General features: G+C 42.4%; 2 protein-coding genes across 8 annotated transcripts in view; one reads left to right on the forward strand and one right to left on the reverse strand.

The window, feature by feature from the left end:
• Nucleotides 1–2,554, forward strand: part of cnga3a (cyclic nucleotide gated channel subunit alpha 3a) — a 17,879-nt gene extending 15,325 nt beyond the window's left edge. For all 4 annotated transcript variants that reach the window (XM_042334595.1, XM_007891119.2, XM_007891117.2 and 1 more), the window contains 2 exons: nt 410–516; nt 1,063–2,554. In XM_042334595.1, coding sequence (XP_042190529.1) covers nt 410–516; nt 1,063–2,489 — 1,534 coding nt within the window. In that variant the 3' untranslated portion in view covers nt 2,490–2,554. The remainder of the gene's footprint in view (nt 1–409; nt 517–1,062) is intronic.
• A 12,237-nt stretch (nt 2,555–14,791) lies between these two features.
• Nucleotides 14,792–53,217, reverse strand: ube3a (ubiquitin protein ligase E3A). 4 transcript variants are annotated; one of them, XM_007891115.2, is made up of 11 exons: nt 53,114–53,217; nt 40,881–40,925; nt 37,098–37,411; nt 33,814–35,063; nt 27,769–27,913; nt 24,103–24,308; nt 23,025–23,189; nt 21,924–22,079; nt 21,754–21,827; nt 19,799–19,942; nt 14,792–18,046 (listed from the first exon to the last, which is right to left on the reverse strand). In XM_007891115.2, the coding sequence occupies exons 1-11, from the start codon at nt 53,164–53,166 to the stop codon at nt 17,926–17,928; spliced, it is 2,673 nt and encodes an 890-aa protein (XP_007889306.2). In that variant the 5' UTR covers nt 53,167–53,217; the 3' UTR covers nt 14,792–17,925. The 4 variants fall into 4 exon arrangements, with proteins under 4 accessions (XP_007889306.2, XP_042190061.1, XP_042190063.1 ...); XM_042334127.1 differs by lacking the exon at nt 40,881–40,925 and having other exon boundaries at nt 53,114–53,215; XM_042334129.1 differs by lacking the exon at nt 53,114–53,217 and having other exon boundaries at nt 37,098–37,215; nt 40,881–40,911.
• Between the last annotated feature and the right edge of the window lie 18,872 nt (nt 53,218–72,089).

Below are 72,089 nucleotides of genomic sequence, written 5' to 3' on the forward strand. Positions count from 1 at the left end.
CCGGAATTAAAAAAGCAGGATGCATTCCTCCAGGGAGAGAGTGTGCATTCCATTCCAAACACAGGGAAATTCCCATGTGCTTTGGGACGTCCTCCCGACGTGAAAAGCGCTATATCATGCAAGGATTATTATTATTATTATGTGTTGTTAGCATACATACATGGAACTCTCTCGCTGCCCTCCACCCCTGCTGACCCCAACTCGGGTCCAAAACACCTGATTGCCCAGCGCCCTGGGACGTCTTTCCGACGTGAAGGGCGCTATATACAAGTATAATTTGCTGCTGCTGTTGTTATTTGGATGCCCTTGACCATGCTGAAGAGTTTGTGCGTGTGTCAGACAGCCAACTAACCAATAAGAAAAAGATGAATTAAATGCTGTGTCTTGATTGCACGTTATTATCATTTAGGGCTTGTTTTGATGAACTTCAAGTGGATCACCTTACCTTGTGGCTGGTATTGGATTATACAGCAGACGTCATATACTTAATAGATGTGTTAGTAAGATTTCGGACAGGTGAGATTTTTTTACTATTTCTATTTTGTGAGATGTTTTGGTTTTCTTCTCCTCTGATTTACAGGCTACCACTCAGTAGTATATCCTGTAAAGCGCTTTGAGAATGTTTCGACAACATGATAAGATGCTATATATCAAATGCAAAGATTATTTTGGAGTCCTGTAGCTCAGTGGTTAGAGCACTTACCTCGCAAGTGAGAGACCTGGGTTTGATTCCTGGCAGAGTGAAATGTTGGGCAAGTTTCCTTACTCCACACTCTTCTGTTGACACACCAGTAAGTAGGAACCCAATTGTTAGTCGATTTGCAGATCACTTTTCTGGGAATAATAATTCCTTTTTAAAAAAAAATGAGTCCCACAACTGTTTATGGGACACTGCTGTGCACAATTGGCTGCCATGTTTCGCCCACAAAATATACAGTCAATTCACTTCACAGTAAATTCCATGACACGCTTTGAGATGTTTTGACAACATGGAAAGGCTCTATATGAAATACAAGGATTATTATTATTATTATATAACACCTTGCTCAATTCTTTGTCCAGGTTTTCTCGAACAAGGACTGCTGGTCAAGGACTCAAAGAAACTAAGAGCCAATTACACGAAAACCCCTCAGTTTAGGATGGACGCAATTTCTCTCCTCCCAACGGACTTGGGCTACCTCAAGGTGGGGATGAATTACCCGGAACTCAGGTTCAATCGTCTCTTTAGGTTCGCCCGCATGTTTGAATTCTTTGACCGGACGGAAACCAGGACCAACTATCCGAACATATTCCGTATCGGGATCCTGGTTCTGTACATCCTGATCATCATCCATTGGAATGGCTGTATTTTCTACGCCATATCCAAAATGATTGGGTTTGGGACAGATACCTGGGTTTACCCCAACATCTCACACCCGGAGTATGGCAGGCTCAGCAGGAAATACATCTACTGCCTTTACTGGTCAACGCTGACATTGACCACCATTGGGGAGACACCTCCTCCGGTCAGGGACTTTGAATACCTTTTCGTGGTGATTGACTTTCTGGTTGGAGTGCTCATCTTTGCTACCATCGTGGGTAACGTGGGCTCGATGATCTCCAACATGAACGCCTCGCGGGCTGAGTTCCAGACCAAGATCGACTCCATCAAACAGTACATGCAGTTCCGTAAGGTCAGCAAAGACCTGGAGGCCAGGATCATCAAGTGGTTCGACTACCTGTGGACCAACAAGAAGACGGTGGATGAGAAGGAAGTGCTCAAGAACCTCCCCGACAAGCTGAAGGCTGAGATTGCCATCAACGTCCACCTGGATACGCTGAAAAAGGTCAGGATCTTTGCCGATTGCGAAGCAGGGCTTCTCATTGAGCTGGTGCTGAAACTACAGCCTCAGGTGTTCAGCCCAGGTGACTATATCTGCAGGAAGGGGGACATTGGCAGGGAGATGTACATCATCAAAGAAGGCAAGCTGGCGGTCGTTGCTGAGGACGGCATCACCCAGTTTGTCGTGTTGAGCGACGGCAGTTACTTTGGCGAAATCAGCATCTTGAACATAAAGGGCAGCAAGGCAGGTAACAGGCGGACAGCTAACATCAGGAGCATCGGTTACTCCGATCTTTTCTGCTTGTCCAAAGACGACCTGATGGAGGCACTGACCGAGTACCCGGACGCCAAGAAGATCCTGGAAGAGAAGGGGCGACAGATCTTGATGAAGGACAACTTGATAGACGAGGAGGCAGCAAAGGCAGGGCCGGATTCCAAGGATATGGAGGAGAAAGTGGAAAGAATGGAATCCTCGCTGGACAACCTGCAGACTCGGTTCGCTCGGCTTATGGCTCAGTACAACTCCACCCAACTCAAGCTGAAGCAGAGACTCACGAAGCTGGAGAACAGGGTCAGAACCTTTGGAAGCGGATATCTATCCGATGAAACGGACAGTCTAACTGACATAGAAGCCGGGAAAAGTGACAACGGCAGTACAAACAAGTGAATCTCCTTGTTACTTTGATACTCAAACCACATCACAGTCAAGTAAATAAATTATTTTTGTATAAAAACTACACGGAAATAGTTTGCAAACTGAAACTTTTCTTAATTAACAACTCGTGTTAGACACTCGATGTAAATATGGAGCAGAACTTTTTTTTAACAAAAAGAGAAAAGCAGAACAAAACTACCATTCTAACAACCATTTTAGTAACCGGGTGATTTTAGATAGCCTTCAATTATTTTTTTTTATGTTTGTTACTTTCGTCCATGACAGTTGTGGTGTTTGCACTTTAACTGAAGAACACTACTGTTTTCATTTGTGGTAGTCAAATTGTTACGTGGGGAGAAAAATAATAATTATAATCTGGGTCACTCAATCCACGACTGTTTGTGGGACACTGCTGTGCGCAATTGGCTGTCACGTTTCGCCCACAAAATACACAGTCAATTCACTTTACAGTATATTCTGTGAAGTGGTTTGAGACGTCTCAATGACAAAATAAGGCACTGTATCAAATGCAAGGATTATTGTCATTATTAACTTCCACCTGAGTCTGGATTTACTCTATTAATGCAGCCCCTTCCACGTCAGGACTTGGAAATCATATAGTTTATGTCGACATTCCAGCGCAGTGCTGGGGTTGCTCTGCATAATCGTTGGTGCTGTCCTTCAGATGAGACGTTAACCGAGGTCCTGTTTGTCTGTTCAGGTGGATATTAAAACCCCATGTCACTATTGCAAAAGAGAAGGGAACCTCGGTCTCCCAGTGTCCTGGCCAACAATCCCTCAAAGAAAATTGCTCATTCATTTCATGGGTGTTATGGGACATTGCCGTGTGCAAATGCTGTGCGAGGTTTGCCCACAAAATACAATCACTACACTTTACAGTATATTCTGTGAAGCGCTTTGAGATGTTCTTCTGACATGAAAACAATCGTAAGGTTTATTATTGTTTAAATTTAGATTTCCCAGAAGATGGTAAATTCTTAAAAGCAGCCTTAATTTTTGAAGCCCGTTTCTATGAGTTCTTTTAGGAGCTGAAAGAGAACTAACTTCAACATTCAGACTGACGTTGTGAATAGAGTAAGTCGAGGCGTGGGTGGAACTTCTCCTTTGGAGACAAACAAATCTATGTAACATTAAAAATGCAAACAAACTATACCCAAAGTTTAAAGGGATGGGAGTAATAGAAAACAGCACAACTATCATTTGGAACTCTCGTCAATTTAAGAACTAGAGAGGAGATGAGGAGAATTATTTTTACATAGCAAGTTGTTATGATCTGGAATACATTGCCTGATAGGGTGATGGAAGCAGATTTAAAAGGGAATTGGATATATACATGAAACATTAAATTTATCATTCACTTCATGGATGTTAGCGGCAAGTTGCTGTGCAAAGATTATTTGTGATGTGGGGAAGGATTCCAATTAAGCTGAATACCACAACTTGCCGATAGTGTTTGCGTTACCGCAGTTGTAAACGTAACATAGCAATAAGATTGTTCCCAGTATTGACTACAGGAATTAAACAAAAATCTGGGAGTGTCACTGCAGTTTACATCAAACTTACGCTGTTCCAAGATATTTTCTTTTAAAATAAAGACTTAGCTTTTCTCCTTTTTGCCTTTGTAACACAAAAGGATTTTTTCTAGCAAAAGGAGAAACAAGCGACTGAGTTATAACTATTGTGAATGTTCCTTTGTGTCAATGATCTCAGAACTAGAAGGGTTTTTTTTTAAAAAAAAGAAAAATCTACATCTGTGGCTCATGCGATTCAATGGGAATTTTTAGCAAACCGGAAAAAAAACTTAATTTTCATAGGTTGAAAGAAAAAAGCAAGAACAGCCAACAATTAGTCCTGTTGCGTAGTGGTTAGAGCATTAGAGCACTCGCCTCGCAAGTGAAAGGACCCTGGTTCGATTCCCGGGCAACAACAACAACAGGGCGAAACCTTAGGCAAGTTTCCTTCCTCCACACGCCTCTGTTTACCTCGCGGTAAATAGAAACCCAGTTGTTAGTTGATTGTTGATCAACAATGTAATAAGGCGCTATGTCAAATGCAAAGGATAATTATTAAAAACACATGAGTTGCTGAGTTTCACTTCTGAGCAAAGTTTGGTGCAAAGTCCTAAATCAACGCTAGATGGCAATAAAGGGGCAAAAGTGTCAGCCCGGCTTGATCGGTCACACTCTTGTTTCTTGAGTCAGACGGTTGTGAGTCCAAGCCTCACGTGGGGACGTGGAACACGTGGTCTGGACTGACACTCCAATGCAGTGCTAGGGGTGCGTTGCATTGTTGGAGGTGTCGTCCTTCCGATCGAGAATGGCTGTCAGACCTCAAGTCCTGGATGAGAACTAACGTTCTTCAGTTGAATGTCAACGAGACCGAGGTCTTCCTGTCCGGGTGGATGTTAAAGCTCCCAGGTCACTACTCATAAAGAGAAAGGGAGTTTCACCTCCTGTCCTGGCGAACAACTCCAACAAATAAAATTGCTCATTCACTTCCAGTCTGTTAGTGGGGCATTGCTGTGTGCAAATCAGCTGCTGCGTTCACCCACAAAATACAGCCTTTACAGTAAATCTTTGACTGCCTCAACCACTCTTCCTGACACATTTAAACGCTCCGAGATGCCGTCCGGCGTAAAGGGCGCTACATAAATGCAAGTTGATCTTGTTGTTGCTGAAGTGTTTTGAGACGTTCTCCTGGCATGAAAAGCGCTGTGTCAAATGGAAAGATTATTATTATTACCCTTGCTCTATCAGTCAATCAGTGGGGAGGGAGAGTGCAGTCCATCAGGTAGTGTAGAGCTCAAGAGTTTGATGGTGGCTTATGCGGACCAAGTCCTGCCAAGGCTGCGCTGTCATCAAGAGTGCTGTAGAGTACTGTGGACCCGTCTGGCTCAGGAGTTGGACTGGAGAATGCCACAGAAGGTGGGCTTGATTCTAACATTCTTGAAACTCAATAAGAATTGCAGGGTTTCCAATAACAAATGTCTGTTTAACTCAATCAACCTAAAATGTTAATACAGTACAATACAATAATACAGTACAATAGTACCAGTATCTTTTGTGAAGTGCTTTGAGACGTCTCGAAGATGTGATAAAGCACTATATCAAATGCAAGGATTATTATTATTATTATTAAGAAAACAACAATAACAAAATCTACTATCGGAAACAATTAAAGAAAGGAGCTCGATAGTAAGATTGGAGATTAATGAAAACTACAAATCACATTAGAATATTACAACAACCTTAAAACCTGTCACTGTGCCATGCTCCGAGACTCTCTCCTGCGTGATAGGTACTATATAAATGCAAGTTGTAGTTGTAAAGTTTACCAGGAGGATCAGCAGTTCCTATACTCACCAAACACCAAACAGACAATAAATATGCTTTTCCAGAATATGTTTTTGCCTATTCGCATCCTTGACTTCGAATGTGTTTGTTTTGCTTTGAAAATGTCACCTTAAAGGAGATGGAGCAGAAGGCTTTTGAGGCTGTTTCATTGATTCATAGATAGTACAGCTCAGAAACAGGCCATTCAGCCCATCCTTTCGCCCACAAATATACAGTCAATTCACTTTACAGTCTATTCTTTGAAGCGCTTTGAGACGTCTAGAAGATGTGAAAAGTGCTGTGTCAAAAGCAAGGACTATTATTATTATTTATACCCTCTCCACTGACTCCCCATCCTCTAGAGTTCACAATCTCCTCGCCTTCAAAGCCCTCCACACCCTTGCTCCTCCAACCTCTGTGACCTGCTAACCCCTTACCAACCTGTCCACTCCCTCCGCTCAGCAGGTCTGTTCCACATCCCCGCCCGGCCCACCATTGGCGGTCGAGCATCTCTGCCCCCACCCTTTGGAACTTCATCGCACCGTCCCTTGCCTCGCTCCCTCCCTTGTCTCCTTCAAGACACATCTCAAGACCCTCCTCTTCAACCTCACCTTTGTTCACCCTCCTAACCCTACCCTCCGTGCCCTCCACCTCTCCTGATACCAATCCTGTGGCCGGGTCCAAATCCCTGACTGTCCAGTACCTTTGGGACATCTCCCGATTTGAAAGGCGCTATACAAATGTAATTTATTGTTGTTGCTATTTCTCACAACTCGTTCGCAAGATCACAAGTATAGTTTGGATGAAGAAGGCCCTTTGGCCCATCTGATCTCATCCCTTCAGAATATCAATCCTACTGTGCTCCCATCACAGCTGCTTTTTAAATTAATCCCAGTGTCCTGGGCTCAACCAAAGTTCCTAACAACATATTCCATTTGTTAGTTGCCCTCTGAGTAAAGAAAAACTTCCTGGTCCTGTAAATTGACCTTTGCAACACTAAACTATGTCCTCTTGTTCTATTGTCTTGGTGCATCTTAAAGTAAAATTAATGTGCTTTAAGTAAAATTAAATGTTCAGAAATTGGTTTGGATGAAAAAGGTCCTTTGGCCCATCCGATTCATTGTTCCAGGACATCCACCCTACAGTATATCTTATGATGTCTTGATGACATAAAGTGCAATATCAAATGCACGAATTATTATTATTTTATAATTACCGTGCCCCCCCATCACAACATCAAGCTGCTTTTTAAATGAATCGCAGTGTCCTGGCCTCTACCACCCTTCTTGGCAATCTGTCTCAGTTGTGGATTAGCCTCAGAGTAAACAAAGGGGAAACTAAAACATTGGTTGGGTTAATAAGATTGATGCAAAAAAGTGCAACTAATTCTGTAATTAACTCATGAAATCTTTGCGCCGTAACTGCGAACCTATCAGTTACATTTGCTTGTAAAATACACAGTGACTGCACTTTACCGTAAAATCCTATGAGATGTCTTTGAGATGACCTCCAGATGAGATGCAAGGATAGCTGTTTCACATAATTAATGTGGTATGTGTTTGAACATCCTCAGTCTATGGACCCAACCGTCATTTTAGACTCCGTTTGCAAAATAAGTCAAGGGTTGAAATTCCACCAAATCTAATCCTGTAAAGACATTTTGTCTTACTATAAGGGGATCAGACAGATTGTGAAACAATCTAAAACAAAATCAGACGTAATTTAGAATCATAGAATCTTACAGCCCAGAAGGGGGTCATTCAGCCCATCCTTGCCAGCTCTTTGAAAGAGTTAAGCAGTTAGTCCTACTCCCCGCTCCTACCCCATATCCCCGCAAGAGTCCTTTTCAAGTACATATCCAATTCCCTTTTGAAAGCTACTATCAAATCTGCTTCCACTATCCTTTCAGGCAGTGTTTTCCAGATCGTAACAATTCTCTGGGTAAAAAAATTTCTCTTTGTCTCCCCTCTCGTTCTTTTGACAATTATTTTACCTCTGGTCACCGACCCACCTGCCAGAGGAAACGGTTTCTTCTTATCTACGCTCATCAAAACCCCGCATAATTTTGAACACCTGCGTTAAATCTTCCCCCACCTTTCTCTGCTCTAAGGAGAACAAGCCAAGCCTCTCTCATCTCTCCACGTAACTGAAGTCCCTCATCCCTGGTCTAATTCTGGTAAATTTGGAAGCGGGTTCTTGGTAAGAAATATCTATGAAGTTTCTCTGGCCTTTTGTCGACCTGGATATCCGCCCACCACTGTTCAAATAACCAGGAATAATCAACAGGATCACGTTTCACCGAGTCACTTGGCGACAATGATTCTTGTTTACGCAACTGAAGGTTTTGGAGACAGAGAAGGTGTGAGGTTGCCTTTTAGAGAACGCTCTACTGAAACTATGATCGTGCTCCCGCAACAGATTTCTTGCAGCCTCACCTATCAACGCAGCACAGGTCTAGTTGATGGTAGGATTGGGGACAGTGGGAGAAGAGGGGATGTGGAAGGGGGATATTAATAGCCTTGGCAAACGCGCTTACCCCAACTTGGATCGTGCCATTGTTAACACGCTTAGAAAATAGATTACTTGCTCTTGCTGTATCTTTTAGCCCTGAATCAAAGACTGTCTTTACGTCACGCCTTTGAGAAGTCCCATAGAAGTTGCAAGTCATCTCATTTACTGAAGAAAGCCATTTGGGGGTGTTGGGGAAGGGACAGATCGTAGGTTTTCTATGTAACTCTATGTCGTCGAAACGCCTAATAATAATAATCCTTACATTTGATACAGCGCCTTATCACACTGTTGAGACGTCTCAAAGCGCTTCACAGAAGATACTGTAAAGTGAATTGACTGTATATGTTGTGGATGAAATTCGGCAGCCAATTGCACACAGCAGTGTCCCCAAAGAGTCGTGGATTGAAATGACCAAATTATTATTAATATATCTTTTGGAGGAATTATTCCCCCCAGAAAGTAATCCGACAATCGACTAACAAACAGGTTCCTACTTGCTCCTAGTAGCAATCCACACATACAGGCGCGTGGAGTAATGAACTTGCCTAAGGTTTCGCCTTGACCTGACCCGCCCGGGAATCAAACCCAGGTCCTCTGGCTTGCGAGGCGAGGGCTCCAACCACTGAGCTACAGGACAAAAATGACACAGAGGAAAACGGACAATGCAGAAAGCTCCCGGCGGATGTACAGCAAGAGGGAGGCCATTTTGCTGCAGGGAGAGCTTGCTGCCATGGACTTGATGAAAAGACGGCTGGTCCGTTCTACTGCCCTCGAGCAGAGAATCTTGTTCCAGAGAATCCGAACCAAGCTCAGGCAATCCGAGCTCACCTATGCTCGGCTGACGGGCAGATCAGACCGGATCAAACAGCTGAAGACAAGGACTCCTTACCGCCTGAACACCACAGTGACTGACGGCAGTGACGAGGCGGTGAGGGAGATATTGACGAGGTCTATGGGGAGATACTCAGGCACTGCTGGGTCTAATCGAACCATCACCCCTCTCAGTCTGTGGTCTGAAGAGTGGATGACAAGGGAGAAGGCGGTGGAACAATACACCCGTCCAGAGTCTAAGGGCGGCAGCAGGTTGGGAGTGGTGGGCTCCACTGAAGAACACGATAGGAAGGATGAGGTGGATCAAGTCTCGGTGTTGAGGCCACGCACCAGTTCAGTGGTGATCGCTGCTGAGAGAGGATTACAGCGGCTGTACACTATTGCGGAACAAGGTCCAATGTTCAGCCGGGTCTCTGTGGAAGATAAAGGTCACACCAGCAGAAGAACCAAAACAGCCAGGGTTAAATCTGTCGGCTTTAACGTAAATGACAGCGAGTGTGGGTGGTCTGACCGAGCGCTGAGCCTCAGCGGGTGTTGGAGCTCAGCGGAGAGGAAGGACGAGAGCAGAGGCTGTTCTGTGCTGGATATCTTCCTGAATATCGGCCAGGCAGAATCAAACGAGAAAAGCCTGGCGCAAACACAGGCTCGACTCGCCCGGCAAGCAGATCTGGAAGCCAGGGTCAAGAGTTTCATTGGCAGAATCAAGACAGCGCAACAAGAGAGCTCAGCACTCCACAGCCCACACAGCCCAGCAGGACGCCAGGAAAGGTCACACACGGACGCAGGGCGCTGGAGAGAGCTGGAGGGGGACAGAGCTGGGTGGAACCTTGTCGGCAAAGAAGCAAATCACAGGAGCATCACCTGCAAGAAGCTGGACTTGAATTTTGTTCAGCGGGACATTCCTCCAGAGATGTTGCTTTTGGAAAGTTACAATGAGGTGCTAACAAAGGAAAATCTACAGCTGAGAAACTGGATCAATAACAATCCCTACAAACAACAACAAATTACATTTTTACAGCGTCTTTCACGTAGGGAGGACGTCCCAGGGGGCTGCAGAGTTAAGGATTTGGACCCGAGCAGGGGGTTGGGATCAGGAGGGGTGGAGGGCAGGAAGGTTAGGGGTAGGAGGATGACCGAAGGCACGGTTGAAGAGGAGGGTCTTGAGACGGACCTTCAAGGAGGCAAGGAAAGGGGTGAGATGGAGGGATTTAGGGACGGAGTTCCAGACAGTGAGAGCAGAGAGACTGAAGGCCCAACTGGTGATGGTGGAACCGACCAGACAGGGGACATGGAGCAGGCCAGAGCCCACTGAGCGGAGGGAATGGACAGGTTGATTACGGGGTTAGTGGGCTACGGAGGTAGGGAGGAGCAAGGTATTCCTCCGGTTAATTTATACTCAGGTATTTTAATTCCATTTTAAGTCATTGCTTTATTATTTAAAATTTTTTTGGTGGTGGCGGTGGGGGTAAGGAAACGTCACAAATCTGAGTGACTTCTCTTGAGTTGTTCAAACCCACCCTCCACATTGTCAAGCCTTGTAGCTGAAACTTTTAATGTTTAAACTGGAGGATTATCAAGAACTGTAGCACGTCCATTGTATTGTTGGAGGTGCCATCCTTTGGATGAGACATTAAAATTGAGGCCCCGTCTACCTGTTCAGGTAGACATTAAAGATATTGTAGTATAATTCAAAAAGTGATGGGGTTTCTCACAGTGTTAACAATCCCCAAGAATAAAATTGGTCATTTACTTCAATAATAGTAATAATCCTTGCATTTGATATAGCGCTTTTCACGTCGGGAGGACGTCCCAAAGCTCTTCACAGAACACACTGTAAAGTGAATTGACTGTATATTTGTGGGCGAACGCGGCAGCCAATTGCGCACAGCAATGTCCCACAAACAGTCGTAGATTGAAAATGACCAATTTATTATTGTTTTTGGTTTTGGAGGGATTATTATTAGGCTCTGTGTGGAGTAAGGAAACTTGCCCAAGGTTTCGCCCTCTGCCTGGAATTTAACTCCGATCTCTCACTTCCAAAGCGAGTGCTCTAACCACTGAGCTACAGGACTCCACAAGGCTGTTTGTGGGACGTTACTGAGTGCAAATGGACTGCCTTGCCTACAACATACAATCAATCCACTTTATGATATATTCGGTGAAGCACTTTGAGACGTCTCAACGACATGACGTCAAATGCAAGGATTATTATTATACAATATTGCTCAATACTTGCGAGCACGATTTTCAAATTATCAAGAAACTTTTAATGCCTCTCAAAACCCCATTTTAATAATCATAAATAAACTAATCCTTGCATTCGATATTGCGCTTCGTTTGAGCCATCAGACAAAAGTAAAAATCTCTCTGAATTGAAACAAGTTGGAGCAGGACAATCTTTCTCCCTCTCTCGAGTCTAAAGATTCTCTAAATTCCGATCGAAGTTTGTGGCCCCTTTTTTCTATAATGGTTTCAAGAGTCAGTGTTTGAATAACACTGCGCTGTACGCAGTATGTGTACTATACTAAGAGCTCCTCCTAGAGGTAGAGATATATAGCAGATTACCAGGTGCCACTTCATCAAATCTAACTGGATTTGGCAATTGTCAGCTTGTTTCAGTTGGCAGCACTCTCAGCTCTGCGTGAGGTTGACTTCAGCCCCGTGCCAGGACGTCAAGTCAAGGCTGACAGCCCAGTGTAGTAATAAACAAGCATTTGATTATAGAATCTTATCATTTCATCTAAACGTCTCAAAGATACTGTGAATCATAGCAAACATGTATTCGTAAATTGGGACTTTGAGCTCATTGGCTGGCGCATTTGCCTACAACGTACAAAGTCACTACACTTTACAGTATATCCTGTGGAGTGTTTGGAGACATCCTGATGCTGCATCAAATGTAATAACTATTGAGTACTGAAAGTTTTATACAAACCTTGCTTAATATGTCATATGTATTTCCAGTTTAGTTTGAGATGCGAAAGCAAAGCTATTTATCTTTTATAAACACCTTAAAACAATACAGAAACTTAGCAAAACATTGTTTTCTCCCGCAGCATTCGTTGTGAATTGGCTGCCTTTCATTTGTGTTCCCTTTCTTCCGCACGAGGTATTGCTTGCACATTGCACGTATAAATAAGTTGACGCAGACTAACAATTTAAGCACCAAACCTGGCCCAGCTTCAGTTCTGAGCTACTCGGAGAAGAATAGCCCCATTTTGAGTGCAGAGCAATGCCCAGTGAGTAGTGTCAATTTCCAGATTTCCTATAAGATTTGTTCCTCCAACATGTCATTGGGAGCGGCTCAATGAGTTAAGAGACCTGAAATAGCAAGGCTTCCCAAGTGAAGTGGGGGTGAATGAAGTAAACACCGGTGGATAATCATCTAAAGGGTTTAATTTGTGCTGAGGAGACATGAAGCGCTCCAAAATAGCGATGAGTCAGTGCTAAGCGCTCCAAGACGCTACCCTGTGTGAAAGATGCTATTTAATTGCTGTTCTTGTTGGTCATTTAAGACATGTTGATGTTATGGAACGCTATGTCAAATGGAAGGATTATATTGGACCTCCCTGACAAGACATTACCCTCTGTGGTAGAATTCTAAAAGTAAAAAAAAAGTTAAAAAGTCAATCCCGTGACCAGTATTCAAAAGACAGAACTCTTCTCGGTTTGAAAAAAAAAGGCATTGTACTGAGTTCTGGCGTAGGGAAATCAAACCATTCTCCAGAAGTCAGATGGATGCTCAGCTTCAAACCTGCCATGAAGCACAAGAAGAGGCCAATTATATTCTTCTGGTTATCAAGAGCTTCACATCCTGCAAATTTCCCCATCACAATTCTATGTAGATACCGTACCCCCTTTCAGCTTCATTCTCAATTGATATCAACCTAACTCAGAGGGTAGTTCTCTCACCTCTGAGTTAGAAGGTGGTAGGTTCAAGCTCCAAGTCAGGACTTTGAACTCTCGGCTGACAATCCCACGATATGGCTGGGGGAGTCTGCGATGCCAACCTTCAGATGGGATTTTAAACTGAGATCCTGTTTCGCTTATTCAGGTGGGTGTTCCCATGACATTATTCTAAAGAGAAAGGATTTTTTTCCCCCTAGGTTTGCTGGTCAACAATCCGCCCCCCCAACTAAATCAGCCATTATTTCATGGCTGTTTTTCGGTCATTGCTTGGCTACAAATTACAGTCACCGTACTTTACTGTAAATCTGGTGAGCGCTTTTGACTTTCCAACGTCAAAGTTGTGAATACCCCATCTACTCTATCACATGCAAAGATTATTATTAATAATAAAGTGTACAATTACATAGCAAAAGACTCTTGGAGAAGCCTTGTTTGAACTGCTTTATTAGCTAGAGGGGTAGAAGAGCAGCATCTTAAGTAAGGCATTCACTGAAGCCAATTTTTGCTGGCAAGATTATGCCTGGGGAAATTGAATTACAAAAAGAGGAAGTGTTCTTTCAAGAAGTAAACCAGCATTGACTAGTGAACTCAGCAGTCCATGTCACTTTTTGCTGTGTCCTAGTCCATTCTGAAACCACACAAAGCAGCCATATGAATGAGTGGAAAGAAACCAGATCTGAAAGCAGGATGTAAAACTGATCTCGGGCTAAGAAACATGTATTACTGTATTGGGAGGACTGTAGGGTGATATTAATAATACTTGCAATTGATTTAGAGCCTTATCACATCTTCAAGCCGTTTCAATAGAACTTCACACAATATACTGTAAAGTGAGTGAAACAAATTCTAAAACTATGAGATCAAATGGATACCGAAAGGCCTTCTTCATCCAACTATTTAGTCCAGAACCAAGCAACCGAGGTAACCCATAAGGGGCAGCGACCATGGACCAAATTATTATTAAATGAACAAAGCTCAACAAAGTGTCTGTGAGAAGCAAACAAAAACTTCACGCAATCTGCAATAAGATTGTAGATGAAAGTAGAAAGAAAATGCATTAAACTTATTAATGGAAAGTGGAAAAACCCGAAGCTAGTAAATGGGTGGAAAATGCAATGTGACGTGATAAATAGCAGAAGTTGGGGCAGATATCACAGTGGGTAACTTATGTGGGGACCCCTCCCCCATTGAATTCAATCAAATTTTCCTGAAAATCATTCAAACAACAGTTGCAAAGACAAGAACAACAAAATTACATTTGTATAGCGCCTGTCACATCGGGAGGACGTCCTAAAGCGCTGGACAATCAATGTTTTGGTCCTGAGCTGGGGGTTGGTATCGGGGAGGGTGGGGTGGGGGGGAAGGAGGGTGACCGAAGGCCTGAGTTGGACAAAAGCATTTGAATAAACAAAAGCAGAAGTCGCTGGGAACACTCAGCTGGTCAGGCAGCATCTATGGAAAAAGGAAAGTGAGTCTACATTTCGGGTCCATGACCCTTCGTCAGAACCGGGACAAACATTTTGAATAATGTCTGGTGGAGTGTGGGCGATTCCCCTGCAGTTAGACATCTCCAGGTACGGAATGTCCCACGCTGTGATAACGACCTATTTTAATACTATTTACACTCAATCCCCCCCCCCATCTAAACTTCCACCACTCAACAAAAAAAATTCTATCAAAATCCCTGACAATTTGGAAAAGAACAAGACATTTTACCACTTCAAATTGTACAATTTTTAATAAGCTACAAAGTGCAAAATGAGCTACAATCTGACATTTGTAGATGGCTTCTGATAAGTTGCCCCCCCCACCCCCCACCCCTACCCCTCTCCCTGTTCTTAATCGATGGCCCAAATTTACACAAATTACAAAGGGGCAACACAAGAGTTCCTAAACTGGATGAAACCACATTCAAAACATCAGGAAAAGAAAAAAAAACAAATATATCATAGGATGTGATGGCAAAGTTAGGAAAATTTACAGCATTTAATAGATCACTGCATTAACAGCCATGTACAGGGGAGATCAATATTTTATGCAAACAAACTTTGGGCTAATGAGATGTACTGAACTGTCCCGTAAAGCAAACAAAAAGCTGAATACCATTGAAAATGCATGAAATTGAAAGTAAAATGCAAAAAAAAAAACCCACGTGAAATTAAGTCTTAAGAAAAGGTTAGCGAACAGACCTATTTATCAGCTACTCAAATTGTGGCTTGGTTTGTGAAAGCCCATTTTTTTTTAAATTTAAAAAAATTACAATTACCAAAACCACGCACTTGAAGTGAAAGCGTTAGCCCGGCCAATTTGACGTACAAAAGTTTCATTGTACCTTGTGTTTAAATGTCTAACAAGTACTAACTCGTGTTATAAAGGAACAAATACATTAAAGCAATCAAAATCAATAAGTGGAATTAAGCAATACTAAATTGCCCGTTTACTACTGATATAAGATCAAATGTTATATTGTTTTAAGGGGAGCAAGTCTCCATATTTAAAGCACCCATGCTGACCCCCCCGATTTGCATGCATTATCACCCTGATTCTAAACTAAACTATTTCCTTCGATGGAATTATTGAAAAAAAAGTAAATTCTTAAGAACTCTTAAAAGACCAAATTCTCAGTAGTCAAATTTATTATTTAGGTTATCACTAATTTCGACTTCTCATTGTTAATTTCTACCCACACTATTTCCTGTAGTATTAGGTATTACGAGAATATTACTTCCATACTCATATTATGTCACACACTTCCCATGCATTTTAAAGCTTAGTTTATATATTTAAAAAAGTGGCATAGCAGAGCGCTCCAATGCTACTTTGCAAAAAAAGAATCTGATATCAAATTTTGTTCTGCCCAAGGAGCACGTTTTAATATTTTCTGCCAAATTTCAGCACAAATCTATTTCTGCTGAATTACACAATGAATAGGTTTGGTTCAAACAATGCTTTTGATCGTGTATGCGTGTGACGGGAACATATCAAATATGACAGGATGAGGCTAACCTCCTTGAAAAGTTCAAAGCGGATGAAAGTATGAAATGTTAATGTTTAATATTTGATCAGTACCTGGAACTACTATACTAAGAAGCGGATTTAATATGAAATATCTTGGCTGGAAACAATCAGGAACCAACCAGTCTACGTGCTAAACCTCTCTTCGGTTTACTCTGTGACAAGCACCTGCATTTGACTCAATCCCTTTGAAGACTATGTTTGAGATGGGGGGGTGGGTGGGGGGGGAGAGTAAAGTTTGATCCACCTCAGTTCGACACAAAAAAGAACGTTCACAAACTAAGATTTTAATGCAGGATTATCATATGATTTGTTTTAACACGTTAAATGTCTGTGAAGCAGAAATAAAAATCCCAATAGTTGAAATGCCAAATGGGTTTCTGGATTAAAAAAACTATTCGCGTTAACACAAATTACTGTTTGTACCCATTCCCCTATCACCATTACTGCGCTTTATACATCGAAAGTGAGAAGCAGATCGTCTGTGATTCATCTAATGGCAAGGTGTTCGAATAAAATATTCTGAAATCCAGTTCAAGAACCTTGAGACGTCACTTCGAACAGGGCTAGTAAATGGTATCATTTGAATCAACATTGATTGTGCATTTTATCAATGAGTGAAAATGTGTTTAAATAGTTGTTACACTGATATTATCACTGTACTCTCTCAGGCAAGGCAAGTGTTTCCATTTGAGCTAAAATAACGCCTAGAGGATTAAACAACCGTATCAGTTACTGAAAAATATGTAATTATTTGTTAGGTACAGAAGGTAAAACGAACAAAAAAAAGTAAAAGCATGGAAGACTCTGGATTGTCAAGATATTCATTTAAAAGATGAAACTTACTAAGTTTAGCTTCATTTCTTGCAGGTGCACTTTCATATTTTTAATAGACTATTATTGCGGTGCTCATTTCATAAACGTTGCCAACATTTTGCTCTGTTTTTTTTTCCTTCTTCCCCTCCTGCACACCCATCCCCGCCCATTGCAACCCTCTCGAAACAACCCTTAGTAATGGACTCAAAAAGACACCCTCAGGAAAAAATAAAAGACCAATCTCTCACCTTCTGACAGAGAGGGGCGAGATTTGAAAGTTTAAACAGAAAATGCATTTCCACACTCGTGAGAACTACCAACAGTGAACTTTTGCTTTTATTTTTTTTTAAAACCTTCCAAGAATGACTGTGTTGTAACTAAAGCAAGAGATCTCAAGACCGCGGCTGTTAACATTCCAGTTTCTCCCTTCCGTCTTTATTAGACCTAAAGAGATGTTAAATCAGATCTGGGTCTAAAATAGCATGACTTGCATCAACCACCCCAATACTTAAGCTCCAAAGCGATGTAGGGTAGGGGGAGGGAAAAAGAGTGGACCTTGAATAGAGTATTTAGCACGAAACCCCCCCCAAAAAGTACATATATATATTTTAAAAAGAACACATTGATGATGATAATCCCAGCACGTTAATTTTTGGGGAGAATTTCATTTACTTTCATAAATTCAAAAAAAACAGGCTCAAATCATTCATGTAACAAACTGTATTATGATTCGTGTAATTTTTTTTTCCTGGAACTTTAAAATAAATATTCAGAAAAAAAAAGTTGACTGTACAGATGAGCAAAATGATATGAAAGTCACACTAAAAAAAATAATAATTTGTTTTGTTCGTACAAGTAGCTGAATTCTGCTGTCCAGACCAGTGTCCCCAGAAGGGGAGGCACAGACATTGGTGACTACAGTAGCTGACTATCTTGTGGCCTTTTATTAAAAAATACAGGGATATCGACACCCATCAATTTACTTTCTATCACACGTTTTACATTCGGATTGTTTACAGCATGCCAAAGCCTTTGGCATAGGTAATGGCCTTTAGTAATCTCTCGCTGAGCTTTTCCTTGCTGAGGTACTCAGGAAGCAGGAGGACATTAAAGCACGTGTGAGATGTTGGCAACCTGCAAGAGAAAACTCATTGTTAGTTCAGCCATGGGCAAAAGCAAGAGGTCAGAGATTCTTTTGCATTAAATCACAGCAAACAGTATCGTAATTGATGCTTATTTTAAACAACAACAAATTACATTTGTATAGCGCTTCTTGACATCGGGAAGATGTCCCAAGGTGCTGGACAGTCAGGGATTTGGAATCAGCAGCGGTTGTGGGCAGGGAGGGTGACCCAAGATATGATCGAAGGAGGGTCCTGAGACAGGCCTTGAAAGAGGCAAGGGAGGGAGCAAGGTGAAGGGAATGTGGGATGGAGTTCCAAAGGGTGGGGGCAGAGAGGCTGAAGGCCTGACCGCAGATGGTGGGATGAGCTGGGGGCGGGCGGGGGGGGCTGCCGCGAGATTTTAAGACTGGCCAATTATAGCATAATGGTCAGTCATGTACATCCACATATTCTCATGTAACTCCCCAATCTATGCAGTCTGAGTGCAGTTTACAATTCCCCCAGTTTTACATCAGCAATTTAGACAAGGCAAATCAGACATAACAAATCAACTTGGTTTTCTCCCCACTTTCAAACAACTTACGGACATGCAAATAGCACTATCCCTCACGGGACACTATTGCTTCCATGTCAATCTGGGATCCATTTCAGAAGCTTTTTCTGGTCCTTCCAACTATACAGTCTAGTAGTTCACCAGCTAGTACCATTAGTAATTCGGTTTTGAGTTTGCAGGGCTAAGGATATTAATTATGCATGTCTCCTACAAACCATTTAGCCCCAGGAAGACCACAGGACATGACCTCTCCCCCAATCACACTTTTTAAACTAGTTATTTATTGTGTCAACTTTGAAAGGGCAGAGCTCAATGCACCCACCAGGCTTCAAACTCAGTAACTTCTGGCCTCAACTGAGCCTACGTTAATAATAATACTTGCAGTTGATAGTGCCTTATCATGTCTTCAAGATGTCTCAAAGCACTTAATCGAATATACTGCAAGTGAATTGACTGTATTTTGTGAGCGTAACGCAGGAGCCAATTGTGCACAAACAGTCGTGGATTGAGTGACCAAGTTATTATTATTAATTTTTTATGAGGGGATTATTGCCCCCGGAAAATCGATCCGCCAATTGACTAACAACTAGGTTCCTACTTACTGTTAGGTAAACAGAGGCGTGCGGAGGAAGGAAATTTGCCCAACGTTTCGCCCTGCCCAGGAATCAAACCCAGGTCCTCTCGCTTGCGAGTGCTATAACCACTAAGCTACAACGATAAATAACAATAATAAATTGCATTTATATAGCATCTTTCACGTTGGAAGGATGTCCCAAGGCGCTTCTCAGTCAAGGGTTTATACCTGAGCCTAGGGTTTGAGATAAAGAGGGATGGAGGATAGGGGGGTGGCTGAAGACACAGTCAAAGAGGAAGGTCTTGAAATGGGCCTTGAAGGAGGCAAGGTAGAGGGATTCCAGGATGGAGTTAAATATATTAACTGGGCAGACAATCTTCAAACATGAGACTTTAAAAGATGACTGTAGGAGACGTGGCCTGTAATGTTAAAGGCCTGAAAAAAAAACCATTGTGTAAAACAAAGGTGGGTCCAGGTGACAGATTGGGACACCAAACTGCTGCTAATCCCCCAAGCCCTGAAGGTATAGCAGGGGAATCCACAAACACATTGGAGAGCAGCGAGCGCCCAAGCTGTTCTAGCACATTTAAAACCAGACGTCTCAGCATCGTCACAGCTTGCATCAGACCCTTTACCTGTCAGAATCTGGTCCGTTCTTGGCTATAATCATCTTAATTTTCCCAAGGCCACCGACAGGTGCTCTGTCTGTGCCGGTGGTAAACTGCAGGAAAAGCCGTTTCTGCTCTTTAGTAAATGCGTGAACAATTTCCCAAAATTCCCTGAAAATCACAAACAATATTAGGTTAGGAATAAAACTCATTGGGATTGTCGTATTGACAATTCATAAGTTCAAATAAGTGAAGGACCGCTTTCTTTTTACTGATGTTCTTGGAAATCCACAACTCCTCTCCTATTTGGGATGATAATAATATTACTACTACTACTGCTAATAATCATCATCATCCACCAATGACCTGAAAGGCCGCTGTAAGGATTACTTGCTTTGAGTTCTGCTCCTTTTGGGGGGTGATTTGCCCAGGATATTTTACACTGTGTTGGTTGATGATCCCAAATAGGAGAGAAGTTATGGATTTGAGGGACTCATTTCCGTCAATGGGCCCTTTGCTAATTCACGCAGCAGCAAACTGGCAATTAGCCTTTAACCGGCCATTCTGACGGCAATGAAATCTTTAAAAGGAAATTAGTTTCTTCCTTGTAAAGACCACAACCAACTAGATAGAGAACAGCAATAATAATAGCCAGTTTTTAAGCTGGGTCGAGGTAACGTTCATCCATCTATTTCAAACTTTCAGACCAGAGACCGTTTGGTTAATTTGGTTAAGGAGCTTGCAAAACAGATGGAAATCAGATGTCATTGCTTCAATAATAATAATAATCCTTGCATTTGATATAGCCCAATCAAAGCAGCCAGGAATGAATTAAACCATTAGTAAAGGCTTCCTCTCCTATTCCATATACCAATGAAACTTACAATCACAACTATGTCCCACAAACAATCCATGAAGTGAAAGAACAATTTCATTTAGGGGACCACTGTCAAGGACACAGGAAGAAACTCCCTTATGTTTTTGAATAATACCATGAGATCTTTAACATCCACCTGAACAAGTCGATGGACATCACCTCCGACCAAGCAGAGCTACCCCAACATTTCACTGAAATGCCAGCCCAGACTGCAAGGTCAAATTCTGAACGTAGGGCTTGATTCTAATATACACTGAACCGGTTTCCATGCAGATCCATCAAGCTGTTGGTTTAATTTGTAAAATGCTCTTGTNAAAAAAAAAACTGTCCCCAGTTTCCTTTCATCCTAGCACATCCAAATATCACATCCCTACAGCCACAAATAGAAACACAGCAATCAAGTCAGAAAGGCCTGGATCAGATGCACCAAGTCTTGATGCTATCCAACATGTCATTGATGAATACATCAAATAGGGTGGGTGACAATGGGCAGCCTTGGTTGTCCATGTATTCCAATGGCTTCCAGTTTCATCATAAGGGTCTCATGAGGGACCAAGTTGAAAGCCTTATGGATAATGATGAAAGTATCTTAGTAGGTTTCCCTTTAGCCTTCCAACATTCTGTGATCTCATACAGAGCCACAACCTGTCCCACACATTACTCACGAGAACGGAAGCCAGCCTGCTCCTTCCTGACTACACCATGAGATTACAATCATGAGACACATGTGCAGCAACTACCAAAGCACCACTTTAACAGCCAATTAAATCAGTGAGATGCCTCTGTAGCTCTCGGTCTCACTCAGGTCAGACTTTTGTGGATAGATACCACAACTGCACTGTGGAACACTGACAGGGTGTGTGCCTCAGAGTCCTGTTGCTCAACACTAGGAGGCGAGCTCTAAGGTGAGTTAGAGATTCCTAGCTTGGATCTGTAACATCCTCACCATTCTCCATCTACACAGAGCAGCTTTCCCAGGCAGCAGGTGCAAATGGTATCAACACTGACACAGTTCCACTCTGATAGAAATTAAATCCAATTTGCTGATTTACTTTTAAATCTAAATGTGCGTACGCAGAAAGCAGGAATGAACCTAAATTCATACCTAACAATCCTGGAGTCCTTGGTATAACCGCCATCATACTCTGTAGTATCTTCAAGTGCTTGAAAATCTAAGTACTAAGATTTGTGAGAAATGTATATTATTATCTTTAACAAAATAAAAGTTTAAAGTACGTAATCTAAAATGCTGAGTGAAAACTAATGCTTGATTACCGGACTTCCACAGACTAGCAGCTCAATCTCCTCAGGTCGGAATAAATACTTCAGTGGCGACTCATTGGTTACCATATGGAAGCCTCTTCTGAAGGCTTTAAACTGCTTTTCTACTGATTTGTTGAGAATATAATCTGTATAGAGTTTAACAAACTCCTGTTGGGACATAAATCATCAGATCAGAGCTACGAATAAGTTGAAAATTAAGAAACATTTTGCATATCAAGTTTATTCACAATCAAACCATCCAGACACCTGTTAAACTACAGGTCAGATTTACCAACGTTGAAACCATTGTTCATGGTCAATGGGCGTCCCCATTAGAACTAGTCTAATGTGGCCTTGTATTACCCTTCGGTCACACACACAACGCCCACCATGGCTCGGTGGTAGGCTTTGCCACTGTTAAGCGCTCCGAGACGCTACCCTGTGTAAAAGGCCATATATAAATGCAAGTTGTTTTTGTAGTTGCGCTAAGCTTGATTCAGCAACCATTTTCACGTTGCCCCTGAAGACCTTCCTCTTCAACAGTGCCTATGGTCACTTTCCCCCTCCCCCTGGCTCGGCATTCGGATCCACCATTGTTAAGCCCTCTGGGCCGCTGCCCAGCGTGGAGGGCGCTATATAAATTGTTGTTGTTGCTGTCAGCTGACTAAACAAGGCCAACATCCGGATCATTACTTGTGCCACTTCCTGTGTGCAGAGCACACACCTATACACAGGAAGTGCCACCAATGGCAATCCAACCAGGAAGTCAGCCATTGGTGTACACTTTATTGTAACACAGTGCCTGAGCCAACCACATTATAAGAAGGTTGCTCTGTATCAGCCAACTCGTAACTAAATCGTACAATGTAGATATAAAATCCGCAGGACTAAACCCGACTAAAAGCAAGGTTACATTTACTCTGAATACCGGCATCCCCCGAATATAAGCTTGAGCTTCCCAATTTCCCACTGCAATCCTTCAAGCGCTGCAGGTCTGGAGTAGAGACAGACGAACAAATAATGTATCAATTTGTCTGATTGCGCTGAGTCAATTCACATTTATATCTGAGCTTGGTTCCTTTTATTGCAGACAGGAACATAGCTCCACATTACCTTTCTGTTGTCATTAGTCACTGGAATTAGATCTCCATTCTCCTTTAGGTTGGACATTACTGGAGTGCCAAAAAGGTCGGTTTGTGATATCTGGAAAGTAATCATCATATCGTCCTCCACACAGCCCTCATACTCAGTCAGTTCTTTTATGCTCTGGTGCAGGATCTGGTAAGAAAAATCAAAAGCCACAGTTGCAATAGCAGAAAGATATGTGCCATGGAGAGAGGGGGTACAGAAACAACAGGATACACGGGGATACAAGGCTTCTCGCTAGAAGCAGTTTGTTTATTACACGTGTGACCTATGGGCATATGAGTACCAGAAGTGTGGTACATAAAATTCGTGAAAATCTTTGCAAGAGTGGTCATTGAATAGAATTGTAGAACTCTACAGCATACAAGGGGCCCATTCTGTCCCTCATGCCTGCTCTTTGAAAGAACTACCCAACTAGTCCTACTCCCCCACTCCTTTCCCTTTTGAAAGCTATGATTGAATCTGCTTCCGCCACCCTTTCAGGCAGTGCATTCCAGATCGTAATAACTCTGTGAGAAAAAAAATTGCCTCTTCCCTCCCTTTGGTCATGACTAACTGGTTGGCTTACTGTGTAGAAACCGGTCAGTCCACACCAAAAGCTAAGTTTACAACATCCTGACAACCTGAGACTGCCAGCCATTCTTTTTGCTGTCCTGTTATACAGTGTGTACTTCTAGGATGTGAAACTGAACCACACTGGAAAAAGGGTTGCCCTGTATATATGTTATAAAAGTCTGGGTTGTAATAACAGGGGAAGAGATGGTTAAGAGGGGAACTAAAAGAGGTAAAAAAAAATATGGGTCAAGTGTAAATAGTGAGAGACAATTTTCACTGGCTGGTGAATTAGAATGGGAGCATCAACAACAACAAAATTACATTTGTAGAGCGCCTTTCACGTCAGGAGGATGTCCTAAAACTCAAATCTTATTTACTGGAAGCATCAATTCAATGGTTATTTTTAAAAAAATAAAAGATAGGATATAAAAACTTTAGTGCAAGTGAAAAGATTAATAGACACATTTAGAGAAATAGAAACAGAAATTACCGGGTGAGAATCTTTCAGGTCACGGAAGGTTCCCTTCTTCCCCAAGAGTTTTCTGTAAACGACCATAGGAAAATGCACATCCAGTATACAATTGTTGTAAATGGCAAGGCCAAGAACTATGCCAATCAGAGTAAACTGTCCCTCGGTCTCAAAGGAGCAGGTGTTGAACCAGAACAATTTTGTACTTTCGTCGTATGTGAACATTCCTGAGCGGGTGGAGGGGGAAAAGAAAAGCACACACCGATGACAAAATGTTAAACCGTTGGAAGTTTGAAAGATCTACTGAGACATGAGATAACAGAGTTTTCATTGGGTTTGCATTTCATTCTGTTCACTGGAAAATGTCATATGCAGCTGCACCACTGCTTTAGTGTTGTACAAAATATAACTCATTGAATGCGGTCATTATTGGAATACCTGAGAAGCTTTTAGTTCATACAAACAGTGTGAGAAGGGCTCAGGCTGGGCTGTTGGTAGCCAATGGGACAATATAACTTCAACATTATAGTTTTTTCGCTTCTGGGGTGTTAACATTTTGAGCAATTTCCCAGAACAAAATACAAAGGTCAGAGGGTTCTCCATAGAGTGGGGAACGGAGGATGGGGTGGGGAGGGAGGGAAGAAGCAATAAGAAAAGAAAGGGGATTGTTGGGAGTTGGCACCCTCTACTCTACTCTTGAACATCTTTCATCAGCCAGAGAGGATGACTGCTGGCCACCTGCAGCTGTGTTGAGACTGAACGCAAAACCATAAGTTTCTAAGAAATACTGCGAATAATTTATGGTTTCTAAATAAACCATCAGCAGCTTACGCACTGAGCTTTCACCTTCCTCGCTCCTCTCAACGCCCCCCCAAAAAAAAATTGCACCTTGATCAAATATTAGAAAAATTCCTCTCAATCTCTTCTGAATTTATATCACATTACAAACTGCTTACAACACATTTGGTCACAAAGCATTTTAGTTCCACCTCCTAAATAGCGATCTACATGTGAGAATATTTATATTTCACAATGAAACCTGTTGCCAAAAACACATGCTGATAAATGCACAAATGTGCGTAGGTTTGCTAATGTGACTGGGGATTCACCCGGGTGGTGGCATTGCAGGCCTGTTTTCACACAAAGTCTGCCAAGAGTGTTGCGCTTAATCATATTATTTGCATGTTGTTCAACAGTGCATTCGCTCTTAAAAGTCAGCACAAGATCCGTGACTGATCTGGCCTTGAACCCTCCCACCTCGTAGCTGTTACTCTGAACCTAGGCTCCCCACCTATCAGTACTCCACTTAATCTCAAGTCATTTTTTATTTTAGCCTTTCCCTCTTTTCCTCGTTCCCCAATTTGAGAATCCTTCCTATTAATTTGAATATACTAATTTCATATTCCACAAAAAAAGTAAATCAATTTGACTCGATATTTGTGGGTTGCTGCTGTTGCCACGTATGTGTACGGAACATTCAGTATTAAATACAATTATGTGCACTCAGGTGTTCCATAAACAGGCTTTCTTTCAGTCATCTTCCCTCCACCCATCCCCAGCCAGCAGTTTTAACCGCTTTAAGATGTCCTCCTGACATGAAGTGCTATACAGTATATGTGTAAATTGTATTGAATACAAAGAAATGTGGTTTCCTTCTTCTGGTTTACTTAAATATTCCTCTCCTGACACGAATTCACCATCAGTTCAAATATGAACTGGCTGTACTCATCTCATTGATTATGGGATAATCAAAGGGATTAGCTGTCAGATATGCCTCCGAAACGATATTCATTTTCAATTATAACTATATTTTGTAATGTGTTTTAATTTTTCTTTACATGAAAGGCATAAGATATAAACATATTTGCCCACAAATACACAGTAAATACTGAGGCATCCTCCTGACATCAAAAGCACTCTACAAAATGCAAGCTTTATTTATTTGTTTGTTTGTTGATATTATTATAATAGTTGGAAGGAATTAAAGGGTCAATTTACAATTTTAAAAGAAACTAAGATTACAGTTCAAACACTTCAAACAGTTTTGTGAGAAAGTGTTACTTACAACTCAAACTTGTGGATAAAGTGATCACATTGGTCTCCATTTGACGTTACATGTGAACAGGGTGAACCGATCACACAACATACGAGCAACATAATGAAGCTGCAAGTTAATGATCTCTGATTAATTACATTGAAGAATAACGTAGCTGCACTTGATACTTGGGGTTTATTATTCCAGCAGGTTGGGCCGGGTTCTTGTGCGTGGACAGTCAGGGATCCACGCACCTCTGAAATGCAGTTTGGGTTATTTCAGCTATTTATGTAAAGATCTTGCTAAAATGTTAAGGACTACGCAAACTCCCTGCTTGTCGGCCTCCGCAACTCCTCCCTCCATAGGCTGCAGATCATCCAGAACTCTGCAGCCCGTGTCCTCTCTCGCACCAGGCTCTGGGACCTTATCACTCCCACCCTCACCCGACTCCCTGGCTTCCCATCACACAGGGGATACAGTTCAAGATCCTGGTCCTCACCTTCAAAGCCCTCCATGGTCTTGCTCCCCCCTACCTGCTTCACATCCCACGCCTCATCCGCCCCACCATTGGCGGGTGGGCCTTCAGCCACTCTGCGCCCACTCCTCTGGAACTCCATCCCGCAGTCCCTCCACCTGGCCCCCTCCCTTGCCTCCTTCAAGACCTGTCTGAAGACCCTTCTCTTCGACTTTGTCTTTGATCACCCTCCTTCCTCCTCTGCCTTCCACCCTCCGCGATCCTGACCACCAGCTTAGATCTGAAACACTGATTGGCCAGCGCCTTGGGACGTCCTCCCAACGTGAAAGGCGCTATACAAATGTGATTTTGTTGTTGTTGTTGTTCTTGTTAAGGATGGGTATATTTTAATCTCTCCCACTGAACAGTAGAGAACAGTGAAACCCAGCACAAAGCAGCTCGTAAAGAATGTGAAGAGGGACTCTTGTACAAACCTCCGTGAATTATCCTCCTCAATACGGAGGAAGTTTAATTTAACAATTTAAATTTAATAGTGTCAATGATGCTACCATTTAAATAATGATAGTTGAATAATAATGCTATTATATTCTGCCCAACATTTTGTCTCATAGGGGCACTGAAAAAACAACACTTATTTCTCTTTTCTCAGAGCTAAATGCAATTGCTGTCTGGTGTCAGGCTAATGGGTTTTTCCCTGAGGCGATTCTCTCTCTCCTAATTATTTACTACTGTTAAGTTTAAGGCAGAAAGTATTTGGTAGAGATGGGTGGGGTTTGGCGGGAGTGGTGAAGGAAGGAACAGAAAGGAAAATAAACCTCTGAATTTGTTTTTCAGTAATAACCCACAGTTTGAATACAAACAAAGATATCCCCTTGTAACAGTTCTGTTTTATCCTCTAATTTCCACTCTCCCAAGGGGTGTGGTTCCAGTATCTCATCTAAATGACCATTTCTTCAAGGGCCGATTCCTCTCCCTCTATATTCCACAAGCAGAGTTCACCACGTCCACTGCCACCCTCTCCAAGCTTGAACACCATAGACCAGGGATCAAACTGGTGGTCTACACTGAACAGTGTTATATGTATTATATTATATATATATAAAAAGATACCAAGCCACATGCTGAACTATTGTTAATATACATTATGAAATGTAAAGCAAATAATTGAGATGCATACCGATATCAGGGTTGAAGATTTCTTCCACAACAAGTTGAAAAAATTCTTTGGAAACACCTCCTTCGTCCACACCTTGTTCTCCTTCAAACTCTACGTACAGCTGTTTCTTCAAGTCTGCAGGGTTTTCCATGGCAATCATCTCCAGCTATTGCAAACAGTTTAATGTTAATGGGTTATTCTCTCACAGCAAAGCTTCGACACCAAACATTTTCAACTATTTACACACTAACAGAAAAAGCAGTGGTTCTGACACTAAATGTAATGTGGCTTTGGTTGCTAATTATAACCATGTCATATTTATTAAAATTGGAATATACTATGTTGGTGTCTTCCATTCCATTTAGAACCTACCGGATCAGTTTGTTGCTAGAGTTGCTGGAAGACAACAAATGGGAATGCAAAAACATGGCCCTCACTGTCAAATCAACTTAAAGTGAAGGTTCAATTGTATTAAAAGTCAGCACATCAGGCGAGAGCTTTATAAAATTAAATTTAACACAATGGGGAACAGTAGTGCAAATAGCAATAATATCTGCACTGGTCCGAATCACTTTTTCCCTTCTACATTAGTCATACTACATTAACTACAGAAATCTGAATTTCAGTTTAGGCTCTGAATAGTGCGATACAGGAACATCAAGTACAAACTGCTGCAGCTCGTTCACTCTTCACAGCATTAGTCTGCAGGACTTATCACGAGGTTGACTCGGTACAATTCCTTAATCATGCAGAACTGTTCTTGTAAATTCCAAAAATAATTTTGCAGAAATAATTTTGCAATACGTTCCACCACCACAACAACAACTTGCAACTTATACAGTGCCCACCACGCAGGGTAGCGCCTCAGAGCGCTTGTAGCACAAACAGCTGCAGTTTGTTTCAAACATCTCAAGTTGTAATGGTTTGAATCCCATGCGTCAGAAATCAGAACGCACCATAAAATGTCAACATAATCCTACAAATTGGTTCAAACTGAAACAATTTGTGAATGAATATATAGGGGTGCATTATTTCACCAGTTCATTCACACTCACAAATACACGCGAACAATATATTTTGAAGTGGGGAGGAAGGGAGGCAATAAATTGTTGAGGAATGTACTCCAAAAATGCCTCTTTTTTGCAGTCTTCTGCACTGCGTTCTTTTGGTGTCCTCAGCATTGCCATTTTTATTTTATTTATATTTAGTTTATTTTTGGTTTCTGTATCAGTTCTGCATTAAAGAGCACTTTGAGGCACCTCTCGACGCGGAAGGCACTCTAATATAAATTGCATTGTGCTATATATAGTAATTTGATTCAATTAATTTGAAGCATTTTCATTACCACAGAACCAGAGCCATTTACTGCAAAGAGAGAACAGAAACGCATCTTGTGGATCAGCTGGTAGCTCTCCTGCCTCCGAGTCAGCACGTTGTGGGTTTAATGCCCTTTTTGGGGATTGCAACTCAGAGTCCAGGGTTGTACTCCAGCGCAATGCTGGAGGTGCCATTCTTCAGATAAGATGTTTAACCCGAGGTCCTGTCTATCTGTCCAGGTGGACATTAAAGATCCCACCGCACAATTCAAAAAGAGAACAACGACAACAACAAAATGACATGTGTGTGGCGCCTTTCACGTCGAGAGGATGTCCCAAGGTGCTGGACTGGACAATCAGTATTTCGGACCCGAGAGGGGGTCGGGATCGGGGAGGGCAGGGGGGCAATGAAGGAGAGTGATCAAAGGCACGGTTGAAGGAGGTAAGGGAGGGGGCGAGACAGAGGGACTGCGGAATGGAGTTCCAGAGGGTGGGGGCAGAGTGGCTGAAGGCCAGCCTGCCAATGATGGGGCGGGTGAGGCGGGGGGCATGAGCGGAGGGAGCGGGTAGGTTGGTAGGGGTTAGGAGGACGCAGAGGTAGGGAGGAGCAAGGCCATGGAGGATTTTGAAAGTGAGGACCGGGATCTTGAACTGAATCCTCTATGTGATGGGAAGCCAGTGGAGTCGGGGGAGGATGGGGTGATAGGCTCACAGAGTCTAGTGCGGAAGAGGACACGGGCTGCAGAGTTCGGGATGATCCCCAGCCTATGGAGGGAGGAGTTGGGGAGGCCGACAAGCAAGGAGCCAAGCCTGGATGCTATGAATGCAAGAATGAGGGTCTTGTCAGCCTGTGGTGTGAGACAGTGGCGGAGCTGGGCAATGCTGTGGAGGTGGGGGAAGGCAGAGCGGAATATGGCACAGATATAGGGAAGAAAAGCTAATTGAGGGTCAAACAAAATGCCAAGGTTCCAGACTGGCTCAGTGAGATGGAGTGCGCAACCATGGATGATGATGCAGTCAGTGCCTGAAGTGGAGGCGCTGATGGGAGCCAATCAGACCTCGGTCTTGTTGACATTCAACTGTAGAAAGTTTGGACTTGATTTGTGACATTCTGTCAGGACAGTCAAGGTCCAGGAATCAAGGGTGGAGGCAGAGAGGTAGAGTTGGGTGTCATCCGCATACATGTGGAAGTTGATCCTATGTCTGCGGATGATGTCACCAAGAGGAAGCATATAGATGTTGAAGAGGAGGGGACCAAGGACCGAGCCCTGAGGAACTCCGCACGAGATGGTGCGGGGGCTGGAGGAGAAACCGTTTGTGGAGATGAAGTGGAGACGATGTGAGAGGTAGGATCTGAGCCATTCAAGGACAGAACCATGAATGTTTCTCCCAGCGTCTTGGCCAGCAATTCTCCAGATGAATAAAAACAATTATCATTCACATCAGGGCTGTTTGTGGGACATTGCCTATGTGTAAATTATATGTAAATTAGCTATCGCAATCACCTACAAATTACAGTCATTACATTTGACAATTAATCTCTGAGATGTCCTCCTAACGTGAAGGCCAGTATATCAAATGTAAGGTTCATTATTATTTTAAGGAATATTTGGATAGTGCATTGACCTTATTGGAACAATAATAATCCTTGCATTTGATATTGAGCCTCATCACATTGTCGAGATGTCTCAAAGCACAGGATAGGATATACTATAAAGATCGACTGTATTTTGTGGGCGAAACTGACCATAAAAAGGATCTTTCTTTAAAATAAGTGTGTTAGTAATTAATGAGTTAAACCCCTGCAATACACTCAATAAAGTCAGTTCTCTTCAATGCATTAAGTATGCGTTATATAAAAAGCAATTTAGATTACATTGCCATCTCCATTATGCACTCCTAATGGAATATCTTCCTTCCAAAATATCACTACATTAGGTAAGTGTCAATTTATGGTCCATTACTGAACACTTCAGATTTTCTCAACACCAGAAACATGCATAAAAGTCTTGAGATCGACAGAGGAAGAGCTGTTGAACAAGGATAAAATTGGGGGGCAGGGGACCTCAGGTTTGTAATTACAGGATAATGTACAGATGGACATACAGGGAATTATCTATAAAACACTTCCCCTGGGGTGGGTAAAGGCATACCCATAACAGAAGAGTTTTTGTGGGGTTATGGAAAGTGTGGGCAAAGTATGTAAAGACTGCACCGATAGCCTTTCCTCATTCTGTGATTTGCATTCTTGACCTCATTCACTTGCAGATTTAAACAAAACAACGACAGGGAGAGGAGCCTGGGTTTGTGAGAAGGATAGAAGTATGTGGTTGGATGTACTGGGATATATTTATACAACCCTTTCTCCATGATGGGTTTTGTGTGGAAGGAGTCTGCTTGAAGGAACTCACAAAGAGGTTTTCCTCATTGCTGGATTTAGGCCCTTGACTCGTCCACTTGCATATTTTAAACAAGACCCGAGATCTTTAAAATTCACCTGAACCATCTAACAGACTGGATAATCTCCTGTAGCGTACTGGTTAGAGCGCTAGCCTCGCAAGCGAGATTCGATTCGGGTGGCTGCCACATTTTGCCCACAAAATGTAATAATAATAATCTTTGCATTTGATAAAGCGCTTTTCACGTCTCCTAGACGTCTCAAAGCGCTTCACAGAATATACTGTAAAGTGAATTGACCGTATATATGTGGCCCAACTGCGGCAGCCAATTGCGTACGGCAGTGTCCCACAAACAGTCGTGGATTGAAAATAACCAATTTATTTTTGGTTTTGGAGGATTAGGTGTGTGGAGTAAGGAAATTTGCCCAAGGTTTTGCCCTGCCCGGAATAGTACCCAGGTGTCTCACTTGCAAGGCGAGTGCTTAAACCACCTAACAGGACTCCACAGCTATAGACTCCACGGTCAATTGGAGTGAAGTGAATGTACAGTCAATTCACTTTACAATATGCTCTGAGAGGCACTTTAAGAAGTCTCAATGAAGTGATAAGGGGCTACATCAAACACATAGATTATTATCTATTATTAACCCTCTTCCTAAGGACTGCACCTCTAATAATGGTGTGCTGCATTAATCTTGGCCCTAGTATGGCAGTTGAGCCTTCAATTTCTGACTCGGAGACAAAAACGTTGCCACCTGAGGTAGACGTGTGCAAGTGGTTTTAAGTGCCGACATGTGGCTTGAGCCCACAACCTTCAGATTCACAGGTGAGAGTGCCAGCAAATAATCCAATAATTAAGACCATATTCCAAGCTTTCCTCCATATCATAATGGCTTTTAAGTCACATCTCAAGGGAAATAGAAATCGACAGCAGCACATTCATTCTTCAACCCGACTGCTACAAGATTAACTGCAAAGTGCAGTGCCTATTAGTAAGCAAACATGATGAGGAACGTGGAAGTAACAGTGCAAATCCCTTAAGCACAGACTGCTATAACGAGTTCAGGCCTATGATAGTACTTGAATTCCAAATCTTAACCAAACTGCTATATGGAATACAAATCAGAGAGTGACAACAGCAAAGTGCCTGGGAGCACGCACAGAAAACTGCTCCTGCCCTCTCCTCCAGGAAGGACCTGGTCTCCACTTAGCTCACTCCGTAACATAGCTAAGGTCAAAAAGTTAAGGGCGCAGAGCAATTAACCTGCAGAGTAGCATTCCATAGCCCCCACACCCTGGTACACCAACAAACAGCAGCTCCAAGTCACCAGCTTCAAATTCTTTCAGAACATTTTTAGAAATACAGCCACAAAATATTTCCTTCCACACAAGAAACTCAAAATTTCTACCAATTAATTTGGAAAGTCCTTCAAGAGCTCTTGACCGTCCACAATACGTTCATATAAATGCAATACTTTTAAAAGTCCTGGAACCACAAGTTGTACTTTGTGTAGAACTGTCAAGCACTTTGAGATGTCGTCATGACATGAAAAGCACCACAGGTGGAGATTGTATTGTCAATATTAGTCATCGGATGGTTCCTGCACCTTTTTTTTTAAATAAACACAGAAGTTGATGACTACATACATGCAAAAAAAACTAAAGTTCATGTCTCTTTCCTTCCAAACACCTGAAGTAACTCAAGGGATAGTTCAAAGAATGCACCATCCTGAAAGGAAGTCAGCTTCTCATGCGGATAGAACACTTACAGTGAGGAAGTGACAAATTAGTGCTGCCATATGCAATCTAGGCTGATATGCCAATGTAGTGCTGACTTGGGAAGCGGTGCATTGTCGGAGGTTCTACTGCTCAGATGAGAATTAAACTGAGGTTCGATCTGCTTATTCAGACGGATGTTCAAGGTCCCATGGCACTACCTGTAAAGAGGAGGGAGTCTCCTGGCCAACAGTTTGCAGTTAAATTGGTCGTTCATTTTATGGGACTTTGCTTTGTGCAAATAGGCTGCTGGTTCTCCTCCAAAGTCACTACACTTTACAGAAAACTCCATGAAGTGTTTCAAGACATATTGATGCAATAAGGTGCTAGATCAAATGCAAGGATTATTTTAAAACAATGGAGAACGGAAGCAAGTATTTTCTTTCCCCTTCCCTCCTCCCTCTACTGGAGTACAAGGAGAAGGACTCACTCTTTAGAACTAAACAGAATTTGTTTTCTTTTTGCAGATAAAAAAGGCATGTTCAGTCTTACTGCTTCTCTGCAGAATAATAAAACAATGCAACTCTATGAGGAATAATCTTTCCACAAATGCTTTTGAAAACAAAGGCACTTACCCGCACAAGTGCGTCATCAATGATGTGGTCACGCCTGACCTTAAGCCTTAGATACGGATTCAACTGCTGTCCCTGTACGAGGCTGTAGAGGACAGTGATCCGTCGCTCACTATACATACGTATCCTGTTGTCGTAGTAAAGTCCCAAGTTCTTGGTGACAGCGTTCAGAATGAAGGGGCACGTCATAAAGGAGAATTTATTTTCCGTCTCGACTTTGAAAAAAGTATAGTCTTTATCCATTTCTAGGACTTCGTTTAGTGGTTCATTAATAAATTCGTCAAAAGGGACAAGTGGCTTTCGGCAATCAATCGTTTTCACACCCAACTCGGTCTCAAGGGGGTCGACACGAGGTCCTTTTTTATTCCTTCGCTCTTCGCCCAGTAGTTCCTGAAGAGTGAGCTCGCTAGACTCTGCGATCGGTTCATCCTCCTCTTCCTCATTATGACCCGTGTCCACATCTCCTGCTATTATATTTGCATAGTGCATGATCTTTAAGCATTTCGTAGCAGCCACTATAGCATCGTCGTCATTCACCAGATTTCGACTGCTGAATTCATTACTTATGACTCTGTACGTAATGAGTTGCTGAAAGGTTTCCACCATTCGACGGATCTGCTCTGTGTTGTACTGTGACCACAGTCGGATCAACTTGGCTTGAGCTGGAAGGGGCAGTTTGCTCATTGCTTTGCAAAATAGGGGAAGGGCCATTTCCAGGTACTCCGGACTGTGGAGGTTGCTGTTCTCCATGACTATAATGAATAAGTTCAGATAGTTCGGATCCCTTAGGTACACATTATGATAAGTCAAATCACACTCCACATTTGGTGATAAGTACACCAATGCGTTAAGAAAGGCTGCCTCGATCTTCTCATTGGAAAGTAATTTACTGTAGACCCTTCTGACTGCGTCAATATCAACAGACACTTCACCAGGAGCTAATCTATGCACATTGTTGTCTCTTGTGTGTGTGCCCCCAGTGGTAGTGTGTGATGACGAGGCCACTGAATCGTCATCCATTGACCGTGCAGAGGCAGCCTTTTCCTCTTCATCCTCATCTTTATCCTCATCCTTTCCTTGAAGGGATTTCAACTCTTCCTTGGTGTGTTGCTTGGCCGTTCGAAAGCTCTGCACCAGAGCATCTGCGCTAGAGAAAACTTTACCGATAACACGAATCAACGGTGAATAATCTCCTCGTTCTCCACACAATTCCAGGATTTCATATACCTTTTCCTCTGTCAGGCAAGTCAAATCTAGAACAGACACAATGGCAAATGTGATTTGTATTATGCTGCTTAATCGCACAATCTAAAGAAACTACATTCCCTTTGGTTTAGTTAAAACTAACAAAATCATACAGTCAGGCAAAGAAAGAACCAAGTAAAGCTCATGATATCCAAACCAGAGAGTTCCATGTATGCCATCTATATGTGGAAATGTCCATGTCTAGAATGGAATGTGCACTCATTCCCTTTGCAGGGTTATACCCCAATTCACCTCTCTCTTCCACATGCTAATTTGCCTTGTGTCTACTATTGTGCAGTTTCAGATTTCCCGCTCCAGCCTTTTCTTTTAGTCCCACATTTGTAAAATACCTACCTCCCACTGATTACATAAATGACTAGTGAGAAAGCAACGGCGCGTGCACACTGCAGAACCATCCATGTTATGATCAATCATAGAAATGTTCAGCGCAGGAGGAGGTCATTTCGGCCGATCAAGTCTGCCCTGCTCCCCTCTTGAAACCCACAATGGACTCTCTCTCTTTACCATTTTAGTTGGCAGGGCAATCCACCTCTGAGTGAAAAATATTCTCCTGAACTCTCTGTTTGCCTTTCTGGTGCTATCTTATCTCTATGTGCCTCAGTCACTGACACCATAACAGTTCACTATCGTACTCTATGTTAGCCATAATGCCATTTAAAGCTAAGGATAAGCACCCAAATTCAGGACTCTTTTAAGAAGTTGTTACAGCAGTCAAAATTCAGAACTTAAATGAAAAGTTGTTCTTTTTAAAAACTGTAGTATTTAATGCAGTATTTTTTGGCACAAAACCTGCTATCATTTGTCAGAGTCAATTTTTCTCCCAATTTAACCGGGAATATTCATTTTTTTGTGGGATTTGGAGCTAGTTTTATGTGGCTTAATTCAAAGGAGGTAAAACAAAATCAAACATTAATAGGGTAAAATTGTAATGAACTTACGATTCTGTTTAAATGTGAACAAATATTGGCAACTTCAAAGTTGCTCCCATTCCAAAAACAAAATCAAACAACAACAAGATTACATTTCGCAGTGATGGCTAAGGCTAGAGACAAGACTGATGAAAAGTCTGCTTAAAAACAAAACTTGCTGAATTGGTAAGTGACTTTATAGAGCTTGTAGCTGCAAAGTTAATGTTCTGAACAAATTTAATGGTCTAACCATTAGCAGAATCGTTGATAAAACATCTCGCTTTCCAACATGTTAGGAAAAGGAATCGAGGGGGGAAAAAAAACACTCGAGAAATCTAAAAATACTGATTCGAAATTACATCTTAGATATCAGAATATGCATACATTAAAGATTTGTCTTTGACACAAATAAACCCATTATTATAGGCAGGATTTGGTTCAAAAGTAAAGACTAAGTTCAGGTCAAACGTTAGTGCTCACGGGCCAGCCGTCTGCAACAACAGCAACAACTTGTATTTATATAGTGACTTAAATAATGCCCGTCACGCAAGAGCGCCTGACAGTGGTAGTGCACGTCGCAAAGCCGGGGGAGGTGACCTTTAGCACAGTCGAAGAGGAAGGTCTTCAGCCGCGATCTGAAGATGGGGAAGAGGGGGCAAGGCGGAGGGATTGAGGGAGGGTGTTCCAGAGTTTCGGGGTGGGGTGGGTGGGGGGGGGCGGGGGGAATTAGTGACTTAAAGTCCCTCTTGTCCTTTCGCCTGCCCAAGTGCTGTCTTGTATTGGAACAATGGTGGGAAAATTGAATAAAATAAAACTATCGGCAGCACGTCATTCCAAAAGAAAACCCAAGAATATTCATTGTGGCAATCAGGACACAAAACCAGAATAGACCACATTGCATTATTTTTTTCTGTTCAGCAACAGGTACAGATGTAACAATTGAACCAAGTCAAGTTCACACGTAGAACTTGACTTAAATTCATTACTAATTGATTGTTATACTTTGCACCCTTAATACTTGGTCCCAAAGTTGCTCTCCCTAGCCACTTAGATATTTACTTAGAGGAATCAACTACATAGTATTTGGTAAGCAAAAGAACTTTTAATATTCACCTTTAAAATCATCTCTTTGACTTTGCGTTTCCCTCTTATTCATCTTCGTGTTTGTGCGACAGTTGCTGTTGAGGGAACTTTTCGTGCTGTTTTCTTTGTAGGCAGTGCTTGTTCCTTTCTTGGAAGGATGAGGATCACAGAGTTTTGCATTAATCTTAAAAAGCTCAAGGGCCTTTATGCCCGCGGCATTGTTATCCATACGGTGGAAATTTGGGCAGGAAGCACAAAAGTCATTCGTGCAGGCCTCATTTCCACAGCCCTCAGTTAACTGGTGGTAGTAGCGTTCTATTAGGTGCTTTGCAGCTGCTCGCTTCCTGTGGCAAACATTCAAAATGGTAGGCAAAGGGATTAGTACAGCCTTCAGATACCAAGCTCAGTGCAGCATTAGCACAGCAGTGTTTCATTTAAATGACTTGCGCAGCAACAGGTTGCCAAAGGTAAATATATAAAAAAAAGCTCTTAACAGCAGTGATAATTAAGGGGCAAATTAGAAACAATCCACTACTTTAAAATGTTTTCTACTAGATCTTTGGAGCAAGAAATTAACCACAATATGGCAATTTGTTATAGTTCACACCTACAATATGTAGATGTGTGTGCAAATAATCGTTAACAGGGTTGAACAAATGATTCAGGACCATTTGTTGTTGGCATAGTGCTCTTAAATGAAACATTGCAGAGGAACACACCAGCAGGGATCATTTCTTAAACAATGTGTACTAACAGATGGCTATAGGATGCCTAGTCCATGCATTGGCATTTCCATCTGACAAAGTCTCACCATTAGCAGAACCTTAATAAAACATCTTGTTCCCCAAATTTAAATACAGTGAATTTGTGGCAAGGTCCAATAATAGTACAGTAAAAACACCCCCTCAAAAAATTCATATCTAAGTTTCACATATTGTACACTTTGATAAAATGCCACAAACATGCACCTTGAATGAGATGTTAAACCAAGGTCCCATCTATTTGTTCAGGGTACATTAAGATCCTATGCCACCACTGGAACAGGGAAGAAGGTTTCTCCTGGTGTCCTCCCCAAATCAATTCGGTCATTCACTTCACAGTTGTTTGTGGGACTTTGCAGGAGTAAAAAGAAATGTCAAGTGCCCCATTTAATAAGGATTGCATTTAGAAATTTAGGTTAAGTCACACTGTGGAATACAGTACAACAGAAAAGATTTATGACCAGCCTAGACCACTACAAGTGACTCACCTAAGAAACTCTGAGCAGAAAGCCTGATATTAACTTCTCACCAGGGAGAGTTCTGCATGGGGAAAACGTCTCAAACTGACTGCCAATAGGTTGCTTTTAATATTAAAGTCGGAGTGGAGCAGCGGTCAAATCAATTGGGCCTGTCTGCATTTATGCTGCAGAGGTACAAATTGATGCATTGACAGCAGTGTCTCAATGTGGCTCAGTGGCCTCAGACTAAATTTATACCATGTATAAATGGTGCTTCAGTGCAGAAAGCCCAGCATAAACTAGGCATTAATCTGCATCTGAGTCATCTTAAAGTTGACCTGGGAATTCAGGATGCAGCTAGGAATTGCCAGCAGTGAAACAAATAGTTTCAATCCCCACTATTAATGTCCATTGAATGGGGACATACTAAGCAAAATAACTTCACTGAAACTGAGGAGGTTTTGGTGTTAAAACATAACTGCAATAATAAAACAATAACCACTAATAACACCAAATTATGAATTAATTTATGTATTAATGTATTTATCTGCCCATCCGCAAAGCAAAACTACATACAGATTGCACTAGTTTCCGTTAGTCACAAAAGCCACATGGTAAAATACAAACAAGCAGCCCATTACTGAAGCATTTTGTCTAAATATCTCCTTTAAATTATATACTGTATTTACTGTTGTAGGACAAAGACAAGAAATATCATCTATCTAGATGAAGTGTGAATTGCAGGATTCTACAAAGAGCCAGTTTGTGCCATAAAATCCATTAAATGTGTAAAATAAGTTGAAAGACCAAATTGGACCTTGGTTGGTTTGGAACTTGGAACACTGTTTGATCAGTCTAAGGAGCACTCTTGGCAGTGATCGAACAGACTGGATTTCCTTTCTGACACTGAATCGAACAGCAAGTCTTTACGGAAAAGTGATCTTGAGCTTGGGTCACTTGGATAAATTGAAGAGACATTTAAGAGGGGACCGAATAAAGGTAATTAAAGTTATAAAAGGGTTTGATAAGGTTAGCTTATCAAATAGGTTTCCTTCACTGGTTGAGGAGTCTGTCCAGGGGACACAAGTATAGGATAGCGACTAGAGGATCTAAAAGCGAGCTACTTCACGCAGAAGGTAGTGAGATTGTGAAACTCGCTGCCTGAAGTGGTGGAAGAAGGATATAAGGAGAAAAAAATGGGTGAAGACTCATGAGGCGTATAAATACACGCACAAACTGACTGACGGGCAGGTACCATTTCTGTGCTGATCCCTCTTTGTAAACCTCTGTAAATCTTTTGTCAATATGCGCCAACAGAATGCTTTTTGCTATTAAATGCGACAACAGTGACAAATCCTTTAGCTGAAGTTTGCAAAAACTTGCTGTGTAGGAAACTGCATGACCAAAAAGGTAATTGCTTGCAGTGACCGATGCTAAATTGACCAAAATTAAGACCTTGGTTGGCTGGTGTAGGAATGCGTGCTGAAGGAACAGCGTCCATAATTAAACAATTGCACTGATATAGCACCCCTCATGCTGGGCAGCATCTCAGAGTACTTAACATTGGCATAGCTTGACGCAGAGCCAGGCAGAGAGAGGCACTGACCATTGGAGTCCTGTAGCTCAGTGGTTAGAGCACTCGCTTTGCAAGCGAGAGACCTGAGTTCAATTCCAGGCAGAGGGCGAAACCTTGGGCAAGTTTCCTTACTCCACACAGAGCCTAATAATAATCCCTCCAAAACCAAAAACAATAATAAATTGGTCATTTTCAATCTACGACTGTTTGTGGGACATTGCTGTGCACAATTGGCTGCCGCGTTCGCCCACAAATATACAGTCAATTCACTTTACAGTGTGTTCTGTGAAGCGCTTTGGGACGTCCTCCCGACGTGAAAAGCGCTATATCAAATGCAAGGATTATTATTATTATTATTATTATGGTTGAAGAGGAACATCTTCAAGACTGGCAAGGAGGGGGTAAGGTGGAGTAATTGAGGCAGAGAGTTTCAGAGTCTTGGGGTATAGCAGTTGAAACAAATCTCGAGTTTAAACAAAACTTTTTTTAAAAAAAAGAAATGTTTAAACCCTAGCGACTTTCTGAAAGCATTTTAAGAGCAAACCGCAAATCCTTGCTGTGCACAGAGACACCACACAAATAAACTTGGACATTTATAGATAAGGGTGGGGAAGAACATCTGGTGCAAGCATAACAAGGAAAGATTGTAATAACAAATTTCTATTTTTTCCAACTTGTATGTTCAAGGCACACATGGGAGGCAAACAAGGCACCAAATGGAGCCAACTCAATCAAGGGCAGTGAAAAAGGGGTTTTTGGAGCCAGGGTTTGAATAAGATTAAATTGAGGCCTTTGATGGTGCTATACATTTTATAGCATTAAATCACAAAAAAATAGGAGAGCAGCTCCAGTGTTCCGGCCAACAACAACAACTTGCATTTATATAGCACCCCTCACCCGTGTAGTGTTTCAGAGCGCTTGACAGAGGCTAACAGTGCAAACTCTCCAACTGTCACTGCATGGAAATAGTTTATAAACAATCTTAGAAATGGGTGATCAAACTTTATAGATGACTCACATTCGGCTTGCTGTGTGGTTTTCTGCTAGAGCTTCTTCCTGTTCACTGTAATTACAAGTAAGCATTAACACAGTATTATTAGTCTAAATACAGATGAAAGATTTCACAGGTGATAATCATGAGGTTACATTGGTTTGTAGGCCCCATTGTTAACTACTTCCCATATAAGAGATGACTACTGTAGTCATTTATCATATATTTCAGATTTGATAACTCCCAACATCCTCTTTTGCTGGAAGGAGCGTTTAGGAAAATTATAGATACCTACACTTAATAATAATAATCCTTGCATTTGATATAGCGCTTTTCACGTCGGGAGGACGTCCCAAAGCGTTTCACAGAACACACTGTAAAGTGAATTGACTGTATATTTTTTGTGGGCGAACGCGGCAGCCAATTGCGCACAGCAATGTCCCACAAACAGTCGTAGATGAAAATGACCAATTTATTATTGTTTTTGGTTTTGGAGGGATTATTATTCAAAAGAATAATCCCTCCAAAACCAAATAATAAAATAATAAAGGGATTATTATTCACTTGATTCAAAAGGGCCTTTTTTACTATTAGCATGGAATTCTAATGTATTAAATCTAATCTCACAACCCAGAATAAAAAACATAGGCAGGAATGTGAACGCTGATACTACAGCAGGACTCATGAAATAGCAACAAGAAAATGGAAACCAACAAAATTAGGCAGATGTTCGTGTCATTAAGCTCTAAACAATAGCTTGTCTACAGACATGTATAGAAGGGATTAATCCCAACTATTTTTGTAAGGTGCTTCAGGAAAGAACATGCTTCAAGTGGAGTGAAATAAAACACACTCCACTACTCCATATTAGAGACAAGAAAGGAGAGTATTATTAGTTTGTAGAACTCTTGCCTCTGGATCACTTAAGCTTGACATTACACTGTGCACAAATTGGCTGCTGTGATCGCCTGCAAAATAAAGCCATTGCACTTCACAGTACATTTTGTGAAGTGTTTTGAGAAGTCATCCCGACCTGAAAGACGGTATCATCAATCATTTTAATGTTTTATAGAGTGGCTACTCAGCCAGCCGAGTTTACTCAGCGAATAATGCCGATGAGTTTAAATCTCTTAATCTTAGAATCCTAAATTTAAAAGAGGATTTCAGCACCAATTCCCTATCCAGCGACCACTACCTAAAATATGCACCAATGCCAAATGCAGATGGAACCAAAGCTTGGCTGCGAAAACCACCTCGAGTTCATTATCCAGCTTCACACATAAATGATCACTTGGGCAAAGTACTGGAAGACAATTGTGGAATATTACTACAATAAAATAAAAAATAAAGTCGGAATGTCTTCAGGGGGAACAGACAAGATTTTTAAAAAATTCTCTGGCTGTATAATAACAGATATCATGCAATGCTGTATTCAAATTATAGTTAACTAGGTGTACCTGTTGCAGCTACACTTGCAATCAAAGGAGCCAATGTGGAATGTAGATTGACACACAGACAGACATTTTATCTTTATTTATACTCATCTGGGAGGACTCCTGTGGGAGGACTCCTTTTGGGAGGACTCGGCGCTTTAAAAATGTCATTTTGTTGTTATTGCCGCGGCTTGGCTTCGTCTGTGTTCTTTATTTTGTTCCCGCCGCTTGGCTACGTGATTGCTCTGTGACGCACAATGCTACAGTGCCATGGTCAGCTGGCATGGCCATCAGGTATAACTACAGTGTGTGCATATATACATAGGTTCTCTGACGTATGATGCCACAGCAGCACTTTGACTCAGCAGCCACCAGGTGTAACTGCAGCGAAAACCCTAAACTGAAAATAACTCACGAAAGGAGATACCTGAAAACAAATATGCCTATGTCACTCTCAGATTCAACCTTTACAGTGAGGTATAAATCATGTCTCTACGTCAATCGGTTATTGAGATCTTTCTTGAAGCGCAGACAGACCTTGTTGTTTTATTACTATAAAACAGATTATGGCAAAATGTACAATCCAAGGAAAAAACAGGCAAAGAAGAAAATTGTTTTATATTCTGTTGATTCTTAGTAAGTACTAATGAAAAGCTCAGCCACAAAGCTACATTATTAGGTTTCAAATTCAGATCAATGACACTGACCTGCTCATGTTGTGATTATTATAGAACACCAATACATCAGAAGTGAAACTCAGATATTTCAACATTCGCCAGCTGCAACATAACTACAACTGAAGGGTGATTTACCAGCTCAGAGAGTTGCGAGGCTTAAGAAACGGAATAAATTGACTTCATGACTGTTCATGAAACACTTCAGTGTGCACACTGTCTGCCGTGTTAGCCTCAAATACACAGCCAGAAACTACATGTTACAGAAAAATCTTTGAGGTGCTTTGAGAGGTTGATACTACAAGAATTAAATCAAATGCAAAGATGATCAGTACCGATTCTCCCTAAACTCAAAAATGCAAATATTAATTTCCAGAACTATAAACCGAAAAAGGATTTCAAATGTCATTCCTCAGCTTAAACGACAAACGAATGTGTCTTTTTAAAAAAAAATTTGAGCAGTACCTTTAGAAATATAAATTTATACCAAGCTTTATTAGCTAATTCCAACCGTTAGCAAGCATTATTGTCTACACTCCGGGACGCTACCCCGCGTGAAGGGTGCTATAGAAAAGCAAGCTGTTGTATACATGACAGACCGCTGCTTTTCTGATACGAGTGACAATGAGGGGCATCAATGACAGTGGTACATTAGTAAGTAGTAAATTTGGAACTCTTCCTCAAAAGGCTGTGGATGCTGGATCCATTCAAATTTTTAGGACTGAGATAGATAGATTTTTGTTAGGTACGGGTATCAAGGGATATGGAGCATAGGTGGGTAATTTGAGTGGAGGTACAGATCAGCCATGATCTAATAGAATGGTGGAGCAGGCTCAAGGGGCTGGCCTACTTCTGTTCCTAAGTTCCTATGCACAAAGAAAGTTTTTGTCCCACCAATGGTAGAAAAATGTAATTTTCTAGACTTCTTACTTCCACAAACTAGTTAAAAGTTTGTTATATTTGTTCTATCGCAGCTGAATCACTTCATTTGAATTCGGTCATTTAATTCACGATAGTTTGTGGGACAATTGGCTGCTGGGTTTTGCCCCAAAAATACACTGCTGATTCACCTTGCAATATAATCTGTGAAGCACTTTGAGACGTCTCAACGATGTGATACGGCGCTATATCAAATGCAAGGATTATTATTATCTGGACTGATTTTTAAATTCAGATTTCTATGGAAGTCAGACTTCAATGGAAATTGTTGCAATCTAGAGATAAAGCAGTGAATCTGTGTAAATTTACACCAGCTCACCTGAAAGTTCATAAGTGCTGAATAGTCATTTTATCTAAAAGTACCAATGAAATGTGGGATGATAAATACAAATCCAGATCTAGGGATGGTGATTTTTGAAGAGAAACCCAACATATTAAGCAATAAACTCCACTTACATTACAACGGATCTGTACCATTTAGCAATTTAATTATTCCATTATGCCTCAAAAAGTTTCTCCTTTTAAAGTGATGAGAGGGAGAAAAGGAATGGTTAATCATCATTCCATTCTGCAAACTTTATGTAGAAACTTTTTTTCCGTCTCCTCGAGTATTTAAATGCTTAGTGGAAAATATCTATTTTAGCCACTCATCCATATATGCAAAACCTCTTTTCTGAACTATCGTTGTATAAGCATTATAATGTTTAAAGCTGGCACAGAACAAGCATTTCAAGAGCTTGAATTCCAAATAAGTGTGGAAAGAGAAAAGCCAATTAGCCAATAAGATCAGCTCTCCCCAGACACTGTACAATTTGCTCCCATCTAACTCACTTGATCATGCGCAGAGAATAAGATACAAGTAAAATTCTGAATACTCTTGAGTCTTGAAGGTAATTGAGCACAATTTCAAAGCTTTCAACCACACAATTTAATCCCGATGAAGTGCTCTGACCAACACCAACTTCGAGCTAAGCAACACCAACAACTTGCATCTATATAGCGCCCTTCACGCCAGATGGCGTTTCGGAGCACTTAACAGTGGTGAAGCCCGATGCCGAGCTGGGGAGGTGACCGTAGGCATGGTCGAAGAGGAAGGTCTTCAAGTGCTACCTGAAAATGGGGAGGGGGCAAGGCGAAAGTTTGAGGGAGAGAGTTCCATAGCTTCAAGGCATAGTGGTTGAAAGCACGGCCGCTGATGGTGCGACGGAGAGTTCGAGGGACAAGGCAGAGGCCGGAGCCAGTCGAGCGGAGGCAGCAGGTAGTAGTGTAGAGAGAGAGCTGTCCTGTAAAAGTCCTCCCACCAAGCTGAAGGCAAATGTGTGTCCCAGATAGCTGAAGAGAAAACTGAGGCTTGGGGCGACAGCTGCTGGAAGGTGTTGCCTGGAGTCAGTTCGTGAACCACGTTTCTACATCCAGTGCTCGGGACCCACCTTGACTGGTTGCTGCTTAAGCTCCGCACCAACAACTGGTGGACCCAACGCTCAATGAGAAGGGATGCGTGTCCAAGCCGTGGGCAGGAAGGTGGTGGCAATGCTCTCGCGCATTTTGTGCAGAGCTGTGTTGCAGGGTGTTTTTGTACCTACCATCCATCTAGTGAGGTTCAAACCCCACGCTTGTCAGATGTCAAATGGCCAACTAATGACTATCCTTCTGGGGGGGGTGGTTGAGCGGAGAAGACAGCTTAGTGGGATCTCCTTGGAGCTGAACTGGCTCCAATATAACACGTTTGGTACAGTACAGCACTCTATAAACTGTGAAACTTGTTACTTAGAGCTAATTATAGAACATTTTCAAAGCACATATTTGTCTCATGTCCCCTGGCCCTGACGCATCTCACTCTATCCAGGCTTTCCAATCTGTCTCCGAGACCCACGCGCTCTCCCAGCTGTCTTCTTCTGTCCCAACTTGCTGATCTGTCATGCTGTTGGGTACGTTGTCCCAGATCTCTGTCTTGGCTCTGAGTTTTATCTCAGCTCAGGCCTCTTAATCTCTCTCTTGATACAAGCTGCCAATCAGAGACAGCAGCAAAAAGATCGCTGCTGCTGACAGCGAGGGAAATTTTCTATTCAGAAACATATGTATGAGAGGAAGACAGGAAGAGATAAGCATGGTAGAAATATGAATAAAAAGGGTTGGAAAGTCATTGAAACAGCAGCAATAATGTGCATAAACAACAACAAGTTAGTTTAAGTCAGTTTAGAGGCCACCCACTTAACTTTTACCAAAATTAAGGTAGCAAATTTGCATTTGTCCATTACATGTCATCAACAAATGTATGTATTTACAAAAGGCAAAATACTGCAGATGCTGGAAATCTGCGCCAGCAACTTCTGTTTTTTTATTAAATGTACATATTTATTATTTAAATACCATACCCAGCATCTTAACAGAGATCCACTTTAGCTATTCATACCACTAACTCCTGTCCCAACATTCTTATACTTGAGCTTTGTTGCTTTCTTGATATTTATAATACAGGAGAAACCTCAGTCCCCTGGGCCCAACAGTTCAGAGGCTTGTGGTAAAAGCAAAATATTAATAATAGCCAAATTCAGGATAGTTAGATCATCACTGCACAGCAAGTGACATCAGCACAAGACCGCACTTTTTATTGCAGCATGAGAGATGATACAAAAAGCATAATTTGATAAATTAATTTGTTTCTTTGTAATTGCATATTTTAGTACATGCACATCCATTGATGCACTACTAAAGTACTCAAGAGCCTACTAATGTGTGCAAATTCTACAAGTCAAAACAGGTTAACAGGACTTGTAATTTGGACTATTAGAGAAGTCCTCCAACTGCTCCTGTTCTATAATAAGAATCCTTGCATTTGATATAGCACCTCATCACGTCATTGAGACATCTCAAAGCGCTTCACAGGATATTTTGTAAAGTGGATTAACTGCGTATTTTGTGGGCGTAACACGGCGGCCAATTGCACAGAGCAGTGTCCCACAAACAGTTATGGATTGAATAATTTATTTTTTGAAAAGGGATTACTGCCTCCGAAAGCCATCCGCCAATCCTACTTACTGCTAGGTTAACAGAGACATGTTAAGTAAGAAGACGTCCCTGAGATTTCGTCTCGGAAACTTTTTAAATTACAATCTTAATTACTATTGGTATACATACCACCAGTTCGTATTCCCCACCTTTGGAATATCTCCAGATATTGCAGGGTTCGTTGTTGTGAGGTTCAACTACAAATAACTTGCAGAAAACCTAAGCAGTAGTGGCTGGTTACTACTGAAGCTGAGGATTTGAACCTGATGAATTGATAAGGCAATAACAAGAGGTTCAAATTCAATTTTGGCCATCTTTTTTTCTCTTCTAACATTCTTCACACTACAATTTCACACAAATTAATTTAGTCTGAGTCCTGGCCTCAACCATTCTTCCAAGTACGAGTAAACCATCCATTCACATCTTCAAGACTGAGGTGGATAGCTATTTGTTAGGTTAGGGTATTTTGCCCACAAAACACACAGTCATGACACTTTACATTCAATCCTGTGAAACGTTTTGATATCACGAGAGAACGTAATAAGACACTATATCAAATGCACAGATTATTTATTATATTAAGGGATACTGTACAGATCAGCCACAATCTTATAGAATGGCGGAACAGGCGCGAGGAGCTGAATGGGCTACTCCTGTTTCTATGCTTAAACCAGAACTTTAAGGTGCTTTGCAGGCTGTAGTATACACCCAGCTAATAATTTAGTGTGTGTTTTTTTTAAATGCAGGTACTTGTGCTGCTAATACTACAATTTTCCATTTGGGTTATTGCCACGGTGTAATATCACGTGCTGTATTATGAGGTGGAATGTGTAGTGCCGATCAATGTGGTTTATAACTTTCAGGTGACCTCTGATTAGGACACTGATGCAAACAAGTGTTACTGGGATGTTCTGAATTATATAAAAATAATAATAAATTGGTCACTCAATCCACGACTGATTGAGGGACAATGCTGTGCACTACTGGCTACCACATTTTTCCGACAAAGTACACAGTCAATTAACTTTAGAGTATACTTTATGAAGCGCTTTGAGACGTCTAAACGATGTGATAAGGCGCTATATCAAATGACCAAGGCTTGGGGCCCAGAGATAGTGTTGGGTTACTCCTGGTGCTTAACCAGCTCAAACCCTGTTTGCCATTGAGTAATAAGCGTCCCAGTGCTTGTCCAGTTGTAAGCATCTTATCTATTAGGAATTTGGCTTGCAGCATTAAAATGAGCCAAGTTCTGCTGATAAGTTAGTCTGGCTGGACCATTACCTGCCTGGCTCAGCACTCAAACAACCAAGACTACCCCAGATCTGTCTATATCAAGTTCGGATGAGTCTTAACTTTCTGCAGCTGAATGTCAAAAAAGACTGAAACCATCTTGTTTGGATCTTGCATGCCTCTAATACGACAAACTTTCCTGGCTGGTCGAGCCTCATTTGAATTTCAAATCCCCTTACCTGGTCTTCAAAACTTCTACAGTCTCACTCCAGCTCTCTCTCTCTTCAAAAACATTTGTTTTTAGTTCACACATTTAAATATTTCTCTGATTGGTATCACTACTGTTATTTCTGTCGAGTTGATACATTATTGTATGCGTCACTATACAAAATGTGTGTAACTTTACGTACAAGAATAACTCAGGCAAGCAAGATAAGCAGCTCAATATTTGATAGTAATATAAATCAAATCAAGAAGAATTAATGCACTATTCTACAAACAATTTCAAATCTGCTGAAGGCTTGGCCATAGAAAATCCAATAGTGAATAAATCTCCAGAATAAGATTGGCCAGAAATGCTACAAAATCACCTAAAAAATACGACCCATTTGTGGATGCAATGCCTCTGTCGTTACACATGTAAATTGACAGTACATTCTTCTAGTGCATAATCAGATTGGTTCAGGCACCCTTAACTTGTATCAGTCTTCTACAGAACAAATGCATTTGAGTCAATTATACGTAAACCACATGTTTACTGACACAGTCCCATTATTTTATCTACATAAGAATTTGCTAGGCGAAAGAAAACCAAAGTCCATCCAGTTCACCTTCCACCATCCTGGCAGTCGCTTGAATAAGGAAACTTGTTCCTTATTCAAGTGTTGCATAAGAAACTAACCCCTGCGTACTCTCGCTTGCGAGGCGAGGGTGTTAACCACTACACTACGGTACTATACACCCATAGTTTTTGTATAATGTATATACAATTCAGCTCAAAGAACGTTTTAGAGCCATTGCACTGTGAATGGGAGGCCCAACAAGTATCAGCAGTGTCAAGCCCTGCTCTTGAGCAGTTCAACGTTGATTGAGTGTTGGGAATAGAAACTTGGTGGGAGGTGCAGTGTGCATCACAAATCTGCTTCTTAAGGCAGCTTTCTCATACAGAGGTGACAACTCTGTACTTATCACCTTGCTGAAAGGCACATTGTGGACGGAAAAGGGGGAAAGTAACTTTTCTTACAAGTATCTTCCAGCATTGTTAGAAAATGATTTTATTTTATTTTTAAGGAAAACTCCTTGTATTTTAGGAGCCTGTGGATCTATCTGCCTCCTATACTACCAGGCTGTACCAGAAAATTACACAAGGTACCTTATCTTATTGAAATACGCACTTTGGACCAGTTTGGGGAGCTGATCTGGACCCACCCAACCCTGGGAAAGTACAGTACTTAAACATACTCGCCAAGTTCAGTGAGCTTGGATTATTTCCCAGGTTAGTCAAATGAGCCTATCTCCATTAAATTAAAGAGTTGCTCCAAGACTCACAAGTCTCCTCCCCATTTAGTGATATCAGAGTAACAGCCTTGCAATACAGGAGGCGCTCTCGTTAATCCAGGAAACACGAGCATTTCCCACTTTTAAAATTTCCACTTTTTGAAAAATAAACACAATTAGCTAGATAAGTATTTTAAACAAAGTCTCTTGAACTGCACCGCCACCTTAGCAATCTATAATTTACTCTAAGCGTGAAGTTGCAGTAGTTACTCCCTTGCAACCAAAAGATTACTGCTCCCAGTCTTACACTAAGATTTCTGGGAAAATGAAGCCAGCTGGTTGTGATTGGAAATTCTCTGCATTCTCAAGTCCAATCTAACATTTTCAAACAGACATTTAGAGTGAATTTGTGGCATCTGCGTTGCTCAAAATGACACACTAAAGTGCTTTTCACATTGGGAAGATGCCTCAAAGCGACACACACTTTCGATTTAAGATAAATCCCACATTGCCATTCTCTCCTCGCAAGGCAAAAAGCTCTTACCAAATCTCCAAGACATTTGACTCATTTCTGGTATTGCTAATTCACCCATTAATCACATATCAATACTTGATTTGAATAATCCAATGTGCAGATAATCTCAGTAACTTTGACTGTTATCTTTGGTCAACTGGTGCCTGACGCATGCGGAAGAACATGACCATACAAAGCCGACAGAGTTCCAAGTATGCATGCCACCTACAAGTGGAAATTTCCCTGCATCTGTATTGCAACTCTGCCCGGGGGGGAAATCAGCAAATTATTAGATGTTGGTTGTTAATCACAGAGTGTGCGTTGGGGTACTGCTGCGGTTTAACCAGCTAAAACTGCATAGCTTGCCATTAACACCACACTCTGGCAAGCTTCCCATTGCTTGTCCTGCTTGGATTATCCTACCATAAGGGCTTTGACTTTAGTTTTGGTCAGTCTGATGTTTGCCACATGAAGAAACCCTTTACCATACTTAGAGTAACCAACCTGAGTTCCACATTCCCAAAATATTTATTGGAATGGAAATGTGCACTGTCACCCACGAGGCACACATCCTGTTTACCTAGTTCTGAAGATTAAGCGCAGGTTGGCAAGAGCCAAGGCTTTGGGACCCCAGAATGTACGTTGAGGTACCGCTGGAGTCTAAACAGCTAAAATCGCATAATTTGCCTTTAAGAGCTCAGTTTGGCAAGCTTTCCTGTTGCTTTCCCCAGCTGGTTCCACCTTACTGTTTAGGGTTTTAGCTTGTAGGGTTAACAGGGGCTGAGTGGAAAGAGTCCCTGCTTCCAATTATTGCCCTGCCAAGTCCTGCTGATGTGCCAGGCTGACTGGGCTGAACAGCAGTGCCCTTGAGTACTGCGGACCCAGCTTAATAATAATAATCATCAGAGGAAGACCCTCTGCTCCATCCCCAGGAGCTCAGCTTGACTTGTAAGCCACGCCTCAGCTTGACTTGTAAGCAACGCCTGCTTGGCTCTTAATATTTTCCAAAATTAGATAAGCAGAAAGAGTTTGCATTTCATTCCAGACACAGGGAAATCTCCACGTGTAGGTAGCACACTTATGTGAAACACTCAAGTCTGGTTTGATACTCACTAGCACAGCGATGGGCTTCCGCATGCATCACCCGAAACCCGCGAACCAGAAAATAAACCTCGTCAATTTGGGGAGACTGTTTAGGACAACAGTAGCTTCACAAGCCACATTTGGTGACCAGTTTCACACTCTTGCAGTCACTCTGTATGGACCAAACTTTTAAAAAGAAAATTGATAAAACAACTAACCTGACAATGCTTAAATTGAACCCGAGCACAATGCATGCAATTTTACTCTTCTCAGAGAGCACAACAGAAATGTCGCTTATTTTTCTTCGAAAGGTTTACTTGTCAGATAACAATGTACAATCCTTGCATTTGGTATAGTGCCTTATCAGACAAGTAGAATAAAATGCATTTTTCAGGACAATAGGTTTGTCTTATGACCAGATTAATCACAACACATACTCTGTCAATTGCAAACTCTGAAATTGGCCCATTTGTTGTTTCAAACATGTGCTTCAGGACTCCTTGGAATAACAATTTCCTTTGTACAATTGCAAGAGCTTTCAGAAGTGCAAAAAGTCCACAACTCAGAAACACAGTTGGTTTTAAGCAAAAATAAAAATGCCTCAAACTCACCCAAGATTCAACCCTAACCCTACATGTGCCAAGACGTGATACAATTTTAACACTGATTATACCAATCCTGATTAATACCGCCAGTTATGGACAAATTTACAACTGCATAAAAAGTTCCACAATCATTAACATCCAAAAAAGCGCACATCGCTAATGTGCTCAAACCAAAATTACATCACATTTCAAATCAATTATATGTTTCCTTATCATACCAGACAAAATAAAAACACTAGTTCTTACTCACACTTAATCCCCTTGCTCCCCTCCCCAAAAGAGCCCTTGTGAGTAACTTCTGTACACATTTCTACGCACCAAATATTTGATTAGAAGAGGGAGAGAAGAGCTGAGACCTGGGGTGCCATACACAATGTGCATTTCAAGGGAAGGGATAAAAGAGAGGTGGGGGTGGGAAATCAACTGAACAACTCCTGCTCCCAATTATTTAACAAGTAGCAGTTAAAAAGAATAGAAACAAGTGGTAAGACGGTTTACAGAAGAAATCTCTTCCTCCTTTCCCTGCAGGACGTTTCCTCTGATAAGATCTGGAGTGAGCGCCCTGTCCGGAGTGACCACAGGGACCTCAGGAAGGGGAACCAGGAGAGGAGGGAGGGAGGTTAGAATAATAATAATAATAATCCTTGCATTTGATGTAGTGCCTTATCACTTACACCCCTTATAATCCTTTCAAAAATAAATTAGAAAAATAATAAATCGGTCACTCAATCCGCGACTGTTTATGGGACACTGTGCGCACGTATTCGCTGCTGTGTTTCACCCACAAAATACATTCAATTCACTTTACGGTAGAATGATAATAATCCTCGCCTTTGACACAGCGCCTTATCACGTCCTCGAGACGTCTCAAAGCGCTTCACAGAGCGTACTGTAAAGTGAACTGACCGTGGCCCTGGTATTCTGTGAAGCGCTGCGAGACGTCTCGAAGGCACGATCGGGCGCTGTATAAAATGCAAGGATTATCATCACCGTCGTCGCCGTCATCGCCGTCAAAGAGGGCGGGAAAGCGCTTCCCAGAAATATACACTGTGAAGTGGATTGATTTGACTTGTGTGTCATTTCGTGGGCAGAGAAACGGGGGTCCCACAAACAGGGGGCGGTGGGGGGGGGGGGGAGGGGGGGATTGAGATGGGACAGTAACAGCTGCGAAAGAGAGAAAAAGAGAGACACACACACAGAGAGAGAGAGAGAGAGAGAGAAAGCAGACGGGGCTTTTGACAACACAAGTCCCACATCACTCCCACATCACACCCACCTGGCGTCGGCCACTGATGGCGCACACTGCGAGGGCTGCTCGGCGGAATTCATGCGAAGGCGGCTGGGAGGGAGGGAGAGGGGGAGAGAGAGAGAGAGGGAAGGAGGGAGAGGGAGAGAGAGAGAGGAGAGGGAGGGAGAGAGCACAGGCGGGAGGAGGTGAATGTCCCGGTGTGACAAGGCCTCGAGGCCTCTGTCCCTCCTCCCCCAGGCGGTGACCCTGACCTCGGGGCCTCGGGGCCTGTGCAGCCGCCGCCGCCTCGGTCTCTCCTTGGCTGAGCGGCGGGAAGGCGAGAGAGAGAGTGAGTGCGAGAGAGAGTGAGTGAGAGAGGAATAAAAGAAGAGGTGGTGTGTGTGTGTGGTGGGTGTGTGTGTGTGTGTGTGTGTTTAGCGGCGGCCTCCCTCCCGCTGTCTGTGTTGGTGCCGCGGCGGCCGCTGCCCCTCCTCCCCGCTCCGCTCCGCCATCTTTACCCGGCCTGCCCCGCGCCGAGCCCCGCGCACTGCGCACCCGGCCCCGCGCACTTAAAGGGACACCCACCACCAGTGCCACACCTCCACCTCCTCCTCCTCCCATTCATACCCCACCCACACACTGCACCCAACCCCATCATCACCCACATAGCACACCCCTCACCCATCGTCACCCACGTAACACACCCCTCACCCATCGTCACCCACGTAGCACACCCCTCACCCATCGTCACCCACGTAGCACACCCCTCACCCATCGTCACCCACGTAGCACACCCCTCACCCATCGTCACCAACGTAACACACCCCTCACCCATCGTCACCCACGTAGCACACCCCTCACCCATCGTCACCCACGTAACACACCCCTCACCCATCGTCACCCACGTAACACACCCCTCACCCATCGTCACCCACGTAGCACACCCCTCACCCATCGTCACCCACGTAACACACCCCTCACCCATCGTCACCCACGTAACACACCCCCCCACCCCCCCCCCCCCCCCCCCCCCCCCACCCATCGTCACCCACGTAGCACACCCCTCACCCATCGTCACCCACGTAGCACACCCCTCACCCATCGTCACCCACGTAGCACACCCCTCACCCATCGTCACCCACGTAGCACACCCCTCACCCATCGTCACCCACGTAGCACACCCCTCACCCATCGTCACCCACGTAGCACACCCCTCACCCATCGTCACCCACGTACACACCCCTCACCCATCGTCACCACGTAGCACACCCCTCACCCATCGTCACCCACGTAGCACACCCCTCACCCATCGTCACCCACGTAACACACCCCTCACCCATCGTCACCCACGTACACACCCCTCACCCATCGTCACCCACGTAACACACCCCTCACCCATCGTCACCCACGTAACACACCCCTCACCCATCGTCACCCACGTAGCACACCCCTCACCCATCGTCACCCACGTAGCACACCCCTCACCCATCGTCACCCACGTAGCACACCCCTCACCCATCGTCACCCACGTAACACACCCCTCACACCCATCGTCACCCACGTACACACCCCTCACCCATCGTCACCCACACACCCCTCACCCATCGTCACCCACGTAGCACACCCCTCACCCATCGTCACCCACGTAGCACACCCCTCACCCATCGTCACCCACGTAGCACACCCCTCACCCATCGTCACCCACGTAACACACCCCTCACCCATCGTCACCCACGTAGCACACCCCTCACCCATCGTCACCCACGTAGCACACCCCTCACCCATCGTCACCCACGTAGCACACCCCTCACCCATCGTCACCCACGTAGCACACCCCTCACCCATCGTCACCCACGTAGCACACCCCTCACCCGTCGCAATGACGCCGGGGCGGAGGGCGCTGCCGAAGTGCGAGTTGCTGCTGTTGCGATGATGATAATGATAATCCACGCGTTTCCGTGCAGCGCCTCGGAGACGTCCTCAAAGCGCTTCTCACGGGATGCGCTGTAAAGTGAATTGACCGTACGTTTCGTGGGTGAAAGCAGCAGCCCGATTGCGCACAGCAGCGGCCCCGCAAACAGTCTCGTGGATTGAAGTGACCAAGCTTGTTATTATTTTTTTTGAAGGGATCGTTACCCCCCGAAAAGCGATCCGCCAATCGGCTAAGAACCGGGTTCCTACTTACTGCTACGTAAACAGAAGCGGGTGGAGTAGGGAAGGTTCGCCCAGCGTTTCGCCCTGCCCAGGATTTGAACCCAGGTCTCTCGCTTGCGAAGCAAGTGCTCTAACCACCGAGCTACAGGATATACCATCCCCTCACTCATACACCACCCAAATACCAAGCCCTCGCCCACATACCCCACTCACCCATGTACCACCCCCTCATCCATATACCACCCATCACTCATATTCCACCCAACACACTGGCCACCCATATACCACTCCACACGATGCTACCTATGTGACACCTCACACTCCAAAGCCCATATACCACCCCTCACACAGCCCACTCATGGAATTACGTCATGACATGATGCCGTAGCAAACAAACAATTTTCCAAACATTCTTTCATTTCGCCTGTTCTTTGTTTTCAGTTTGGTCACTTTTATCATTTTCTCAGTTACATTTCTGACTCGGAGAAGGGATCTGAACTATATTTTCCAGCACTGCTTGTGAGGTACACTCTGTTCTTGCTCTACAACAACAACATGCACTTATACACACACACACTGAACCACACATACGTAAATGAGTATTTATTTGTACAATGCTTCCATTTGACATAGCCCCTAATCACTTTGTAAAAGACATCTCAAAGCACTTAACAGGATTTTAACTGCGATTTGTAGGGAAACTTTGCAGCTAATTTGCACACAACACACAGCCATGAAGTGAATAACCAGTTTTCTCTGGGGAATTGTTGGTCAGGATACTGGGAGAAATTTCCTTCTCTTATTGAATAGTGCCATGGGATCTTAAATGACCACCTCAACAGGTGGACAACACCTCGGGTCCTCAGTTTAACATCTCACCTGAAGAACCTCAGCTTAACGTCTCAGCTGAAAGACGAAACTTCCAACAATCCAGCATACTCCAGCACTGCCTTGGCCAGGACACCAGGAGAAACTCACTCCTCTTTTCAAACAGTGCCACATCTATGTGAACAGGCAGATTTAAAGTCTCATCTGAAGGCTGACATCTCTGACGCTGCAATGTTCTTGTAGAAATGCATTGGAGTGTCAGCCTCGATTGCGTGTCTGTAGTGCTTTATAGGGACGGTGTGAAACACTGAATAGGGTAGAGGGTCGGGGGGTAAATTGGAAGATGACTAAGACAGATAAGAATTTAGAAGAATTTTCTAAATGGTAGGGTTGGTGGTGCGGGGGGTGCTGCAAGGCTGAGAGATATGGGAGTGAGTTTCAGTGAGAGGGGTCATGATTTCTGAAAGCACAGCTGTCGATGGTGGGACGACAACCAATTGCATTCATATAGAGCCGTTCATGTCGGAGAACATCCCAAGCCACTGGGCAGTCAAGCGCCAGTGCCTGCTCAACGGAGGTGGGGGGGGGGGGGTTAGGATTTTAGAAGGTCGCAACAACAACAAAATTACGTTTGCTTAGCGCCTTTAGCGGTAGGGTGGGCAAGACCGCAGAGACCCTGCAATGGAAGGGATGAGGAACGTGCAGCAAATATTAAACAGGCTGTTTGTTCACTGTTCAAATAATAGTTATTTGAAAGAAAAGTTATTTGTGGAATTTTTTTGAATTCATTTTCAATATACTGGTTAATACAGTTAAGTTATTCATCTGTCAGTCCAAGTCCTTAGGTTGCCAGCCAAGACATTTGTTTTACATGAATGAATGGCGCTAGATATATAAGTTATTGCTGTGAGGGACAGGACACCTGGGCATTGTCCAATGTAGTATTTGATCTCTTCAAACTAGGAAGCATTCGCCTAGCTCTCTACCAGCACTGTATTGGAAGTGCCAGCCTAAATGTGGGGCCTGAACCCACAATTTTCTGACTCAGAGGTGAAAGTGCTACCAGCTGAGCCTGGCTAACACTTAGCTGTAATAAATAATACTAATAATCCTTACATTAGTTATGGCACGTATCACATCAGGAGGACATCTCAAAGCACTTCCCATAATATACTCTGAAGTGTGTGATGACCCTGTATTTTATACCACCGTACAGTTTAGATTTATATAGTGCCTTTCACGTTGAGAGGACATCTCAAAGTGCTGGAGACCGCTGGCTGGGCACCCAAGTTGGGAATGGGAGCAAAGGGGAAAGATGATCGAGAGCTCGGTCAAAGAGAACCAGACTAGATAAAAGTATCTAGTCAAAGTGAAGCGGTATCAGGTGCTGAGATGATAATAATAGTAAAAATAATCCTTGCATTTGATACAGCGCCTTATCACATCGTTTAGACATTTCAAAGTGCTTCACAGAATACACTGTAAAATGGATTCCCATTGTATCTTGGTAGCTTGTGATTATAAATTAAATTAACTATTTTCATGCTGTAGGACACATTAATGAACTGGAAAAGCCTTGTTAAATATCCTAGGAATATACATGCATTTGTACCATCATTGGGGTTCTAGGGAGGGAGTTTGCTTAAATACATGCTTCTCTCTCCACCAAAATGCTATGTAATTTGTTTACCTACAAATTATATCCTGGTGCCCAGGGTCAGTTATTATTAATGTCTGCTTGTTTTGAATGCTTCTACTAGAGGGAAAAGTCATATTTTATATGACGTTTCAATTCCCTTCATTATAGTATTTCAAATACTTCAATCGTATCAAAAAGTATAAAGTACATTGCTCTGCTGCTAAAATCACTGTATAAAAGTGGTTATTAGGGTTAATATCCATCTGTCATTTCCCAACAAATCTATTTAACTGGCCCAATCACTTTGAATCATAACGATGTTTCAATATAATCAACCCAGGGGACATTGGCATATTTTATAGTTCTTCTGATTAATGTTCTTTAGAAGGACTTTGCTAATGTCTTATAAAATGCTTATGAACGATATCCTGACAACCAATGTTACACTATATTGTCTAATCCCTTGATTTAAGACTTAAATAAATAAATAATCCTTGCATTTGATAAAGCATCGTTCAAGTCAGCAGAACATCACAAAGCTCTTCACGGGATATAGTGTAAAGTGTAGTGACTGTGTATTTTGCAGGCATGGAATGTGGAAGCCAATTTTGCACACAGCAATGTCTCACAAACAGTCATGAAGTGAATGATGAATTCTTATTTGGGGGGTTGTCAGGCAGGACACCGGGAGAAAGTGTCATCCCAATTTGTATAGTGACACCGGAATCTTTAACAGACAGACTGGGCCTCGGATTCATGGTTTATGCACAGTTTGTGTTGGTGTTTATACACCACGCAAATCTTCACCTATTCCTTACCTCCTCCTATACCCTTCTATTCCCCTGCCCCTTATATTCTCTTTGACCGTGCCTTCAGCTCCCCTCTCGACTCTCTTCCCCCTCCTCGCTCCCTCCCTTCCCTCCCCTCACCCTGACCATTTCCCCCCTCCTCGCTCCCTCCCTTCCCTCCCCTCACCCTGACCATTTCCCCCCAATGCTCGGGTCATGACCCAACTGTGCAGCGCCTTGGGACGTCCTCCCGACGTGAAAGGCGCTTTATATAAATGGAATCTTGTTGTTGTTGTTGTATGTGAAGGTCTACTTGAATGTATCTACACTAACTTGTTCAACTGCCGCTTCAGGCAATGAGTTCCACATTCTCACTACCCTCTGCGTGAAGTAGTTCCTACTAAATTCTCTTTAAGATCCTCTAGTCCACTCTCTTATATTTGTGTCCCCAACCGACTCCCCAACCAGTGGAAACAGCGAATGTATATTAACCTCATCACATCCTTTTATTTTTATGATTTTAAACACTTTTATTAGGCCCTTCCTTAAATGTCTCTTCTCCAGAGAGAAAATGCCTAAGCTATCCAGTCTATCCCAATAGCAGTAACTTGCCAACCTTGGTATCATCCTCGTAAACCTACAGTGTAGTCTTTCCATCACTGTTGTATCCGTTTTAGATTGTGGATTATGGACACAACGCTCCAAATGTGGTCGAACCCAAATTTTGTATAAATTAATTAATATCACATCTTCACTTTCGGTTTCCTAACAATTTCTTTAGTCCATTCTGCCACCTCTCCCACGGCTCTACATGCCTCTATTTTAGACATAAGGTGTTGTTGAGAATATTGGAATTACATTGTTGACTGAATAATCCAGAGGTTTTGCTTCTAACAATATTAATCAGGATCTTACCTATTTCCACACAGATTATCTTAAGGATTCCAATGGTGTCTCCATTCTGCTCTGATTGCCTGTAAATATTTAGTAGCAAAGGTTTAGCAATGGAACAAGTCATTTAGAACATTCTCCTCATGAAAGCTGCAAATATTAACTCCTACGCTTTCATTACTGAACACTCTCAACCTACACATGGTTACATACCGTTGGTAGCAAGTTAAGACACGTTAGTTGAGTGCTATTGACTGCCTGACAGGCAAACAAAAAGGACTTATTCCTGTATTGACCCAACCCAATGAACAGGACTTATTCTATGAGTAAAGGTTTGCAAAATAGCAATGGAACATAAAACACATACTGCAGAATTCTAATTCGAACATGTTTCATTTTGTTACCAAAACAGTTCTTTGAAGGATCTGCGTCACCATTGTCCAAAGGGTCAGCAAACTTTCCGAAGTGTACAGAACTACGGAGAACCGCAAAAAATGTAGCTACGTTCCAAAACATTTGTCTAATGGTAAAATGACGCAGCGTACAGTAAAACATTCTGCAGGGGAACAAACTTAGCTACTGTACCTAGCCCTCAACTGATACTTATTGAACTAGGAAATTGATAGTCAAAACTACTTATGTTTGCTCGATTTTTAACATGTTTGTTCCCTTTTACATAGACTAGAGTTAAGATGCCACGGTACAATGCACATTGCATTTGGTTATGAAAGTACCTCATGGAATTGTCTTTGAGAACAGGGCTGAATATCCATCCGATGCCACTGAACCCCAAATACTTTTGCTTATCCCTATCGATAAACACAGTCACTACATATCGTCGAGATGTCTCAAAGTGCTTGACAGAATGTGACGTAAAGTGAATTGACTGTATATTTCGTGGGAGAAACTCGGCCATCAATTGCGCACAGCAGCGTCCCACAAACAGTCGTGGATTGAGTGATCAAATTATTTTTATTTATTTGGAAGGAATTATTACCTCCCGGACAAGCCATCAACTAACAACAGGGTTCCTACTTAGTGCTAGGTAAACAGAGGTGTGTGGAGTCAGGAAACTTGCCCAATGTTTCGCCCTGCCAGGAATCAAACCTAAGTCCTCTCGCTTGCGAGGTGAGTGCTCTAACCACTGAGCTACAACACTCCATTATAATCCTTGCGTGCAGAATATAGTGCCTTATCACGTTGTTGAGACATCTCAAAATGCTTCACAGGATATACTGTAAGTAGATTGACACGGGAGCCAATTGCGTACATCAATATCCCAGTAACAGCCATGAAGTGAATGACCAATTTTACTTGGGGGGATGGTTGGCCAGGACACTGGAAGAAACTCCCTTCTATTTTTCGAATAGTGCAACGAGATCTTTAACGTCCACCTGAGCAGCCACTAACATAACAAGAAGCTCCTCCTAAACTCTCATTTAGATCCCCTCATCGCTAACTTACAATTGTGTCCCCCGATTATGGACTACCCAACAAGTGGGAACAGCCTATTTATGCTAACCTTATCAATTTTCAACACCTCTATTAGGTCGACTCCATGAAGCGCTTTGAGATATTTTGACATTATATGTGCCAAATCATCTGCAATTAAATTATTTTCAGTGTCAATTACATAATTACATGCAACCTATACAGCACAAATGAAGCTAAAATGTTGCTTCCGTTCTGCTCATTACACTATGCTAATTTATTTTCCCTCTGATATCATTTCTGAAACTCTGTTATTTTTGGCCTTAACCTTCATCAGGGTGTAATATTTAAAAGTATAGTAACAAGTAGAACCCGAGTGTCCATCTCCCTCTAGGTTACCAATCATCCGACAGTTAATTCTGGAATGAAGCATCTGCTCTCACAGTCACAGCTTTTCCGGAGGTAATAATCAATTACTTTACTTTTTAAAAATAACCATTTGGTCACTTAATCCATGACTATTAAAACAAAACAATAATAAATTGGTCATTTTCAATCATGACTGTTTGTGGGACATTGCTGTGCGCAATTGGCTGCCGCGTTCGCCCACAAATATACAGTCAATTCACTTTACAGTATATTCTGTGAAGCGCTTTGGGACGTCTAGAAGACGTGAAAAGCACTATATCAAATGCAAGGATTATTATTATTATTATTTGTGGGATGCTGCTATACATAATTGACTGCCATATTTCACCCACAAAATGTAGTCAATTCACTTTGCAGTCTATTCTCTGAAGCGCTTTGAGATATCGCAAAGATGTCTCAAAGTGCTTTTGAGGAGCTGTAACAAATTATTAAACCACGGAGGTGTCATAAGTAGGAACAGTCCCCAAAGTGAACTAGGAGAGAGCTGAGTTCTTGTTTGGGTGAGATGTTAAACTGAACACGTGGTTACCAGTTCAGGTGGACGTTAAAGAACCCGTGACACTTTGCAAATTTTTTTTAAAAAAAAGAGAAGAGACTTTCTCTCATATTTCTCAACCAACGGTCTTCAAGTTAAATTGATTGTTCATCTTCTGTTAATTTGTGAGGCATTGCTGTATGCAAATTGGCTGCCACATTTGGTTTCAAGTACACAGTCACTACACTTTACAATTTCAGCATGATAAGGCATATTTCAAATGCAAGGATTATTATCATTACAGTATGATAATTTCCCACAGCCTCTCTTAGTTGCCTGAACAGCTCACTATTTACCAGGTTACCTTTTACATTAGAATACATTAGAATATACAGCACAGAAACAGGCCATTCGGCCCAACTGGTCTATGCCGGTGTTTATGCTCCACATGAGCCTCCTCCTGCCCTTCCTCTGCTAAGCCTTCAAGCATAACCTTCTATTCCTTTCTCCCTCATGTACCTATCGAGCTTCCCCTTAAATACAACTATGCTATTTGCCTCAACAACTCATTGTGGTAGTATGTTCCACATTCCCACTACTCTCTGTGTAAAGACATTTTTTCTAACTTCCCTATTTGATCTATTTGTGACTATTTTAGATGGAGGGCCCCTGGTTTTGGTCTCCCCCACAAGAGGAAACATCTTCCCTATGTCTACCCTATCACAACCTTGATTGTGATTGCTAATGTCTGTTACTTAGTTGTTCTTGCATTGTTATAAACCTCAACCCTTGTTGCCTGTGCAGTCCTCTTATTCCGACAATCAACCATTCATCCCGTTCATTTCCAACACTGTTTGAAAATTAGACCGGCCAAATGGATTGTAATAGCCTCTTTCAAGCTTCCTTCACTCTTAAATTCTGTTGCGTTAATGATCACAGCTAAAACGGTAGTATGCTAATTCTAAAAGCTGAATTTTGTAGTTATGTTTATGGTAATGACACCCAGAAAATTGTATTCTAATAATATTTTATGTTTGATGCCCAGTGAAATGTGCTTTATTCAGCATTGGTGGTGTGTCATGGGGCTTAAACCCACAACCTTCTGACTCGAAGTCAGGAGTGCTACCAACTAAGCCATGCTGATGCTACAATTACTCAGTGTATCAGATGTAGTTTTGTTCAGTAAATATGAACTTTTTTTTGGTTAGCCGGGTGTCTGACCCATGCGGAAACCAATCACTGTGGAGTCCTGTAGCTCAGTGGTTAGAGCACTCGCTTTGCAAGCGAGAGACCTGAGTTCAATTCCAGGCAGAGGGCGAAACCTTGGGCAAGTTTGCTTACTCCACACAGAGCCTAATAATAATCCCTCCAAAACCAAAAACAATAATAAAATTGGTCATTTTCAATCTACGACTGTTTGTGGGACATTGCTTTGCGCAATTGGCTGCTGCGTTCGCCCACAAATATACAGTTAATTCACTTACAGTGTGTTCTGTGAAGCGCTTTGGGACGTCCTCCCGACGAGAATAGCGCTATATCAAATGCAAGGATTATTATTATTAGTATTACATATGGAAATTCCAGAGGTAGATTGTTGGAATGAATGCCCACTCTCTCCCAACATTAACCTACCCAATAACTGTTTTGATAAAAAGCAAAATGTTTTACTTTAGTCTTTGCCTTGCTTTGATTATCCAGTTATGCTTTATTCTTCGCCATTCTCTGTGTTGTCCGTCAATTTTTTAATGTTCAGGGAACAGAATGAAGGGACAAATTGCATGACACATAATAAAGATTGACTAAATTCTCTTGACAAATCCAATATGTGTAAATGTGAAGGGTTAGGCTTAGAACATGCATAATTGGACGTGCATTAAATCTAGGTTAAATGCCAATCTACGTTTACAAGATCCTGACTTGAGCAAGCAAATGAAGCCTGTCTGCCAGATGCAATCTCATCTGTAGCAGTAAGTGGGAACGCAGTTGTTAGTTGATTGGTGGATTTCACTTCCAGGCGTAATAATTTCTTTAAAAAAATGGGTCACTCAATCCACGACTGTTTGTGGGACACTGCTGTGTGCAATTTTCTGCCAGGTTTTTTGCACACAAAATATACAGTCGATCCACTTTACGGTATATTCTGTGAAGCGCTTTGAGACGTCTTGAAGATGTGGTAAGGCGCTGTATCAAATACAAGGATTACTATTATTAAATAGATGTAGTTTCAGAGCAACTAAGTTCTCCATGAACAACAACGTGCATTCGTATAGTGGCCTTTACATGTGATAGGATCTCAGAGCGCTGTATCCAAATATTTATATGCTATTTAAATGAATTTGGGGGCCAATCGATTCAGCTTCGGTAAAACTCACAACTTCTATACTATTTGTCTTGGAGGGAGGTAAGCGGGTCTCTTTGGAGCTGAGCTGGCTCCAAGGTGTCTTGTTTGGCAATGGAATATCAGGAATCGAGTCAATCCTCTTTGACATTCTTGGTAGTCTACCCGGCAGTTCTGTAGTTCACTGCTGATGACAGACTAGTCAGCCTGGCTCATCCATAGATTGTGAATTCAAACTCGTCCTCACCTTCAATACCCTCCAATTCCTTGCCCCCTCTTACATCTCTGATCTGCTGGCCCCTTATCAACCTGTCCGCTCCCTCCACTCAGCAGCCTCCGGCCTGCTCCAGGTCTCCCATATCATCAGGGGCCGGACTTTCAGCCTCTCTGCCCCCACCCTTTGGAACTCCATCCCACAATCCCTTCACCTTGTTCCCTCTCTTGCCTTCTTCAAGGCACAACTCAAGACAACAACAACAAGATTACATTTGTATAGCGCCTTTCACGTCGGGAGGATGTCCCAAGGCACTGGACAGTGTTCAGCATCTCAGACCCGAGCTGGGGTCAGGGGGGAAGAAAGGAAAGGAGGAGAAAGGGGGTGACCGATAGCAAAAAAAACCATGCCGTCAGTCGCCCTCTTACCCTCTGTCGCTCTCACTGCAACCCTAACCTCCACACTTGGGTCCTGATCCCCGACTGTTCAATGCCTTGGGATGTACTCCTCACATGAAGGGCGCTTTGCAAATGTAATTTTGTGGTGGTTGTTGGAACAGACCAGTGACTGGGAGCAATAATTCTTCTCATTCAGCTCCTGTGAACCCTGTAAGTCTAAGTCTCAATGGGCAGAATGGTCTTAGTTGGACAAGCAGCAGGAAGCTTGTCACATAGTACTGCCAATGGCCAGCTATATGTTTTAGCTAGTTAAACACCAGCTTAAACCCCAGCAATGGTCCAACATAAACCTTTATAAAATACTGGTTAGACCTCAGCGAGAGACTGTATTCAATTCTGGGCACCACACTTTAGGAAGAATGTCAAGGCATTGAGAGGGTGCGAAGGAGATTTACCAGGATGGTACCAGGAATGAGGGGCTTCATTACCTGGAGAGGCGAGAGAGGCGAGGATTATTCTCCTTGGAGCAAAGAAGGTTAAGAGGAGACTTAATAGAAGTTTTCAAAATTAAGAGGGGATTCGATAGGGTGAACAAGGAGAAACTATTTCCTATGGCGGGTGGGTCGGTAACCCGAGGACACCGATTTAAAATAGTTGTTAAAGGAAACAGAGGGGAGATGAGAAGAAAACAGCGAGTTGTTCGATCTGGAATGCATTGTCTGAAAGGATGGTTGGAAGCCAATTCGATAACAATTTTCAAGAGAGAAGTAGAAATTATTAGGGGAGGACAAGTTTGCAGGGCTGTGGGGAGAGAGTGGGGGAGTGGGATTGATTTGGATAGCTATTTTCAAAGAGCCTGCACAGACACGATGGGCAGAATGGCCTCCTTCTGTGCTGTATAATTCTATAATTCTATGAGCACACTGTGGGACATCTAAACTTTGACTCTTCACAACTTGTGTCTTATACTTTCTGGGAGTAGATGTGTCCCTCCTGGGAGTGAATGTGCATCCCATTCCAGACTTTTCATGTGTAGGTGACATATATATGTGGATCTCTCAGTCTGGTTTGGAAAGTGGTTTGAGTTTCCGCATGTCAGGCTGATCATAAAAAAAATGATCAACTTAGAGGTAGCAGCAGGTGGGCAGGTGGTACCAGAGAAGCTCAGAGGATTTTTAAAAAAATCAATTAATAATAATCTTCACATTTGATATTGTGCCTTATCACACCATCAAGACGCTTCAAAGCCCTTCAAAGAATATATTGTAAAGTCGATTAACTATGTAATTTGTGGGCGAAACACAGCAAAATGGCTTTTCTTTCCCCCTCCTTTCCTGAATGTGGTGAATCCCGAAAGTGGTGATGCATTATCGAATTCCAGAGAGTATTAGGCATAGATACTGATGCCAGTAGAGGCCATCGGTAATGGTCCTTCAGATGAGACATTGAACTAAGGTCCCGTCTGCCTGTTCAGATGGATGTTAAAGAACCCCTGGCACTATTTGAAAAGAGAAGGGCGTTTCCCCCAGTGTCCTGGCCAACAATCTCCAAAATAAACCTGATGACTCACTCCAGGGCCATTTGTGGGACATTGCTGTGTGCAATTGGGCTGCTGCATTCGACTGCAATGCACACTAAACTTTACAGCAAATTCTAAGTGGCTCTTTGAGATGTCCTCCTCATGTTAATGTAAGCCATTGCACACTAGCGGGCATCATACGTACCCAGCTAAGTGCTTCTTTCATTTTCAGATCCCAGCATCTGCCATTTTTTTTAAACAATGATGCGAGCATTTTTTTCTATTTTGTAAATTGTATAATGGCCTCCAAGTTACTTTTTTGATTCATTTTCCAGTGTTCATTTGCTGTGTGTTAGTCCAGTTCAGTCGGTAGCACTCTCACCTCTGAGCCAGAAGGCCATGGGTTCAAGTCCCACGACAGGACTTCGAGCTCACACTCAAAGCTGAGGGTTTGATGCATTGTTAGAGATGCTGTTTTTTGGATGAGACGTTAAACTGAGGTCCCATCTACCTGTTCAGATAATGCTAAAGATCCCACGGCACTATTCAAAAGGAAAAGGGAGTTTCTCTCTCCCGGTGTCCAAGTCAACAATCCCCCAAAACAAAATCGATCACTCACTTCATGGATGTGTGTGGGACATTGCTGTGAGCAAATTAGCTAAAATACACAGTCACTGCAGTTCACTTCACAATAAAAGCCAGTGCAGTGCTTTGAGACAACGTGATCAGGCGTTATATCAAATAGAAGGAATATTATAAGGATATTATAGGATTATATTTACATGGGGGAGAAATGTTCTATATTAGACAAAAAAATATATATTTTACTGACTGAATGGCTTAGATCTGAGATCACTGGGCTGCTCTGTACAACGCTAGTTTGTGGCCAGGGGTAAAGGTTGGTTTTCTCTCTCTTCATCACATGAACGCTGGCAAATATTCAACCCAGCAATCAATAGTTTATCACTGGCAACAGTCAGTATCCTCGCTTTTGTATACAATGCCTACTCACGCCATTGACATGTCTCAAAGCGCTTCAAATGATTTGCTGTAGATGGTAGTGACTGCGTATTTGTAGGAGAACATGGCACTCTCTCCCTGGAGGGATGCATCCTGTTTACCTAATTCCGGAGAGTATTTAGACACATGTTGGCAAGAAGCAAGGCTTGGGGCACGGTTGGATTTAACCAGGTAAAACCACATTGCATACTATTGAGAGCACTGTATGGCAAGCTTCCAGCTGTTTGCCCAGCTAAGACCAGCCTAACTATTAGGGCTTTGGCTTGCAGGGTTAACAGGGAAGAATCCCTGCTTCCAGTGGCTGTTGTGCCTGTCCAAGACCAACCGATGAGCCAGGCTGGCTGATGCGTCAACAGTGCCCTGGATTGACTCGATTCAAATTCTCCAAAGAGGCCCCGCAACCTCTTGTATTCCATGATGTTAACACTAGCAGTTAACATCTTGTATTTAGCTTCAGGAGAATGGCAGTTCTATTAAGAGACACAGAGAGCCTTGATGTGAACGATCAGTTTTATCTGGAAGGATTGTTAGTCAAGGAACAGCACAATTTGTATCTCAACAAAGGGTTTGAAAAAAGAACGAGACAAGTTGCTGGCAATTAAAATGATTCAGAGCCATTAGATGGGGAGACATTGAAGGAATCTAGCTACAAATTGGACGATGTACTGAAGGAAATCGTGTTAATACGATAAAGCAACTGGAGGCATTCAATAATATCCTCATTCCCTCTCCTCGCCTGCTCACTAACGAAGAGAATAACACCAGTAGTGCTATTTTTACGTGCTATTTTTCTGCGTAGGACTAGTTCTTATTGCATGCGATGCGTTTACCCAGAAGGAGCCCCAAGGCCACAAATTTAATTATAGAGAACTTAAAAGCTCTTCTGAATTAACCTGATATATTTTGTAATGGGTGCACTTTTTTTTCCTGCAGAACTTCCCTCTCCTTTTATTTACCTCTCTCTCCCGTCCGCATTCGCAATCTTGACTTACAAAGAATATTGCGTGGGGAATGCAGTATTCAATCATACTTTTGAAATTGCATTGCAGCTATTTATAATGATAATAATCCTTGCATTTAATATAATGCCTTAACTCGTTATTGAGATCTCTCAAACCGCTTCACAGAAAATACTGTAAAGTGAATTGACTGTGTATTTTGTGGGCGAAACGCGGCAGCCAATTGCGCACAGCAGCGTCCCACAAACAGTCGTGGATGGAGTGACCAAATTATAACACTGTGTGTTTTATTTTGAAGGTTACATTTTTAAATGTTAAATGTATGAAGCTTATCAAATGGAGCAGAACAGAGTTTAGCCTACAGCAGTGTAATGTGGAGTGGAACAATCTCCAGTCTCATGTATTCTACGCTGTTAACACTAGATGTTAACATCTTTCATTTAGCTTCGGGGAAATGGCACATGGGCGCTATTTACATCTTGCATTTACATTTCTCCCACAAAATACACAGTTAATCATCTTTACAGTATATTCTGTGATTTGCTTTGATATATCTCAACAAGTGATAAGGCGCTATATCAAATGCAAGGATTATTATTATTATTATTAATATTATTGCATTTGCTGTTACTGGTAGCATGGAAGGAATCTGCAAAGAAATACTCTGTCTATCTCGGTCTTCAGAGAATTTTCTAACCTTGCTGCTGCCTTTCCAGCGCCTTGGGATGTTCCCCCAACGTGAAAGGCGTTATACAAATGTAATCTTGTTGTTGTTGTCTTGAATATCCTGGTGAAATAATTTTTCTTCCCACTTTGCTTTGTGCTGGGCAATAGACTGTAAGGATCACATGGGGTGGGAGTTGGGGGGGGGTGGGGGGGAACAACATAAGAGCATAAGGAAACCTGTCAGCCAGTCAAACCCGTTCTGACAGTTTATTAAATCTCAGCAGATTTCTTAAACCCCTATTTATCCACCTTTTCTCCATGCCCCTTAAACTCCATTACTTCCCAAATACAATGGCTTTGTTAACACTGGATTTCTAGGAAGAGAGTGTGCATTTCTTTCCAGACACTGAAAAATTCCCGTGTATCGGTGGGATGCACAGAATTCTCAGTCTGGTTTGCGTACTTTTAAGCGTGGTGATGGGTTTCTGCTAACCCAAAATAAAAGAATGCTTTAAATTCCGGATGCCTAGTTATGAAGTCCAACACCCATTAACCATTTTGGTTGCTTTTTATCTCTTCAAACTCGGGAGAAATGCCACGTGGGTTGAGAGATAAAGGTAATAACAATAATAAAAATAATCCTTGCCATTGATATAGCGCCTTATCACGTCTTCAAGACATCTCAACGCGCTTCACAGAATACACTGTAAAGTGAATTGACTGTATATTCTGTGGACAAAATATTAAGAAGTAACTCCATTTATGCGGCACTTTAGAGAGTTCAGAATTTATCAAGATCACAAGATTGGACTGGTTGAGAAAGCCTCTTCCGATCTTGTCCTTCAAAAACACCCTCTGCATCTTTAAACCTTTGTCGTCTTGTTACAGAAAACTGACTTCAAAGTTATCAATGAATTCAACAAATCCCTTCACAGGAGTTACTGTCTAGTGCAGTATTCTATATTGCAGCGCTGTATTTGTCTTTTGTATGCGAAAGTCTATCTGTATTGTCTACCTGTACTTCAGTTGAGACATTAAACCAAGGTCCCATCTGCCTGCCTGCTGTCCTTTAGATGAGATGCTAAATCAAGGCCTCATCAACCTGTCCTGATGGATTAGAAAGATCCCATGGCACTACTCGAAAAAAAAGGTAGTACCTCTCTCCCGGTGTCCCAGCCCACAATCCCCCAAAATAAAATTGGTCGCTCACTCCATAGTTGTCTGTGTGACACTGCTGTGCGCAAATGGCTGCCGCGTTTCGCCCACAAAGTACACAGTCAATCCACTTAACAGCATATCCTGTGAAGTGCTTGTAGACGTGGTAAGGCTCTATATCAAATGCAAGGATTATTATTATTGTGAAAGCTCGACGCCAACTTGTTCATCGGATCGACAGTAGATGGTGCTGTAACAAAGGGAAAAGTTCTGGTCCCAATAAAAGTCAGACCGGAGAGCCCAGAACATCATCTTTCAGAAGCATTGGTTGCTATGCCAACCAGATATTGGTCTTCCACATCTGGTGCTACTTTTCTTTCATGGATTCTTTTGAAAGATAATTCGCTTCCATTGCTGACGACTGAACGCATCAATTTCACGATCCTCACCCTCTAACTCTCTTCTCGTTTCATTTAGTGCCCGGGATATTTCTCAGGCGTCTGGACAAGTTGATTTACATTTAGCGATTCCTCCAACACACCTCCAACAATGCAGCACATCCCCAGCATTGCATTGGAGCGTCAGCTTAGACTATTTGAATTCCAAGTCGCCACGTGGGGCTTGAACCCACAACCTTCTGACTCAGAGGTGTGAGCGTTACCAACCGAGCCAGGCTGACCGATTCCTCGAAGACGGTCAATATAGGTGCAAATTGCCATTTTCAGTGTCGCATTAAAATGACTCTAATTTCCTTTTTAAAAAGAAAAATTATGAAGCCGTCAATAGCACCCCGTTCATGACCTGCCGCTCCCTCCCCATCCCTGCAAAATAATTCAGGTGTAATGTGCATTTCAGACCAATTGCCTGATGTAGAATCTTTGTGGGCTATGTGCGTGAAGGTTTATTCTTGTTTTTTAAAAACAAAAATTCTCTTAAGAAAAATAAACTCAATTATGGAAGAAAGAACTCATAAATAATAAAAATAATATTGATATAGTACCATTCACGTCCGTAGCATGTTTCAAAGTGCTTCGTAGGATTTTATTGTAAAGTGTAGTGACTGTGTATTTTGTAGATAAATCTGAGAGCCACTTTGTGCATAGCAATGCAAATACAATAACAAGTACAACAAATACAATCTTGTGACCTATTGACTCAAAACTTTTGGTGAATGATCAATAAATCACTACTGTTGTTTTTTCTACGTCTACAAATGACTGCTTTGTCGTTGTGCAGGTTTATTGTTTCCAGCTCCAATCTCAAGTAACTTACATTTATCAACATTAAATCTATCTGCCATACCGTCTCATCTCATTGATTAGTCCAAATCTTCTTGAATGCTATTTCTCTTTCCTCTATTCGCCACCTGCCCACGTGAATCCTTCTCTAACCTTTAGACTCCGACCTCTCTCAATCCGTGTCACAATCTCTCTGGTCTTTCTCTAGTCGATCAATATTAATGTGGTCACTGCTCCTCTGAATTGTTGTTCTTCCTTTGTTCTTTCCCAGCTCCAAATGTACCATCCTACATAGGACCATAGGAACCTAAGAAATCAGGAATAGGAGGCCATTCAGACCATCAAGTCTCTTCAACCAGTTTATTACATCTCAGCAGATCTTTTAATCCAATTACCCATTTTGCCACCCGTTTAATACCTCTCATATCCGTCTATCTCTCTTTCAAACATCTAATGATTCTGACTCAGGCTTTCTGAGACACAGCGTTCCACAGCTTCACAACCTCGTGTTGAACAAATGTTTTCTGACCTCATTTCTAACCACCTTTGATCTGATTTTAAGGCTATGCACATTCTTCTTTGGTGTTGCCTTCATTGTTGACAGGAGGAGAGAGGGAAGAATCATTGTTCCAAATGACTGGTCTACCCTTCCAGGTCCTGCCGATGAGCCAGGCTGGCTGTGCTGTCGTCGGCTGTGCCCTGGACCCACCTACGGACCCACCTAGCTCAGGAACTGAACTACCAAGACCGACATAGAGGGTGGTTTATTTCTGACCTTTCATGCATGTCACCATTCAGCACCAAGGTAACCACACTTACCTCCCCTCCCAAGGAGAATAGTCACTAATCATTTGACAAATGACAAGCGCAGGTTTGAGCCCT

This window comes from Callorhinchus milii, unplaced genomic scaffold (genome assembly GCF_018977255.1).
Source record: "Callorhinchus milii isolate IMCB2004 unplaced genomic scaffold, IMCB_Cmil_1.0 Scaffold4, whole genome shotgun sequence".
Classification (NCBI taxonomy): Eukaryota; Metazoa; Chordata; class Chondrichthyes; order Chimaeriformes; family Callorhinchidae; genus Callorhinchus; species Callorhinchus milii.

Excerpts from the sequence above, each read along its gene's own strand:
- ube3a (XM_007891115.2), bottom strand. The coding sequence starts at position 53,166 with ATGAATTCCGCCGAGCAGCCCTCGCAGTGTGCGCCATCAGTGGCCGAC. Across the intron at positions 37,412-40,880 it reads AACCACACAGCAAGCCGAAT|GAAGCGAGCAGCTGCAAAGC; the intron begins GTGAGTCATCTA and ends TGTTTGCCACAG. Across the intron at positions 19,943-21,753 it reads AAGGACTCCAGGATTGTTAG|GGAATTTTGGGAAATTGTTC; the intron begins GTATGAATTTAG and ends TGTGATTTTCAG.